The 72,089-nt window shown below is 34.0% G+C and overlaps 2 protein-coding genes across 2 annotated transcripts; one reads left to right on the forward strand and one right to left on the reverse strand.

Moving 5' to 3' along the window:
- Positions 1–27,818: 27,818 nt before the first annotated feature.
- LOC141617298 (uncharacterized) lies at positions 27,819–28,277 on the reverse strand. The gene has a single exon (XM_074434480.1). It carries the CDS (start codon positions 28,275–28,277, stop codon positions 27,819–27,821), a length of 459 nt encoding a protein of 152 aa, XP_074290581.1.
- Positions 28,278–36,924: 8,647 nt separating this feature from the next.
- Positions 36,925–41,235, forward strand: LOC141617299 (uncharacterized). Its single transcript, XM_074434481.1, has 3 exons — positions 36,925–37,555; positions 37,637–38,604; positions 39,931–41,235. Exons 1-3 carry the CDS (start codon positions 36,925–36,927, stop codon positions 41,233–41,235), a joined length of 2,904 nt encoding a protein of 967 aa, XP_074290582.1.
- The last annotated feature ends 30,854 nt before the right edge of the window (positions 41,236–72,089 follow it).

Consider the following 72,089-nt stretch of genomic DNA (forward strand, 5'->3'; position numbering starts at 1 on the left):
CGCATTTGAAGCTTGTATTTGAGAAGAGATCGGCCAACCGGGTCGCCGACGCCATTGCCCACTATTCCATTAGGGACTCTAGTATTTTGTCGGGTTGTTTTGAGTGGGATCACCCCCCTCCTTTTGTTATAGAACTCTGTACTTTAGACTCTGTTTTGGCCTGCGTGCCTTTTTCCCCTGACCCGCCCCCGTGATGTACTTCTTAACTCTGTTTACTTATTTATTTATATAATGCTCCCTTCGTCAAAAAAAAAAAATCATGTTTCAGCTTAGTATTTCCTCACATTTTGGCTTTTTAAAATTGAAATTTTACTTCGTATTACCTCTGTTTTCTAATATGAAGTATTCGTCTTCTAGGCGAGCTTGACTTTAAATGTCAAAGGCCCTGTTCTTTTGGACGGAAATTTATAGGATCTGAACTGAACTGAACTTATAAGATCTGAACTAAACTGAACTAAACTTATAGGATCTGAACTGAACTTATTGGATCTGAACTTAACTGAACTTATAGGATCTGAACTTAACTGAACTTATAGGATCTGAACTGAACTTATAAGATCTGAACTGAACTTATAGGATCTGAATTGAACTTAAATTAAGTGACGTATAGGATCCGAATCGAACTTATAGGATCTCGAATCGAATCGAATCGAACTTATAAGATCTCGAATCGAATCGAACTTATAGGATCTCGAATCGAATCGAACTTATAGGATCTGAACTGAACTTATAGGATCTAATCTGAACTGAACTGAACTTATGGGATCTAAAGTGAACTTAAATTAAGTGACTTTAAGTCCAAAAGAACAGGGCCAAAATCTTTAAAAAAATTGTACATTAAATTTCTTAAGAAAAGATTGTTCATATGAACACACATTTTATAATATCTTTTCGTAATTATTTAGAGATATTAAAGGAAGAAATGAGCGTCAAGAAATATGATGGGGATTAACCAAGTGGTGTTAGTCCAGTGGTAGCCGGGTTAAACCTTGAAACTTGCAGAAATGCAGGAGTTGAGAGGTCCCGGGTTCGACTACCAGCTGGGGCGATGATCACTTGACCACTGCAGCCCCCGAAGGGGGTGGGTTACATGGTCCATGTGGTGGTGCGGGAATACATGGGCCCGGGGGGATTCAACCCCCTCGTCATCAAAAAAAAAAAATATGATAGGGATTTGTATAAAAATGATGCAAATATTAAAGATATGAAAGTATAGTGTGCTTAATATGGCACGATACAATGGACAACAATTAAATGAGATGGGCACCAAGCTCACCAACCACAACTTTAAACTTCTTCATCGTGAGAGAGAAATAACGTTACAATGCAATTAATGCTTATGTTTTTCTTTTGTTTAAATGACCGAAATTTATGTTACGGGTGAAAATTGAACACCTAATTTAATAGCTAAAGTAAGATAACTTTTACCATTTGACTTTACTCTTATTTTCATCTACTTATTAATTTTAATTTTAAATAAACATATCTATTGTAAATAAGAATTTGTGTGATAATGGATTAATGTGTTAAGCACTATTTGTAGTCAATGATGACTAAATATGTTGTATACTATACGTACAACTAAACAAGAATATTACACAAGATTAACCGTGTCTAACAATCTAACTGCGGACAATTGACTAAATTTCGAAACCCTTTTACATTACTTTTGGGACTCATGCACCAAATTAAAGGAGATAATTAACAAAAACCAACCAAAATACAAAATAAAATTACAAATACAATATATATACACTATTTCTCAACTATAGAATAAACATTTACAAAATTTTCTAACATGAGAAAATATAGTGTTTCGTATTTGATCATCATCAACTAATTAACACTAGTAGAAATACTCGGAGTTTCATCAAGCGAAACCGAATTACGCTTAATAAACTCCAAACAATCAGCAATAGCTTCTGTATAAAATGAATTAGTACGTCCTAATGATCTTAATCTACACTCTCCTTTAATATGTTCCCCTGACCCTAATATTAATCTACTCTTACTGTTCTTTCTAAAGCTTCTCTTACCACTAATCCCTTTCCTTAATGATTTTATTGCTCTTTCATATGATTTTCTCCACTTGTATAACATCTTGAAGAATAGCTTGAATCTTACCCTTAATCTTTGGATTGATATCTTCTTTAAGTTTAGCCGAATACCGCGAAAACCATTGCATTTTGTTGCACTTGTTACTCTATTGTAACCCATTTCATACATGTTCATCTTTTTTTTTTTTTTTTTGGTGTTGTGATTATTTAATTGTTTATTTGGGTGATTTTTATGTTGATTTTTGTGGGTTTGTTGATAGAGGGAGTTGGTTTTGGTTTGAACTTTGAAGAGTGACTTTTTTTTGTTGGATGGACATCTATATATAGGACTTTGGAAAGAAGTTGGAAATAGACGTTTGGACTTGGCTTCCAAGTTGGGAATTATCTAAACCCGTCCGGCCGTCCTACGATGTGTTATGGTTTTATAACAGGTTATGTTTCGTATATTTCATGATAATAAATTTAAGAGGTCATGTTCTAAAAAATAGTTTAAAGCTTTATATAATATATACTCCTTCCAATTCTCAAGAAACTTATTTTTTTTCCCATATATAAAATTTAAGGAAATACATTAATCTATTATACAATTAAATTTGAACCACATAAATACATTACCCTGCCATATAATTAAACTAGTTTGAATTCCCGTGCGTTGCAACGGGTTAATTATCTTATTTATAATGCAAAAAAAAAAACATTATAAGCGTTTAATGTTTACATTCTATGTCTAATGATTTGTTTACATATTATTAAAATATCTCTTTAAAAAAAAGGATTAATATATACGTGAGTTAACTCTTCTTTATAATCATATAATCACTCCACCTTATACTAATCTTTCCATGTGGGACAATTCTACTATTTATAAGTAATATATTCACCAAACTTGTATTTTTTTCTGATGTGGGACAATTCTACTATTTATACGTAATATATATTCATCAAACCTGCATTGTTTTTCAATGTGGGACAAATAACATACTTAGAATTACACCATCTTTTTTGCACTTAGTTCGATATCCAACCAGATCTCGAATATAGACAATTGCTACTCATTATATCTAATAGTTATATTTAAATTTAATAATATGATCAAGTACTCTCCACTAATATTTGTACGTTGTTTTTCTTCTAAAAAAATTTAACATAATTGAGATACGGAAATTCCCGTGGTACTCCTTAATTTTGTCAGATTTTCCATGTTACCCCTACTTTTAAGAATTTGCCTATGGTACCCTTGAGGTTCCATTTTTTTCCCCATGGTACGATACCCCCTAATGTAAAGGTTGTTAGATGGACGTTAAGTTTGATGGTGTGGCAATAAAATAACAATTAAAAAATAATACCCCTTTATTATTTTATTGATACAGATATCTCTCTCTTTTAAATGACATTTAATTAACTATATCATTATAATATTGAAAATTTCTCATGGTAACCTTGAACTTTGATAAATTACACATGCTACCATGGACGTTTGTTTTCTATTTTTTTTAATCATAATTAAAATATGTGCAAATAATAGGAACCTATACTCTAATGATAGAATATTTTTTAACACAATTTTAATTATATTATTTAAACGTAGTATATTTACCACACCTACATTATTTTTCAATATGGTACAATATAAAATCTATAGGTAGAAAATATAATGATATAATCTTCTAAGAGCTCTCCAAGACAATACTTAAGAGACTCAAAAGATTTTGGGTTGATGCCTAAGTTCCAAGGACGCCTCCTATTTATAATCATAAAATCACCCACCTTATGCTATATTTCGATGTGGAAAAATTCTATTTTTTATATGTAGTATATTTATCACACCTATATTATTTTTCAATGTGGGACATATAACATACTATGAAATACACCATCTTTAATATGTGCAAATTATATGAAATCTATATATACTCTAATGATAGAATTTCTTACCATGAATCTAATAATATTATTTTCATAATTTTTTTACCGACATTATTTTGCCAAATGAAATGTAAAAGGTTTTATATAAAAATTAGAAACATCACTTAAATATAAAATAAGAAATATAGAGTATATGTTATAATAACTAAAAGATTTTCCTAAGATTAACTTAGGTTAGAAATCATTATTGTAGAGACAGTAATACAAACTCTTTTAAGAGCTCTATCTGACAATACTTAAGAGAATGAGAAGATTTTGGGTTATGACTTCTATTTATAATCATAAGATCACCCGGCGTTATGGTAATCTTCCGATGTGTGACAATTCTAATATTTATACAGTATATTCACCACACTTACATTACTTTTCAATGTAGGACAAATAACATACTAAATACACCATTTTTTTTTGCACCTACTTTGACATCAACCCAATTTAATAATGAAAAAATACAATACAATATAATCTACAATATAATGATAGCATTTTTTTGTCACAATCTAATTATATAATTTTCATACGATACTTTTTTGTCAAATGAAAATAAAGTTTTTATATCAAAATTATAAACATCACTTTAATACGGAGTATAATATAGAAAATGTATATATATGGGACAATTCTATTATTTATACATAATATATTCACCACACCTATATTATTTTTCAATGTGTGACATATAACATACTAAAAAGTACATATCTTTTATATCAAAAATTTTTGGGTTAATACCTAAGTTTCAAGTATGCCTCCTATTTATATTTATAAAATCAATCTATCGTATACTATTATTTCAATGTGAGATACATAATTTAATTATTTAAACGTAGTATGTTCATCATGCCTACATTATTTTTTAATGTGGAATATATAATATACCAAGAAATACATGTCTCTTCTTACAAAAAACGACTATTGTATACATATTAGTTTTCTTTGAAGGTAAAACCACTTTGTCTCGATCATTAGATATGGATCTCTACATTGTACATATAACGACTCATTAACACTATATTATTGCATTCAAAAGACAACCATTAGTAAAATCTTTAGTTTTGTACTGTGTCAGGAGACAACCATTAGTAAAATCTTTAGTTTTGTACTATGTCAGGAGACTATCATTAGTAAAACCTTTAGTTTTGTATTTTTTGATTTTCTTGTTCATGTTCTTAACTCTTTTCCGGGTAGTTCCCAATGATTTCCACTTTATTTTTTATATATCATATCGTAAATAATGATAGAAAATCTTAAGAGCTCTTTAAAACAATATTTATGAGACTTAAAATTTTTTGGGTGGATACATAAGTTCCAAATATGACTCCTATTTATAATCATAGGATCACATCACCTTATACTAATCTTCCGATGTGGGACAATTCTACTATTTATATGTAATATATTCATCACACCTACTTATTTTCCAATGTGGGACAAAACATACTAAAAAGTACACAATTTTACGTATTAAGAAGTACACCATCTTTAATATATGCAAACAATATGAAATCTATACTCTAATGATAGCATTTTTTACCACAAAGCTAATTATATTATTTTCATAATTTTTTTAACGATATTTTTTTGCCAAATGAAATGTAAAAGTTTGATATAAAAATTGGAAACATCACTTGAATATAATTTAGGAAATATACATATTATAATAATTAAAAGATTTTCCACTTTATTTTTTACATTAAAAATTATACTTTCCTAAATTGATTTTTGATGATGTGGACGCTCTCAGATCGCTCGAAAAAACTCTCTTTTATATATATATATATAGATTTGAATCATACAAACACTTACCAAAAACAGAAATAAGGAAGATATTGTGAATTGAAGGAAAATGAAATAACAAAGTTCATTCAGAACATACAGTAGGTCTCATGAGAGTCCGTTTCTCACTAATTTAGTGGGAGACATAATAAGGGAAAAAGAAATTCAGTGGGTCCCTCACCCCATCATGTGAGAGGTCTCTCAATAACGTTATTGAGAGACCGTCTCTCCGGAGTTTTTCTGTATTCCGAATTGGAGGGAGTAGAAAAACTTACTTTTTTTAATGGAATGTACTTAAAAGTGGATATTAGCTAGTAAACTAGTTTTCTTGCCCGTGCTTTGCACGGATATTAAAATAATGTGTGATAAATTTCACAATAAAATGGAATATAGACATATAGTACATCGTTCATGTCTAAGATTTTATGTATGCCGCATGACCAATAAATAATTCCCGGCAACATAATATTTACATAAGAATAAAAGAGTGCTTGATTAATAAAATACTTTTTTTAGGAAAATAAAACCAATATGAAGTTTATATATATGCTACTTGAACTGATAGTTTCTAGAATTTGTTCATCAATACCTGTTTATTTTTCAATTGGTCAAGGAAAACAATAATATTCTACTCTGCATAATCAACTCAATGATGCAAAAAATCTCCTTATTTCGACTAACAACCATAATTTAATCATTGCTGGATCAAATTGTAGTTATGTAAAAACATTTAGAGGTAGTTAGAATGTTATATCTCGCGGTAAAACTATAGAAGTACGTTTGAATGTGAAGTTGTGAACCAAATTCCGACGCAATATTACATGGCTAGGGCTGCTTATGAACACCCCCCCTTCTCTATATAGCAATAGTCTTGGCCCCCATCTTCTCATTTGAAACAAAATCATTCACGCAAACCTCTATTTTTCTTCCATATTCACACACATGATCTAAAACAATCTCATCCCTTGAAAGATCGATCCTTGTCTCCGAAACTTATCTCAAATTTATCCAACCAAGTGAAAAACTAAACTCCTACTTCTAGAAAAATCCACCATCCAATGTAAACTAACCCTTGCTCTCGACAATGTTGTTTTTTTAAGAAAACAAAATCAATATGGAGTTTATATATATGATACTTGGGACTGAGAGTTTTCAAAATTTGTTCATTAATATCTGTTTGTTTTTCAATTGGTCTAGGAAAATAATAATCATTGTTGGGTCAAATGGTAGTTACATACGTAAAAACATTTACAGGTAGTTAAATGTTATATCTCCCGGTCAAACTATAAACGTACCTTTGAATGTGAACCAAATTTCAACGCAATACTACATGGTTGGGGCTACTTATGACAACACCCCCCCTATAACAATAGTCTTGCCCTCCATCTTCTCATTTGAAGCAAAATCCTTCACGCAGACCCCTATTTTTCTTCCCTATTCACATACATGATTTAAAACAATCTCATCCCTTGAAAGATCGATCCTTGTCTTCGAAACTTCTCTCAAATTTATCCAACCAAGTGAAAAACTAAACCCCTACTTCTAGAAAAATCCACAATCTAATGGAAACTAACCCTTGCTCTCGATAATGTTGTTAGAATTAAGATTTTAATTTAATTTGGATTGATGGGGTCAAGATTAAGTTTATCAATATGATCTTTTGAGGTTTCTTGTTATTATTCATGTTACCTATATGTTTTAATGCAAACGATATTTTGCTGATAAATAACCTTATTTATTATCACTATCCTCGTTAAACTCATCACCCTTCCACAAATGCACTCTCCCTCCACCCCACTAATTTACCCGCAAAATAAAACATCAGCCACTGTGATTAGTTCTTACTACTTGAAACAACCAACAATCCACTACCACTGTCACTACCTTTCTGCTACGTTTTACATTTAAGAAGTCATAAATCACATTCACCTCCTTGAAACACCAATTTAATCCGGATGATATATATGGATCCTCGTCTCCCTTATCGAAGACAATTTATTTCTCCTTCAACAAAGATCAAAAGTTTAAGAAGCAATCTTCCCTCTTATCTCTCTCCCTTTCCCTTCCTAGTCTTTTTATCATCCCCTCCCCTACCTCCATTCCAAATACTCAAACAAAGTGTTTGGGTACTATGTTTATAAATTGAATAAGTTTGAATATTAAATATATACATGAACTTTGCTATTTATTTCATTTTGCATATATAAATCTTAGTACCTCCATCTCATTTTTATTGTCACTTTTTTCTTCAAATTTTATTATCTCATAATTATTATCCCCTTTCTAGATCTAGTAAGGAAAAACTTTAGTCAATCAACCTCATTCCCACTCGAAACAACCTTTAGCCCACTACTTAATCCCTTCGGTTCACACATAAAACGGTCTAAAATGCAAAGCTTTCATCTCTCTCTTGAAAAGTCCATCTAACTAACAGAAAACTATTTGCTACTTTCTGAACTTCATCATTTTTACATCCCGTAAAGAATAAGTTGAACATGAAAAAAAGCGTTGTTATATAAAAAAAGCGAACGTTGTTAAAGCGTCTGTTGTTAAAGGTTTTAACAATGGTTGGTTTTTCTAAGAAACCCGTTGTAAAAACTATTAACAACGGTTTAAAGTAGAAAAAACCGATGTGGAAAGTGTGACTAAATTTTGGTGGGAAAGTTATAACAACGGTTACAGTAGAAAAAACCATTGTTATAACTAAAGACAACGGGGTTTTTTTTTAAAAACCGTTGTTGATTTTAAAAAAGAAAAAACAAATTATATATTACTATAGATGCATGCATTATTACTGCAATTCCGATGCTATATGCATTATTACTGCCAAATCCCTGCATATGAAAGGACACAATAATATATGGAATGAGAAGGGTTATAAGATTTGGCACAACTTCCTAAACATATATTAATTAAAAAACAACTCAAATAACACATTACTAAGTATAAACTCATGCATTATCTCAATAACCATTCCATTATCTCACTATCTCACGTCCTAAACTGTTCCAAATCCTAAATCTTTAAAACAAACTCCAAACTTCCTCAACACTTCCTTCAACAATGAATGATAACATCTGTAATACATGCATTATGACCGAGTACAACAAGAGTTTCATCCGCCGGTTGCTGGACATCGAGGGCAGGTACATGAGCTACCTTGAGGACGCTCAGATCGCACTCAAGGACGCCAAAAAAAATGGCTTGACAGAGCAGAAGATGTTGCAGCTATATGACGATATAGCAACTGCGGAACGAAACCTCCAAATAGCAAAGGAGGAGAGAATGGATATCATAGAAGAGAATAAGACTCTCTATGCATATCTAAGAATTGCATTTTTAGCAATGTAATTCGTTTTTTATTTATTTATATATTAATTAATTAAGTTTATTATGCATTCCTCTCCATCATCTTCTTCTTTTGTTTTATTTTATTTAATTTGTTTTATAAGCTAATAAACGTAGAAAAACAACAGTAACCATTCACTAATTAAGCGAATAATACTTAGAGAAAGAACAATAATGATCGACAAAACACATGCAAATGAAATAATTAGAGAAAGAAAATAATGACTGAGATGATAACAAAACCTAAAACCATGCATATAAATTAAAGTGATACCTGATAATTAGAGAAAAAAAGAGATGACGACAACAATAGTGACGGAGATGATAAAGCGACGATGAGAAAGAGACGATGAGAAAGTGTGTGTTTGTGTTTGTGATGTTTGTGTTTGTGTTAAGTTTGTATTTGTGTTAGGTTTGTGTTTGTGGCTGTAGCTGATCTGTTGTGTTTGTGTGGTTTATATTATGGAAAGTATTGACAACGGTTTTTACACAAAAACCCGTTGTCATTAGAGAATATATTAACAACGGGTCCTAAGAAAACCGTTGTTAAAAAGTATTAACAACGGGTTCTAATATAACCATTGTAATTACTTTTCACTAATTTTGCGTTAAATTATTAACAACGGTTATAATGTATTACAGAGTAAACTGTTGTTATTAGTTATTATATTAACAACGGTTGTGAAAGTTTGACCCGTTGTTAAAACGTATAACAACGGTTATCAACACATAACCGTTGTAATTAAGTTTAGTAAAATTCGCGTCATCCATTCTACAACGTCTTATGGTGATTTTCGTGAATAACCGTTGTTAAAGGGGCGTTATAGTTGTCTGGATTTGTAGTAGTGATAGTACCGTTTTTTATGCATGTAAATTTATCAGAAGAAAAGTTTAAGAGAGACGGTTTTCATTATGTTAGGGAAAGACTACTCTTACCTTTTTATTTGGTTTTCATGACTTTTTTTTTTTTTAATAATGTTGATCGTTGCTTGAATTGAATCTTAACCTTATACATATTTCTATAATAAGTGTATCTAATTTACCTTCAAGCCTCATTCAAATCTATTTTATTACTCGTGGTACCATTTTTACTTTAAATTGTAAAACAATCGCACAATAAAGTTTTTCAAAACATTTACGCATTTGTCATAATATTATATTTCGATTCGCAAATTAGCAGTAACTTTCTTTATCTTTTAATACTCCTTGAAAAATAGATATCAAACTTTGTACTTATCAATAAAATTTGTGAATATCTTATTTAAATTTTGATTAATATACTTTTATATAATGACAAATGAATGTAAATAATATAATAATAAATTATCAATAGAAGTTGAAGTGTATTGTGAGGGAAGTAACTTTAAAATTAGTAGGAGAAATACATATGACATTTGAAAAATAAACTTCGTATTATGTATAATTAAATATGACATTAGCAATAACAAAAGACGTAGGGGCATATTTCAGCGTTCATTTTACTTTTTACATGATTAAATTCCATGTAGTACGTATTATGCATGCACATTTATCACAACTCAGTTCGGCCTAGGGCCTTTTAGCCTCATAATACCTCATTTTTTTTAATCGGAAGTTGTTATAAAATTGAATATTATAAATAAATCAAAGGTTTTTTTCCTTCTAATTTAATAAAAAGTGAACAAATACTAATGAATATTTTTTTAATATTAATAAATTGCAGATAATTAATTTATTTCCTGTTTCTAATAATAAAATTGTAAAATAATTAATTAATTCTCATTTCTAATAGGAAAATCATATTCCTAATTATAATAGAAAAAATTTAAATGATTATTATCTCCTAATTCTAATAGTATAATTAGAAAAAAAAGGCTTAATAAATTGTTAATTTATTTCCTATTTCTAATAGGAAAATTGTAAAATAATTAATTAATTCTCATTTCTAATAGGAAAATTATATTCCTAATTATAATAAAAAATTATAAATAATTAATTATCTCCTAATTCTAATGCTAATAGTATAATTAGAAAAAAAAAGCATCCTTTAGTTATATATATTGATATTGATTGATTGATTACTCTAAAAAGTTCGGATTTCGATTATGAGAACCTTTAGAACATACTCCTAGACAGCCCTGGGTCTTAAAATGAAAAAAAATTATAATTTGTATTTTATATAAACTAGTTTAGGTGATTAAGCGTGAGTACAACAGTCTTATTTGAAAATTTATGCAATTTGATGAAATGACAATATATTTAACTTTCTTGGGTTGGTCAGTGAGCACAAAACTAATTATTTCTCCGTGTTTACTTGCTTTAAACATTGTTTATTCTGTTGCTAATCATGTTAATTATTGAATAAATTCAATAATGTAGTATGTAGTTTTTGACTCTTCAATAAACATTATGGTGTTGGGTTGATTAGGTGATAAAGATTAAAGTACATGACGACTTCGAGTGCAACCATTTATAATTTAATTATTTACTTTGATGCTACTTGAGTATAACTTCAATAAAGTTACTGTTTTTCTACTTGCTTTCTTAATTAAAATTGTATTAAGCTCTTTTCAGACTGGTTCATTGCATGAGGTAGCCGGTTTATTACCTTTGTACCATTTCATTGGGCTGCCATTGCGGATAAGATGGACTTAAAGAAATGTATCTAACTAAAAAAAAAAAAGTAATATACCTTGCGATGGTAGAGTAGTTAGTAATTTTTTTTTTTTTTTGTGTTGACCAGGAGTATTTTATTTTCTATCGATAATTGGGGTGATTTTTTTCGGAGTACTGAAGGCAATTTAATGAGTTGATCTCTTCTAAGTTTGGCTTTTTTATTCGCAAGAGTCCGTAATCGTAACCCTGACCACTTGTTTAAGAGATGAGAATCCTTACCACTCACACCAGCCAATTTTGGTAAAATAGTTAGTAAATTTTAATACCACATAAGTCACATAAATTGCAATCAGTTGATCTTTCTTGTGACATGTTATAAATTATGAACAATTAGTCTCATTATAGACGGATATATCCGTTTAAAGTGAAAGACGGGTCAAATATGCTTAAAGTGGTGACATTTTTAGACTCCACCATGCAACTTGTTGCTTGTCTTATCCTTAAAATGGGTGAATATTTGGTCCGTCTATAGACGGATATCTCCATCTATAATGAGAATTCGTGAACTATGAAATGTATGACCATTTTATGATAAAAATAAAATAATATCCATCCAAAAATTCTTATATATTAGATAATGACAACATTTTCTCACAAAATAGTACATTTCCGTCACAAATGAGAATTGAAATACAATTATATACACGTAACCAAGTAAAATCATACAAGTACTGCTACGAGTCTAAATCCTCTTTACGAAGTAGTATGTACTAACAAGGCGAGTGCAATTCGTAAGGTGACGATAATCCTTTCTAACACGTTTTACGTTCAAACTCAGAATATTTAATTAGATTGTTTATGTACACAGCCAATTCAAACAAATGCCGATCAGCCCGTAAATCCTGACATTTACCTATTAAACATTTCAATTTTTTTGTAAATTTAGCATGATTTAGCAGATCATAGATACATTAGCCTTGACACCGCCCCTTTTTGTGACTCTAATCAAAGAACATGAAAATTATTCCAAGTTTGGTTAGAATGATACCAAGAATAAGATACAAATCCCAAAATGTGACAAGAGTTGAGATTGACACCGTGCAAAAACAAGAGAAGCAGCTGAGCAATGACAAATTTTGTTGCATGTTTACTTGTCTTATTCCTTTTCTTTTTCATATTCTCCTCTGTTTTTTCTTCCTCACCACCCTACACACACATTGTTTTTCTCACCTTTTCCTTTCTTTCGCCTTTTCTTCTTTCCGATATAAAATGGTATATCTATAAAATAATCGTATGCGAAATCATATATGTTTCAGAAACGAGTCCTTTTTTGTGTCCGTTAAAATCTTTGTTTCTTCTTTCACCGTTTTCATTCGTAAGGACGTTATAGGTTGATTTACGATTAACTTACAATCATATTTAACGTTAAAATATGTACACAAATTATGAAAACAAATACTAAATTAAGAGTAATTTGAGACATGATTTGTTTTTTTGGGTTAAATGTAGGTAATTGTATAAGCTCAACAAATAAATGTCCATATACAAATCGGTCTTTCTTAAACTACTAGAAGAGGGCCGGACCATCAAAATAAAATTGGGCATACCACAAAACCAGATAAGAGGAAGGAACATGAAACGGTCTAAAGACTCATCACTCTCTTTATCTTCACCTAACTCTCCTCCAATCAATCATCTTCACGAAACTAGCTCAATCTCCATCTTCCATCTCCTTAATCTTGATCAATCTCCTGTCTTTTATCCATTTCCGGTCACGATTAAAAAGGGGAAGCTTTATCTTACCATTTATTCTCTGAGTTGCGTCCGCGATGATTTTACCGACAACGTTCTCCGGTCTATCAAGGATGTTATCTACTCGGCTTTTATTGCGTTGGTACCATATATGGTATATGGCAGCTGCAACCACCATAGAATGAACCCGTCGCTGGATCTTAGTCCCTCTTCTCCCATTACACCATTCATGCAACTTTATGGAAGGTATGTTGAATCCTAACTGAATATTCAGTTCCTTGATGATTTTGTCGCTATATACTGAAGAAACACGAAGAACCAAGAAATGAAGGATTGAAATGTGTTCTTATTGAATCATATGCAAATCATTACACACGGTTTATATACTACTGCTAAGCATACCCTATAATCTTTGGCTAATTACAATCTTTACACATAAGGTAATATTAATATACATACTACCATAATAACCGAGATACGATACGATATGATATCGTATCATATCGTATAATATCTTTCCATACTCCCCCTCAAGTTGGAGCATGGGGCAAACCAATGCCCAACTTGCCTTGCAAATACTCGAAAGCTTCTACCGCCAATGCCTTCGTAAATATGTCTGCCAATTGCTCCTTGCTTCGAACATGAGATGTCGAAATTGCCTTAGCTAACAAATGATGACGAATGAAATGACAATCGATTTCGATATGCTTCGTCCTATCATGAAAGACGGGATTCTTTGCAATGCGTATTGCAGCTTTATTATCGCAATAAATATTCATAGGCTTTTCGTGATGGACCCCGAGTGAGTGCAAGAACGACTTTAACCAAAGTAACTCACTCGTTACTGCGGCCATTGCACGATACTCCGCTTCGGCAGTTGACTTCGCAACTGTTACTTGCTTTCTTGCCTTCCACGAAATGGGACTAGCACCCAATGATACAAAATATCCGGTTAACGATCGACGCGTTAATGGACAACGTGCAAAATCAGAATCCGAATACCCATGAAGCTGTAAGTTCGAATTCTTGGCAAGGATAATGCCTTTGCTTGGTGTCCCTTTCACATAACGCAATACTCGTAAAACAGCATCCATGTGCTCCTTTCGGGGGGCGTGAACAAATTGTGATAATATATGCACCGCATAAACTAAATCGGGCCTCGTAATGGTTAGATAGAGAAGACGACCGACTAACCTTCGAAACTTTATTGGCTCCTTGAGTAAATATCCATCAGCGAGTGCTAAATTGTGGTTTGGTTAAATAGGAGTACCAATTGGCTTTGCTCCTTCCATCCCTCCTTCTTTAACAATTTCCATTGCATACTTTCACTGACTCAGAAATAAGCCTCTCGATCCTGATGCCACTTCGATTCCCAAGAAGTATCGAATGCGACCAAGATCCTTGATCCCAAAGCTTATGTCGAGGAAGGCTTTGAGACGTGTGCACGCCTCGCTATTGTCACTGACGACGATCATATCGTCTACCTAAACCAATACACCAAGAAATACACCATCGTGATTATATGTAAATAAAGAGTAATCGGCAAGAGATTTAACGAACCCATACTTCTTCAATGATTCGGTTAATTTGGCAAACCAATTCCTCGAGGCTTGCTTCAAACCGTACAACGATTTCAACAATTTGCATACCTTATTCGGCCCATGTGATTCGAAGCCTTGTGGTAATCGCATGTAAACTTCTTCATCTAAGTCCCCGTGAAGGAACGCGTTGTTCACGTCCAACTGAGCAATTGACCATCCTTTGTGTAGGGCAACAGTTAAAAGGCACCGTACACTAGTCATCTTAGCAACCGGCGCAAACGTCTCATGATAATCAACACCTTCTATTTGGGTGAAACCTTGTGCTACCAAACGGGCTTTATATCGCTCGACTGTACCATCCGCTTTGTATTTCACCTTATATACCCATCTGCATCCGATCGCTCGTTTTCCCACCGGTAAATCAACAATCCTCCAAGTACCATTAGCTTCTAGCGCATCGATTTCTTTGGACATTGCTTCTCGCCATTCTGCTTTTATGGCTGCTTCGAAATAATTTCGAGGTTCCTGAATTTTATCAATTGCAGCTAAGAAACATTTGTGAGCATTAGAAAAACAATTGTTTGCAACATAATTATCTATCGGATAACGGGTACCTTTCTTACGGATTGGCGATTGGACTGAGCGAGCTTGATGCGTGGGGTTTATTATTCTGGTAGATTGGCACAAGTAATCTTTCTTCCAAGCGGGCTCAAATTTTTCACGAGCACCTTGTCCCATTGGCATGCTTGTTTCGGGTTGTTCAAGTCCTGATTGTTCAATGACCTGTTCTGTCCCGGGCTGCTCTTCAACTTCCGGTGTTCCTGTACTGTCCATACCTTCATTTTCCCTCTCGTTATCATGCCCCTCATAACCCATGGTCTCTCCATTCACGTGGTTTATTGGGTCATCATCCACTATTATGGTTTCATCATTGGTTGTATTGTCATTGCTTAAAGAATTTTGCAGGCTGGTCTCTTTATTAGTAATTCCCAAAGGAAATACATGTTCATAGAATATCACATCCCGCGACTCATAAATAGTATGTCTAGCAAGATCATAGACTTTCCAACCTTTTTTACCATAGGGATATCCAACAAATATGCATCGCTTGCCTCTTTCATGAAATTTATCCTTTGGTTTGTCTTTGTTATGGGCGTAACAAAGACAACCAAAAACTCGTATATTGTCAAGAACAGGTTTTTCATTGTGCAATAATTCATAGGGAGTGAGGCCATTGAGTATGCGAGTGGGTGTTCGATTAATCAAGTATGCTGCAGTTAAAACACATTCCCCCCAGAACTTGAGTGGTAGTTCGGCCTGAAAACGTAGGGCACGAGCCTTTTCTAAGATGTGCCTATGCTTACGTTCTACCCTCCCGTTTTGTTGTGGGGTGTCTACATTACTGGTTTGAAAAACAATCCCATGTTTATTATAATATTCTTTCATGGTTCCCGAAAGAAATTCGGTTCCATTATCACTTTGGACGACTTTAACCTGTTTACCAAACTGTGTCATAGTCATTTGACAAAAACTCTTCAATAGTTGGCTTACTTCCCCTTTATCCTTCATAAGGTAAACCCATACACCCCTACTATAGTCGTCTACTATAGTCAAGAAATAATGGGCTCCTGACAAACTGCTCGTGCTATATTTACCCCAAATGTCGCAATGAATTAAAGCAAACAAGTCAAGACTTTTCTTATTATTCAACTTAAAAATTGACCGTGTTTGTTTAGCACGACAGCACGAATCACAAACATCATCAAAATTCCAGGATAAGTTTTTGCCAACTAAATTAGAAAAGGAAGGTAATATACTATGAGATGGGTGACCAAGCCTCCTGTGCCACAATCGTCCATCATTGCTTGCGTGTGTCCTTGCAACGACTTTTAGACCAAGCTTCAAATAATAAACCCCATCCCTGTGCTCACCCCGTCCAATCGTCATCTTCGTAGATTGGTCCTGTATAACACAATAGGTAGGATAAAATGTTACGATACAATTATTTTCCTCAATTAATTGTTGTATCGAAACTAAATCGCAATTTAAACTTGGCACGAATAAGACGTCTTTTAGAACAAAATCATCACTCATAACTACTTCTCCATGTTCTTGCGCCATGATCGTTGTTCCATTAGGCAAATAAACCGTGGAGGGCACCGCTTTCCTTATGTTCGTGAGCAATTCTCGTTTTCCCGTCATGTGGTGTGATGCACCACTGTCTAATAGCCAATTACTAACAATTCTATTCGCATTACCTGTTAGTTTCTGACCACCTTCGGATTTGCCCATCAATAAGCTTCTTATTTGAGTTATTTCTTGTTCTGTAAATCCTTGTCCTTTCGTTTCTTCGCTTCCTTTTTCTGCTTTTCCCATCCTTTTTTTTATTATTTTATTTTTTTGTGAATGAATGAAAAGAAATTTGTGAATTTGCGGAAGATATGCTCAGGATCTTAACATGCTCTTGATACCATGAAGAAACACGAAGAACCAAGAAATGAAGGATTGAAATGTGTTCTTATTGAATCATATGCAAATCATTACACACGGTTTATATACTACTGCTAAGCATACCCTATAGTCTTTGGCTAATTACAATCTTTACACATAAGGTAATATTAATATACATACTACCATAATAACCGAGATACGATACGATATGATATCGTATCATATCGTATAATATCTTTCCATATATACACATTTAGCGAAAAGATGATCTTGAGTTTCTTCATCATTTTCACATAAGCAGCATCTTGCATCCTCACATATCCCTATCCTCTTTAATTTCGCTTTTGTATTTAGGGATTCATGAATGACCAACCAGGCAATCATAGAATGCTTCGGTATGGTCCAATTGCTCCAAATCATCTTATCCCATCTGACCTTAGGATGATGATCACGAAGCCAGGAATAACAGTTTGAGGCTGAGTATCCATTTTTTTCCGAAAACACCATTGTCCATCATTACTACAAATCCAGGCAACTACAACGCCCCTTTAACAACGTTTATGCAAGAAAATCACAATAGATGTTGTAGAATGTATGGCGCGATTTTTACTAAACTTAATTACAACGGGTATGGTTATATAACCGTTGTTATAAGTTTTAACAACGGGTCACACATGCACAACCGTTGTTAATAATTTGGCGCAAAATTGGCGCAAAGTTAGTGAAAAGTAATCACAACGGGTATTTTTAAACCCGTTGTTAAAACTTATTTGACAACAGTTGTTGATTTACAACCGTTGTTAAAACTTATTTAACAACGGTTGTTGTTTAACAACCGTTGTCAATACTTTCCATACTATAAACCACACAAACACAGATCAGCTACAGCCACAAAACACATACATAACCTAACACAAACACAAACACAGACAAACACAAACACAAACACAGCAAACACACTTTCTCATCGTCTCTTTCTATCTTTCTCATCGTCGCTTTATCATCTCGCCGTCAGTGTTGGTTTCATCGTCTCTTACTTTCTCTAATTATCAGGTAAATCTCGCCGTCACTGTTGGTTTCATCGTCTTTCATCGTCATTGTTTTCTTTTTTTAATTATTTCATTTGCATGTATATATGATGGGTTTTTATCGATCATTATTATGTTATTATTCGCTTAATTAGCTCGTAAAACAAATTAAATAAAATAAAACAAAGAAGAAGCAAGATAATAGAGAGGAATGCATGATAAACTTAATTAATAATTCATTAATATATATATATATATATATATATATATATATATATATATATATATATATATATATATATATATTGAATTTAAAATCCCAAAGGCATACATTTGTGTGGATAAAAAATGTATTCCTTCATCTTTTTTATTAGTAAAAGATAAATTAACTACTCCAGTTATATTAGGAACTCCTTTTATTAATCAGCTTTATCCCATAACCCATGTGGATAATGAAAAAATTATTGCTACTTACAAAGGAGACCCTATTACTTTTAAATTTATCACAAAGCCTATTACTAAGATTTTACATCAAATATATGATCATTTGATAAATAAGGAAAAACAATTAAATTTTCTAAAACAAGAAGTTACAATATTAACTCTTGATGAAAAATTACAAAATCTTAAATTACAAAGTAAAATTACTTTTATAAATAATAATTTTGCTGCCACAATATGTGGAGATCATCCCTCTGCATTTTGGGATAGGAAAAAATATGTGGTAACCCTTCCTTATGAAGTGGATTTTGAAGAGAAGAATATTCCGACTAAGGCAAGACCCTATCAAATGAATTCAGAGTATTTAACCTTATGTCAAAAAGAAATAGCTTCTTTATTAGATAAAAAATTAATTACTGCCTCTAAATCACCATGGTCGTGTACAACTTTTTATGTTAATAAACATACAGAACAAGAAAGGGGTGTCCCTAGACTTGTTATTAATTATAAACCTTTAAATAAGGTATTAAAATGGATCAGATATCCTATACCCAATAAAAAAGATTTATTAGATAGACTATATGATGCTGTTATATTTTCTAAATTCGATTTAAAATCAGGATATTGGCAAATACAAATACATCCTGATGACAGATATAAAACAGCTTTTAATGTCCCATTTGGACAATATGAATGGAATGTCATGCCATTTGGCTTGAAGAATGCTCCTTCTGAATTTCAGAAGATTATGAATGAAATTTTTAATGATTATGTGGATTTTATTATTGTTTATATTGATGACATATTAGTTTTTTCTAAAACTATTGAAATGCATTTTAAGCATTTAGATATCTTTCAAGAGATTATCATTAAAAATGGGTTAGTAATTTCTAAACCAAAGATGATGCTCTTTCAAATCAAGGTAAGATTTCTTGGTCATAATATAGAAAAAGGAAGTATAATTCCTATTAACAGAAGTATTGAATTTGGATCAAAGTTTCCAGATGAGATATTAGATAAAACTCAGCTACAAAGATTTCTAGGAAGTCTTAATTATATCTCTCCTTATTATAAAAATATTGCTGAAGATACAGCTATCTTATATGATAGATTAAAAAAGAATGCAACTCCTTGGACGGAGAATCATACTAATGCTGTTAGAAAAATTAAAAATAAGGTTATATCTTTACCTTGTTTATCCTTAGCTAACCCCCACTGGGAAAAGATTGTAGAAACAGATGCCTCAGAAAAGGGGTATGGTGGTATATTAAAACAGATCGAACCAACTACTCAAAAAGAGTTACTTGTTCGATATTATTCAGGAAAATGGAATAAGGCTCAGAGTAATTATGCTACTGTAGCCAAAGAGGTATTAGCTATTGTTAAATGTATTTTGAAATTTCAAGATGACTTATATAATAAACCTTTTATAGTAAAAACTGACTGTAAAGCAGCCAAATATATGTTTACAAAAGATTTTAAACATGATGTGTCAAAACAAATGTTTGCAAGATGGCAATCTCATTTGGCACCTTTTAATTTCCAGATTATTTATAAAAAAGGTGAGGATAATCACCTTCCTGATTTTTTAACTAGAGAATATTTATGATTAAAATACATCAGTATAATTTGCAAAAAGTAAGATATCAGTATTATTTGCAAAAGGTAAGACCTATGATCAACATTACATACCAACATTATTTACAAAGAATAAGACGTCATAGAATGATAAGTTATCAATGGCGCTTTTTAAGGCCAAGACCTAGTTTTAAACAATCTTTAAGAAAAAGGCTTTCAGCCTATTATTTGGACTGCAAATATAGTACTTTAGAACTATATCGTTTACAAAGTGATGAAATCCTTGATATTGAAGGTTTTATATATGATTAAAAATTGCCATATACTCTTAATTATGTCTGTTTCCTATAAAGAAATATTTCAGATGGAGTTATCCTCTTATAGAGGAAGAGGACAAGGAACCTCTTACAGAGGAAGAGGCAGAGGAACCTCTTCTAGAGGTCGAGGAAGGGGACAAGGACCTAATATCCTTGTTCAATATGGAAACCAGAGATTGGTTACGATGGAAACTAATAGATCAGAAGTTGTAAGGAGACCGGATATACCCGGGAGTTCTTATTCGTACTCATCAGCAGTACAAACCATTATTAAGAAAGAGGATGATATGATCCTCAATGATAAAGAAGAAAGAGTTATACTCCTTCTTAATGAATTTGATAAGAAATGGGAGGATAATCTCTGGTATCTCCATAAAAGATATCTTGGTAAACTGGGTTATACCCAAGAAACATATAAATACAGACTCTTCTATGAAGAGCTTCTTAAAGCAAATAATTGCACTATTAAACACTTTTATGCTGGTGAGAGTTATAAATTCTCAAAGGTTATTATTGGGAAAATACATCCCATAAATGAATGGGGTATATCCCCTATGGAAGAAAAACCTATTATGGTGAATAATGTTCATATGAAATACAATTACTGGGATTATATCCAAGCCTTTGACAAGGTGTTCTTATATGAGAATGAATCTCAAACTCATACATGGTTTATTAAAATCCATGTGGACAATATAGATGTCCCCTCATGGTTTATTAAATGGTGGAATTTTTATGGTACCACCCCAAAAATTCTTCCAGAACTCTTTAAAGAGTATTTTGGAAAATGGCAAGGGCTTAAGCCCTCTGGACAGGATTATATTCCTGAAGATTTAAGATTTTTTATGGAATTTTCAATTCCATGGATATGGGGAGCAGTCCTAACAACAGGATATACGCAAGACTTATTTTGTCTCAAAAATAGGTCTTATTCAAAATTTTGGAAGACAATGATGGAGGTGGATGAAAATGGTGAACTTAACTCCATCATCACAATTAACTTATTAAAAAGTAAGTTGAATTCTTACTTAGAGGATAAAGAGAAGGCTGATAGACATCAAAGAGGGAAAGAGATTGACGCTGTTGTCAATCTATGGGCTGGAGATTCCCTGGATATAGAAGAAATGAGTGAAGAAGAGATTAAAGAGGTTTATCTAAAAGCCTTATCAAAGATTCTGAAGAAGAAAAGAGATGAAGCTTCCACTTCAGATATATCTATGGCTTCACTTAACAGCCAAACCTCATACAGCAACTTGATGCAAGATGCTTAGGACCCCTATGAAGATATTCTGCTTTGTAAAGAAGATAAAAAAACAGCAGAATGGATTGAGGGTAAAAAGGTGGGTAAAAAAGATTAAAAATTAGCGACATCTAGAAGGCCAGGTGTCCAGGACAGTTGTCCACTACTGTTTACAATTATTAAGTTTTATCTTTTAAAAAGATACTTTTGTAAAAGCAGCAATAATGCTGTCGAGTATGATGTAAGTGCTTACGCACTCTTATTTGTCTTTTGTTTTCCCTCTGCCTATATAAGGAGGGTTTGTATCATAATTGAAGGCATCGGTTTTTCCTACCAAGCCTTCTCTCTAAAATCCCTTGTAAAAATTTCTCCAAAGTTAAATAAATAAACTTTCTTCTGAGCACAACCAAGTGTTTGTAAGTATTTTCTTTCTCTTTTTATTTTCTGTTGTTTTTAATTTAAATTTTAAGTTTAAGGATGAGCCTTATAGGCTAAATCCTTTATGTTGAACTATGACTAGCTAAATGAATTAATTTTTATCCTTCCTGGTAATAATACTCTTGGTGATAATGATACTCGAAACAACGATACTCTTTATACTCTTTTAAGATCTGGCTGGTAGTTTAAACCCCTGTTAATTACTAAACTCATGGGATCGTCCTGTTTGCCCGTGTTAGCCTGGGATTGGCGTTTTGGGGTGTTTGGAGTGGTCATTGAGTTTAGTAGTTTTTTGTTTAGTAAAAATCTACCTATCTGGCTGGATGAACAGTGTATGAACAGTGTCGTCGTGTCTTGGTCACCGTCCCCTCTTGGCAGTGTCGTCGTGTCTTGGTCACCGTCCCCTCTTGGTATATATATATATATATATATATAAATACATAAATTAAAAAAAGAATTACATTTCTAAAAATGCAATTCTTATATTTTCATAGAGAGTCTTATTCTCTTCTATGATATCCCTCCTCTCCTCCTTAGCTATTTGGAGGTTTCGTTCAGCAGTTGCTATATATCGTCATATAGCCGCAACAATCGCTCCGTCAAGCCATTTCTTTTGGCGTCCTTGAGTGCGGTTTGAGCATCCACAAGATAGCTCCTAAAACTGTCCTCGATGTGGAGCAACCGGCGGATGAAGCTGTTGTTGTCACTACTACAGATACAGGCTATAACAACGGTCAAAAACCGTTGTTATATAAAAAAGCGGACGTTGTTAAAGCGTCCGTTGTAGAAGGTTTTAACAACGGTTGGTTTACTTAAGGAAACCGTTGTTAAAACTATTAACCACGGTTTTATGTATAAAAACCCGTTGTGGAAAGTGTGACTCAATTTTGGGGGGAAAGTTATAACAACGGGTTGTAATATACAAAACCGTTGTTATAACTAAAGACAACGGGTTGTTTTAAAATAACCGTTGTTGTTTGTTCTTAAAAAAAAAAAAAAAAAAAAATTAAATATTACTAGATGCATGCATAATTACTACTGTTAGAATTCCAATGCATGCATTATTACCGACATTCTTGTACATATGAACGGATAATATGGAATGAGAAGGGTTAGTAATAGGATTTGAAGCAACATTATTGAGAGAGATGATGATGATTATGGCACAACTTCCTAACATATATATTAATTAAAAAGCAATTAACTCAACCCACACATTGCTTAGTATAAATACATTGCATATCTCAACTAACATTTCCATTATCTCATATATTCATCTCCAAACTCTAACTGTTAAAACAAACTCTACTTAATCTTTCAAATCAAACTCAAAAACTCTAAGAAAATGAATGATTTCATCCTAAAGACTCTTACCATGATCGAGAACAACAACAACTTCATCCGCCGGTTCCTCCATATTGAGGAAAGTTTTAGGAGCTACCTTGCGGAAGCTCGATCCGCATCAAGCACGCCAAAGAAGATGGCTTGACGGAGCAAAGAAGATTGCGGCTATATGACGATATAGCAAGCTTTGAACGGAACCTCCAAATAGCCAAGGAGGAGAGGATGGATACGATAGAGCACAATAAGATCCTCCATGAAAATATAAGAATTGCATTTTTACATATGTAATTTTTTTTTTTTTAATTTATGTATTTATAAATATATATATATATATATATTAATTATGTTTATCTTACTTCTTCATCTTGCTTCTTCATTGTTTTAGTAACTAATTATGCGAACAATACTTAAACAAATAACATAATGGTCGATAAAAACACATATATGCAAAAGAAATAAATAGAAAAAGAAAATAATGACGATGACAAAGGATGTGGCGAGATTTACCCGATAAATACGTAACGTAATAGACGATGAAATCACACCGACGGCGAGAAGATAAAGCGACGATGAGAAAGAGAGAAATAGAGAAAGAGAGAAAGAGAGTGTGTATGTGTTTTGTGTTTGTTTTGTCTGCTTTGTGTTTGTGTTTGTGTATTAAGGGTTGTGTTTTGTGGTTGCAGCAGACTTGTGTTGTGTGGTTTATAGTATGGAAGGTATTGACAACGGTTATTAAACAACAACCGTTGTGAAATATGTTTTAACAACGGTTGTAAAAAACACCCGTTGTCAAATATGTTTTAACAACGGGTTTCAAAAGTAACCATTGTGATTACTTTTCACTAACTTTGCGCCAATTTTGCGCCAAATTATTAACAACGGTTCCGCATGTGTGACCCGTTGTTAAAAATAATAACAACGGTTTTTATAACTATACCCGTTGTAATTGATTTTAGTAAAATTCGCGCCATACATTCTACAACGTCTATTGTGATTTTCGTGAATAATCGTTGTTAAAGGGGCGTTGTAATTGCCTAAATTTGTAGTAGTGTGTTCTCGGTCATAGTAAGAGTTTTAAGGATGTAATCGTTCATTTTGTTGATGAACTTTGGAGTTGTTTGAAAGATTAGTTAGGGTTTGGAGATTGTTTTAGCAGTTAGGGTTTGAAGATAGTGAGATAATGGAATGGTGGTTGAGATAATGTATGTATTTATACTAAGTAATGTGTCCTTTGAGTTGTTTTTTAATTAATATAATATATACATGTTTAGGAAGTTGTGCCATAATCATCATATCTCCCTGCTTCAAATCTTATGTAAACCCTTCTCATTCCATATATTGTCCATTCATATGCACAGTACAGGGATGGCAGTAATAATGCATGCATCGGAATTATAACGGGCCCCGTAATTATGCATGCATCTAGTAATATTTAATTTAATTTTTTTTTTATTTTGTAAAAACAAACAACAACGGTTATGTAGAAACAACCCGTTGTCTTTAGTTATAACAACGGTTCTTTGTAAATTAACCGTTGTTATAACTTTCCCACCAAAATTGAGTCACACTTTCCACAACGGGTTTTGATACTTAAAACCGTTGTTAATAGTTTTAACAACGGGTTGCTTAAGAAAACCAACCGTTGTTAAAACCTTTTACAACGGACGCTTTAACAACGTCCGCTATTTTATATAACAACGGTTTTTAGCCGTTGTTATAGCCTGTATCTGTAGTAGTGCATTGATTAACCAAGGTAACAGGTCGTCTTTTGTGTCACATATTTTCCTCCAGGCCCAACTAGAATCATGGGTAGGAGTATATAGCAGTCAATCTTTCCCTTTTAAGTAAATCTGATGCACCCATTTCACCCATAGACTATCCTTCCCTTCAACTATCCAATTCACGAGTTTCCCTACCATTGCCTTATTCCAGAGAGTCTAATCCTTGATCCCTAGTCCCCCTTCATTTTTTGGTCTAAAAACCTTTTTCCAAGCTATAAGAGGGACTTTGCTATACTCAGTGGCGGAGCCAGGAATGTAAGTCAGCGGGGGCGAAACGGTAATATTATAAGGGGGCCTCAAAAAAATTCGAAAATTTTAACTAAAAATTTCGAAATTTTCAAACGCCAGCGGGGGCGACCGCCCCTGCTAGCCCCTCCCTGGCTCTACCACTTGCTATACTCAGTGCTTCCTTCCCACAGGAAATTCCTACACAGGTCTTCAACTTGCTTAATAACACCCTTGGGAAGTATGAAAATAGAGGCCCAATAGGAATGGAGAGTTGTTAGGACAGAGTTGACTAGTACCAATCTTCCAGCGTATGATAACTTCCTTGTCCCTAGGCCATGCACCCTACTGCATATTTTAGCAATAAGAATCTCACTGTCCTTTTTCCTAAGTCTTGTAGTTTGAATAGGCATCCCTAAATATTTGAAGGACAGGGACCCTTCCTTAAACCCAGACACCTTTAGGATTTCATTTTTAAGATTATCTTGCACACCATTGAAATATACATTAGACTTGTAAGCACTCACCTTTAAACCAGATGTTTTGGAAAAAGTGGAGAAGGCCTTTAGGATGAGCATCATTGAGGGTGCGTCTCCTTTACAGAACATTAACACATCATCAGCAAACATAAGATTTATGAGTTTAAGTTCTTTGCATAAAGGGTGATATTTGAATCCCTCCTCCCAGCAGCATATCTCATAATCCTAGTTAGATCATCCATGCAAAGAGTAAAGATCAGAGGGGACATAGGGTCTCCTTGTCGCAATCCTCTCTTTCCATCAAAAAACCAAAACTTATACCATTAAGAGAGAGAGAGAGAGTAAAAGTAGCAGTTGAGATGCATTGCATGATCATGTCTTTGAATTTATTGGGAAATTTAAGAGTCCCCATCAGTTGGTCCACAAAGTCCCACTCAACTGTATCATACGCTTTTTGAAGATCAATTTTGAACATACATCTAGCAGATACAGTATGCCTATTATATAGCCGTACCAAATCTTGACAGATTAGAACATTCTCAAGGATACTCATACCTTTAATAAAAGCCCCTTGATTTTGATCAATGATGTTGGGGAGGACAGATCCCAATCTGGAACAAAGAATTTTAGAAATTGCCTTGTAAATCACATTACAACAGGCAATAGGCCTAAATTGTAATACTGATTGAGGTCTTTTACATTTGGGGATCAAGGTGAGATTGGTGGAATTTATCTGCTTGTGGAGTTTTCTAGAATAAAAGAAATCTTTAACTGCATTAGTAACGTCTTCCCCTATTTCACTCCATGCATCTTTATAGAACTTGCTAGTGCAGCCATCAGGGCCCGGAGATTTAGTATCATGAATACTAAAGATAGCCTGTTTGACTTCCTCATTTGTAACAGGTTTTAAAAGAGCAGTGGTATGATCATTTGTGCATATCTTTCCACACTTAATAATAGAGCCCCTGACTTTTTGTATTGAAGTACTAATACCCAAGAGAGTATTATAGTAGTCCAGGAAGGCTTGTGGGATTTGATTAGTAGTATTGCAGACCTTCCCATCCACATCCTCAATCAGGATGACCTTGTTTTTGAGTCTTCTACTTTTAATGACTCCATGGAAGAATGCATTATTATCGTCCCCCTCATTTAGCCAGTTTATCTTAGGCTTCTGGGCTAAGAAGTCATCTCTAGCCTTAATCATTTCCTTGAGGTATAGATTTGCATTAAACTCTTCTCTGACTAACTCAAGCTTATTAGGATTAACCCCAAGCTTCTCCTGCAAATTCTGGACATACATATGAAGAAGGTTGGTAATATTTTCTATGTCAGAAAATCTTTCATTATTAAGAGCCTTAAGACCAGTTTTCAGAGCTTTAAACTTTTTCACTACTTGGTACATATGAGTTCCCTCAATTCTGAGCTTCCAAATTTTCTTAACACAAGGGATAAACTCCTCTGACCCGCCCCACATATTGAAGTATTTGAAGCTTCTAGGACCCTATGTGTGTTTATTACTACTAACAATACATGGAGTATGGTCATAATTTCCTTCAGGTAAGAAATGAGCAAACATGTCTGGAAATAAATCACACCAATCTTGATTGACCATGAATCTATCAAGTCTACTGTATGTCCTATCCTCTGGCCTTCGCTTATTATTCCAAGTAAAAAGAGAACCTATAGCTCGAATGTCCAACATACCACATTCCACCATACAATTTTTAAAATGTTCAATTTCAGCCTTGGAAGAACTCCCCCCACATCTCTCAATGTGATCCAGAACACAGTTAAAGTCACCCCCAACTGCCCATGGCCCCCTTATCCTAGCAGCAAAACACTTGAGTTTTTGCCACAAAGGAACCCTGTCCTGAATAACATTAAAAGCATAGATGAACGTAAGATAAACCCATTTCTGATTTGCCAGAGACTCTACCTTCATGTGGATAATTTGAGACATGATTGAACAATAACAATAAAAAGGTTACGAATTATATAAAGAACCGCACTTGTTGATTTAATTTAATAACTTAATATATATTGTCTTTTATAAATAGAAATAGGTCTTGTTCTTTTGCCTTGAATGGAGTTGAGTTGTACTGAATAGAGTTGAACTGAATGAAGCTGAATTAAATTGAAATTTGCTCAAATGAAGTGAGCTAAGCTGAAAAGGAGTGAGCTAAAATAAGATTAAACAAGCTGAATGAAAGCCGAAAAGAATAGGATATAGTTGTATCACTACTACAAATTCAGGCAACTACAATGCCCCTTTAACAAAGCTTATTCACGAAAATCACCATAAGACGCTGTAGAACGGATGGCGCGAATTTTACTAAAATTAATTACAACGGTTATGGTTCCATAACCGTTGTTATAAGTTTTAACAACTGGTCAAACATGCACAACCGTTGTTAATAATTTGGCGCAAAATTGGCGCAAAGTTAGTGAAAAGTAATTACAACGGTTATTTATAAACCCGTTGTTAATATATTCTGTAATGACAACGGGTTTTTGTTTAACAACCGTTGTCAATACTTTCCATACTATAAACCACACAAACACAGATCAGCTACAGCCACAAAACACAAACCTAAGACAAACACAAACATACACAACAAACACAAATACAAACACAAACACACTTACTCATCGTCTCTTTCTCTCTTCCTCATCGTCGCTTTATCATCTCGCCGTCAATGTTAGTTTCATCGTCTCTTACTTTCTCTAATTATCAGGTAAATATGCATGATTTAATTTAGGTTTTGTCATCTCAGTCATTATTTTCTTTCTCTAATTATTTCATTTGCATGTGTTTTTATCGATCATTATGTTCTTTCTCTAAGTATTATTCGCTTAATTAGTTTTGTCACTGTTGTTTTTCTGCGTTTATTAGCTTGTAAAACAAATTAAATAAAATAAAACAAAGAAGAAGCAAGATGATAGAGAGGAATGCATGATAAACTTAATTAATATATATATATATATATATATATATATATATATATATATATATATATATACATAAATTAAAAAACGAATTACATTGATAAAAATGCAATTCTTAGATATGCATAAAGAGTCTCATTCTCTTCTATGATATCCATCCTCTCCTCCTTAGCTATTTGGAGGTTTCGTTGTGATTGCTATATCGTCATATAGCCGCAACAATAACGCTTTCTGTCAAGCCATTTTTTTTTGGCGTCCTTGAGTGCGGTCTGAGCGTCGTCAAAGTAGCTCCTGTACCTGTCCTCGATGTCCAGCAACCGACGGATGAAACTCCTGTTGTGCTCGGTCATAGTAACAGTCTTACGGATGGTATCATTCATTGTTGATGAAGTTTGGAGTTTGTTTGAAAGATTTAGGGTTTGGAGTTTGTTTTAGCAGTTAGGGTTTGGAGATATATAGTGAGATAATGTAATGGTGGTTGAGATAATGCATGTATTTATACTAAGTAATGTATCTTTTGAGTTGTTTTTTAATTAATATATGTTTAGGAAGTTCTGCCATCATATCTCTGTTTCAAATCTTATAACCCTTCTCATTCCATATATTGTCCATTCATATGCAAGGATTGGCAGTAATAATGCGTGCATCGGAATTATAACGGGCCGCCGTAATAATGCATGCATCTAGTAATATTTAATTTAATTTTTTTTTTAAATAAACAACAACGGTTATTTAAAAAAAACCCCGTTGTCTTTAGTTATAACAACGGTTTTTTATACTGTAACCGTTGTTATAACTTTCTCACCAAAATTTAGTCACCCTTTCCAAAACGGTATTTTCTACTTTAAACCGTTGTTAATAGTTTTCACAACGAGTTTCTTAGAAAAACCAACCGTTGTTAAAACCTACTACAACGGACACTTTAACAACGTCCGCTTTTTTTATATAACAACGGTTTTTAACCGTTGTTATAGCCTGTATCTGTAGTAGTGTATTTTTTTTCAAATAGATTCCCGCCATTGTAGTCGCACAACAAAAACAAATAGCCAAGTGCTAAGTACACGTGAAACAAGTCACATTCCCAACCTAACTACTCTCTCTTATTCTAAATAACATTCTCTATTTCACTTTTTGTCTATTTACAATACTTTCTCTTTTTTTTTTTTGGTAAAGTTTTATTCTTATTTTAATCACCTCAATCCACAACAATATCCCACAATACCCATACTTTATGCTTATTTTAACCACCTCATTCCACAACAATATCCGACAATACCTTCCATATCTCCAATTACCTTACGTACAACAATACTTTATGTTTATTTAAATTAAACCCATAAATCTTGTGTCACCCATGAATAGGGAAGATTATCAAGACTAGGAGGGAGTATGCGGAAGATTTTGTTAGTATGATACAAAGTATAAGATGTTAAGACTATTGATTTTTGATTTTTACTGTCTAATAATTAATTAAGATTATTGATTTTTGTTGTCTAAAAATTCTTAAATATAAGACGATGTTAATAAAAATATTGCCTTCGTCCTTATCATTTGTTTATCTTTTTTAGTTTGAGGTGTCTCATTTATTTATTTATCTTTTTTATATTTGAATTGGTTTTATGTATAATTTGAGCATTCATACCCATTATAATCCACTTATCATTTAATAACACTAATCTGTGGACACGGGGAGCCAACGGGGGCGTTTGGAAAAACAAGCGTTTGCATTTGTGGAGTCACCGCCAATTTATTGTGGAAAATTGGAAACCGTTCGAATACCTCGCGTCATGTCAAGACACAAAGTAGTGATATAGACACTAAGAACTCGTTACCCTTAACATTCTATGTCTAGAATGACTCTCGTGGATGTCAATGAACACGGATGTTCACAGATCTGGAGTAAGGGGTGAGGGTACGTATTAGGAAGCTCTTTTGATCGAACACCTATCCCGCCCTCCTCGATAGCGGCCTTTACTAATTATTAGGGAAATTATCTATACTTGATATGTTGTCGATTATATGCATGCAATGCAACATCCAATAAATTAGTCCTAGCATGTGAGAATTAACTAAGTCAGTGAACATGTAATTTAGCATACATTAAGTCGAAGTAGGGATTTAGATTGATTACATGTGAGAGCAAACAAACGATAATAAAGACACAATAAATAAAATACGATAATTAAAATTACAATGGTTCAATGATTTACGTCGAAAATACATTTAAAACGGATAATTTGAGAAAAGAAAGGGAAAGTAATTAGGGTTAGAAAACGGACAGATTAATGGTGATATTACGATTAATAGTCAATTAACACGTAAACTAACAAACTAGGTCAAAGCAAGAACGGAAGTTCAGAGACAGAAATCACCCCGGAACAGGCGCAGCAATGCTGCGTCCCTTGGAAGAGGCGCAGTGGTCACTGCGTCTGTTCCTGAGGTGAGTTCTGGCTGTGAAGCCGGAACTGCATATTGTTAATGTTCGTTGGTGATTTAGTGATCAATTATTGATATTCGACTCAAGTAGAAGTGATTTAACAGATTATATACATGTGAATTGGTCATAAAAACGATAAAGAATGAACTGAAACTAATGTGATTAATCATAAATCATTACTGCAAATTAAAACAAACTTATTAGGCTTATTTATGTTAAACTATTTAGAAAGATTGTGATAAACAGATGAAAATATACAAAAGGCGAATTCCGGAGACTTGATATGAACAAATCGAATCTCTAAAATCCGGTTTTGATTTTAATGACGAAAACCCGCAAATATTGGTTATAAGGGATTTAAGTCGGATTTAAAGACGACAAATTATTATGAATTATGTATTAATAATTATGCGAACGAAACATGAAGAAAATAAGAAAAGACGGAACAAAAGAGACGAATCAACAAAGAACAAAGGAAGAAGAAGAAAGACAGAAACTGCGGCAGCCTCAGGAAGAGGCGCAACAGATGCTACGACTCTTCGAAGGGGCGCAGCAGTTGTTGCGTTTCTTCTCGACGTCTCTCTTCTGTTAATCCGTGAAAAATAGGTTTGATAAAGGGTTTTATAAATCGGTTTTAAGCATATTTTCGACGTAAACCTTACATTAATTTATACAATACAATAAAATACAATAATGAAATATGGGATTTACAACCTCAGACTTACATGTTTGACGAAACAAGATTAACTAAGTTAACGATTAGTGATTGCTCGACTCGAACGTATGATGAAAGTGCCCTCGTAAGAGGATTTAAATTAAATTGATTTGATTAATGAGTGGAGTTGGTCAAATTGGTCGGTCATGCAACGAGACTGGTACTCAGAAGGATCCAAGCTTACGTGGTCGATTGATCAAGCACGTAGACGTCAATAAGCTTAGAGCGCGGTCTTAGAATGCAAAGGGAGAAGAGAAGGGCGGACACTCGCGTGGGAAATATGAGGAATGAAGGTCCCTATTTATACTAATCACACGGAGGAATTATGGTATGACTGAAACTTTGGAAACAAATCTCGAAAAGATCTAAAAACATGCAGAAAAGAGCTGGGGAAGAGGCGCAACAACCACTGCGACCTTTGGAAGAGGCGCAGCAAGAGCTGCGTCCTTTCCCCAGAGGTTTCCACCTGCGGAAGAAAGATTTTCCGCGTTTCTGTTATGGAATTGCGGTAGATCTCAACTTCGTTATTGTTCAAAATAAGATTTTGGGATATATTTTGCCAAAAGATGAAAAGATTAAAATTATGAAATAGAAATATTCGGAATATTCCAGAACATTCCGACTCGGCATTTTAAACGGCTTATTAGAAAATGAAGACGGTTTTTGACCCGGATTTCAAATGAACTCTAATTACTGTCAAAACGACCGTAACGGCGCGTAGATGACAACCAAGGGGTATACACAAGTATTTGAGCTATCACTTGGCGATAAACTTATGAATTGTCATAAATCGTTCCGTGTGCCAAACATGCGGCCCAATCATCATAGGGTGGTTTGCGGGAGGTGCAGAAATGAGGTATCTACATAATCACAAGTGATATATACCATTTCCTTAATAATTGTATCAAAGTGGCCGGAATAATTGTATGAGAAAAACTCGCTACCTCAAAATCCTAGGTTTGTCCCTGGACCTTGCTTACTCCATTGTAGAGGTGGCAATCGGGTCAGTCGGGTCGGGTTTGGGTTGGGTCACGTCGGGTCGGGTCATATCGGGTTCGGGTCATATCGGGTCAGCATACCCTTTCGGGTCGAGTCGGGTCGGGTTCGGGTCGTTATCGGGTCGGGTCATTTCGGGTCAAATGATGTATCGGGTCGGGTCGGGTTTGGGTCGGGTCATTATCGGGTCCGGTAACTTAATCGCATTACTAAAATTTTTTACCATTAAATTTAGTTTTTAACCTATTATTTGGTTTAATTAATCCATTACTAAGTCAAACATATCAATCTAAACACAAAATTACTTTCATTTTGATCAAAATTAAGCTTAATATTTGTCGAGTCATCAATTTAATCGGGTCAGTATCGGGTCGGGTCAATATCGGGTCGGGTCTGGGTCGGGTTCGGGTCACTGATAATCGGGTCGTGTCGGGTTACAGGTTGTCATCGGGTCAGGTCGGGTCGGTTTCGGGTCACAATATTTTCGGGTCGGATCGGGTTGGGTTTGCTCGGGTTCGGGTCGGGTCACTCGGGTCGGGTCAGACTTGCCAGCTCTACTCCATTGGTTCCGACACCATGGGTCAATTGGTCGTGTAATTTTCAAAATAAATATAAAGTAATATACTATATGTGGATTAATGTTAGCCGCACAATGTTAACCTCACTAAAATAGCGAAGGTACAAGTTGTTAGCAGTTCACTATACGTCTTAGCAAATTAGTCGGCAATCAAGTGACTAAATGATGGCATTTAACTAAAATCACGACAAAATTAATAAAATAAAGTACCACTAAATACATATTTTATGCTTTGTGCTTATGTAAGCAATAGTTTACCATGAATTTAAAAATTTTAGAATTACCTCTGGCTAGGAAAGTACAAGATTGCATACGATAATTGATTCGATTATGCTCATCTAAAATTTTAAAAAATGGGTTATACATCCATCTTGTTTGCCTCTCATATTTTTTTTTAATGCCATTGATTCAATTAGTTTATCCAATCTGTTGACAAATACTCTTGAACAAATAATACCCATATTATTGTGAAATAAAGAGAGGAGAGAATTATAAAGAGAAGCTAGAGAGAAAGTATGAGAGACAAAACTGTATTCTTATTCCATTAAGAAGGGTATATATATCCAATACAATGGAATGAAATTTCCATAGGATAATATATTCTTAAGTTATTCTAAGATATGGACATCCATATAATAATATTTTATAATACTCCTCCTTGGATGTCCATTACTGAAAAAGATGCCTCGTTAAAAACCTTCCTACAAAAATCCCGTGAGAAAAATGCTAGTGAAGGTATTGAGAATATACCTTCATATTGAGATAGATTGTCATTTCGTTCGTCATCATCTTGTTCAAGGAACAATTTCAACTTCACATGTGCGAAGCAAGGAGCAGATAGCTGACCTATTCACTAAGGCCGTAGGTGGAGAAGCCTTCGAATATCTTCAATCCAAGTTGGGTGTTAAGTTACCGAGTGTCCCAACTTGAGGGGGAGTATTGAGAAGATATTTCGGAATACATATTTCCATATATTCTTTAATTGCTTTGTAAGTTATTGTGATACGGTTACCTTATTTCTAGGCCTTAGAATAGGTAAATAATATTTTGGAGATATGTTTAGGTCGATATAAGCCATACTTGTATCAAATAAATTGGTTTAAATTAGAGAGAGAAAGAGAAAGATTCAAAAAAGAAATCCTTGAATGTCCGACACCGGTGACGGTCTCCCATTGGAGACCTCCACACACCAAACTAGTCCCCTGCAATCCATTAGCGAGAGGGAGATCCCTGCCCCCCCCAAACACAAAAAATTCAAAGCGTAAAACAATGCACATTAGTGAATTCATGAGTCAGCCCTTAAGCCCGAGTGGTCCGATTGGTCCTATGGCCGGTAATGCTCCTCTGGCGACGGTGGGTCAGGATAGGCCAATGGGATCTGCTCTTTCATACCGAGATACAGTGCAAGGTTTTAGTTCAGATCCGAACTATATAGATGACCTGTCCTTGGATGAAATCGATATTGATTCTGAGGATGACAGGGATGATATTTCTGATGAGGATGAAGCAATATGCCCTCGTATCACTATCACAAAGGAGGACAAAGCTAGACTACGAAAACCATGGAGAAGGTCCCTCATAATCAAAATGTTCGACAAGAACATTGGTTATCTTTCGCTTATGCGCAAATTACAAGCGAAATGGTCAATCCGCGGAAAGTTAACATTAACTGATTTAACTGGTTCATACTATATCGCTCTTTTTACGTCAGGAGAGGACTATGAATTCGTCATTACTCATGGGCCATGGATGATAGATGACCACTACTTAACTATTAGGAAATGGATACCAAATTTTGTGCCTTCAGAGGACAATATCAAATTTTTGACGGCATGGGTTCGTATCCCTAACCTACCCGTCGAATATTTTAACGAATCTTTTCTGATGAAAGTCGGGTCAAGAATCGGAAAGGTAATTAGAATTGACAAGAACACAGCGTCAGCGGAGAAAGGCTAATTTACACGTATGAGTGTTGAGGTCGACATTTCCAAACCCCTACTTTCTAAATTCCGTTTGAATGGCAAGGTCCATTGCATTCAGTATGAAGGACTTAAAATAATTTGTTTTAAGTGTGGCAAACTAGGCCATTTATCAGAAAAATGTAATGATCAATCAGGAGGACAACCGGATGCTCATGGAAATGATTACGCAGTGCAGCACACCAGTTCTGATGACTCAGAAGTCATGGCTAATTCCTTAGAAGCGGGGCTTAGGCCTGAGGAAAAGGACGACTTTAGACATGGATGATGGTTAAGAAACCCCATAGAAAGAAGACGGTGGCTGTACAGAGTAAACAAAATCCTTTCTCCGGCAATTCTATTTCTGGCAACACTATCTTTAATTTCGAGAAGAATCAATCAAAGCAAGGATCAAGGTTCGAAATCTTGAATAACCAGGAAAATATCCCTAATAATATGCCAAATCAAAACTTACCTAAAGAAAACATTGTTTTCTCTTCCAAAAATACCGCAGACAATTCCACCAAAGTTTACCAAAAAGTTCATTCCTTAAATAAACAAGCAAAAAAATCTCGTCCCAATCCCGCTCCTATACACGCTCCACAAAATCCTCCAATAAGATTCTCAATATTCCTTCATCAAGCAATCCGCCTACTCCAAACTCAGCTCAAAATATTTTACAGGATATTTCCAATGTACGAAATATACAATCTAAAATTATACCATCTAGTAGCAAGTCCCCTGTTATATTAAACAAGAAGTTATCACCTAATCCCCCTCGCATTCCTCTGCACACTATTAAGAACGATGGATCCCCACATATCTTATCTCGATCTCAATCTCAATCTCCCACAACCACGGTACCTCCCTCAATTACCCCAATTCGAGATGATACCTCCAACACAGAAAATCAAGAAGTCAGTATGGAGGCAGACTCTCGCACCCTTTATGTGGGTGATGGTACCGGAATGTCCAGTAATGGACCTCAGTCTCAAAGCAATTCAGGAGGAACCATCGTATCTCCTATTGGAGATGTCGATTCCATGGAACATTAATCAAGTCTTATCGATGGTAAGTCGAGCATATCTAACAAATTTATCTTTTGCACCTTTCCATATGTCGGGCAAAATACCCGCTCTTTCACGACACTTGGTCCCCCTTACCTGTATGGTATGGAATATTCAAGGGAACGGAAATAAAAATAATATTAACGCCCTTAAGGAGGTAGTTAAAACCGATAAACCGTCTATAATTGCTCTGGTTGAAACCCATATGACTGGTGAAAATGCCTTGAAAATTCAGAAGATTATTGGTTATAATGGACATTCTCGGGTTGATGCGAATGGTTTTAGTGGAGGAATATGGCTTTATTGGCGACCCGAATTTGTTACCGTCACACCAGTAAAGGAGCATTCGCAATACATTACAATTGAAATTTCGCGTAACGGGGAATTACCATGGTTTTTCTCAGCTGTTTACGCAAGCCCGAATCCCAATAACCGTGTGGAATTATGGACAGAGCTCGAACAGTTTGCACGAAATAATGGGCATCCATGGATGCTTGCAGGAGACTTTAATGAGACTCGCTCACTGTCAGAGCGACATGGGGGTGATCAAAATATGGCTCGCCGGTGTGATTTATTTAACAAGTGGATAGAAAACTGTTAGTTGAAAGAGTTGGAGTTTTCAGGTCCCGCACATACTTGGGCACTTGGGAACACTGAAGCAACTCGTCAAAGTGCTCGTCTCGACAGGGCGCTGTGTAATAGCGAATGGAATACTCTGTTCAGCGATGCGAGCGTGCGTCATCTCCCCGCTTATCAATCTGATCATTGCCCGTTACTCATATCCCCAAACGGATTTGCACCTTTAAATTCGATTCAAAGGCCGTTTAGATTCCAAGCAGCTTGGATGACCCACGAAAACTTCTCGGAATTTATAGCATCTAACTGTTCATCAAATAACGGCCTGGTTTCAAAGCTTTCTGAATTATCGACCAATTTACAACGGTGGAATGAAGATGTTTTCGGGAATATTTTTAGGAAAAAGCGGGAATTATTTGCTCGAATTGAGGGTTGTCAGAGGGTATTATCAGCTCGACGGCAACATCATCTGATCAAATTAGAAGCGCGGTTGAGGAAAGAACTTGATACCATCTTGGAAAGAGAAGAGTTACTTTGGTACCAGAAATCTCGAGTGGAGTTTATACGAGATGGTGATAGAAATACGTCGTATTTCCAGGTGAGTACATTAGTTCGACGCTGGCGCAATCGTATAAATTTATTAAAAAACGACGAAGGCGTGTGGGTTGAAGACAGAGACGAGATTAAATCTATGGTGGTCGACTTCTATAAACGGCTATATACTGATGACACGAGAGATGGAGAGGACGCGGATATACCTTATGACCTCTTTCAGGAATTTAATAATGAACAGTGGGAGGGGCTTTCACGTTATTACTCTCCAGCTGAAATAGACAATGTAGTCTTCAACATGGGGTCTCTTAAAGCACCCGGTCCCGACGGTTTTCAAGCTTTATTTTACCAAAAACAATGGACGATTGTTAAGCAGGACGTATACTCCATGGTTATGAGAGCATTGGAAGGCAAGGGATTCCCGGAGGGTCTAAACGAGACACATATAGTATTAATCCTGAAGGTTACCGCCCCGGAGCACATCTCGCAATTTCGACCTATAAGCCTATGTAATGTGGCTTATAAAATAATTAATAAAGTCATAGCCAACCGTGTTAAACGAGTCCTCCCTAAACTCATCTCCGAAACCCAAAGCGGTTTTGTACCGGGTCGTCAAATTACGGATAATATTGTAGTCTTCTAAGAAGCAATCCATACCATGAGAAAAAAGAAGGGCAACAAAGGGTACATGGCAATTAAAATAGATTTGGAGAAAGCATATGATCGCCTGAAGTGAAATTTTATTTATAATACACTACGAGATATGTGCTTCCCATCTCTTATGATTGATACAATTATGGAGTGTGTCACCTCCCCAACTATGCAAATTCTATGGAACGACGAACCAACAGACAGATTCAAATCCTCAAGAGGAGTGCGATAAGGTGACCCTCTCTCTTCTTATTTATTCGTTATGTGTCTCGAAAAGCTACAACAAGCTATTGATGTGAGAGTACGAGGAAATGATTGGAAACCGATTCCCATTTGTCAAAACGGCCCTAAGATTTCCAATCTTTTTTTTGCTGATGATATGGTGTTGTTCGCGGAAGCTAAAGTAGACCAAGCACATGTGATTAAATACGTCCTCGACAATTTTTGTGTTGCCTCAGGCGAGAAAGTAAGTATCTCGAAATCGAAAATTTTCTTTTCTCCTAATACGAGCTTTACCGTGATGGATGATATCACTGGAATGCTTGGGTTCGAAAAGACAACCGATTTGGGTACTTATTTGGGTATGCCCACAATCAATGGCCGAGTCACAAAGGCGACATTTGCACATCTTGAAGAAAATTTCAATAAAAGATTAGCGGGATGGCAAACTAAGCACTTGTCTCTAGCTGGCCGAAATACCTTGGTACAATCTACTCTGTCTACTCTAGCTAACTATAGTATGCAGACGGCGAAAATTCCCCGATCTATCTGCGATTCATTAGACAAAAAAACAAGACGTTTTTTATGGGGAGGAAGCGAGGAGCATAGGAAAATACATTTGATTTCCTAGGATACGGTCCAAAAACCAAAATCAATGGGTGGACTAGGCATAAGATCATCTCGTCAGTCCAATGCGGCTTTTGTCACGAAGCTGGGTTGGCGCGTTTTATCAGAACCTCACACCTTATGGGCTCGGGTTTTGCGAGCTAAATATTGTCAAGGTCGTTGTGATGTCGATATGTTCCAACCTAAACCAAATATGTCTAATGTCTGGGCCGAAATCACCTCGCTTATCAATAAGGGAAGCAACGTGGCAGTAGGAAACAGGCGCAAGACTTTGTTTTGGGACCATTCCTAGGTAGACTCGGGTTGCCTTTCAGACAGAAATTTCTTACCAATTCCGGATGATTTATTGGGCGCAACAGTAGCTGAAATGTGGGATGAAGGAATGGGTTGGAAATGGGACGTGTTCTCAAACTTTCTATCTCGAGAGGACCTCCTTAAAATTGCAGCCTATTACTTATCTCCGAAGACAGACATGGAGGGCTCACTCTACTGGAATGCTTCATCCAGTGGAAAGTTCACGGTCAAGTCAGCCTTGGCTCTTATTAAATCAGCGGAGATTACACCTGAAGCGGAGCCAATAGCTTGGCATGTAATTTGGAAATTGCCCGTACAACAAAGAATTAGAATGTTTATATGGCTCGCTGCTCATCGTCGCCTTATGACAAATTATAATAGGGTACGACGTGGAATACACGATGATCCGCTATGTCCTAGATGCCGAGAAGAGGATGAGTCGACTGACCATCTATTGCGAAATTGTCCATATTCAAAAGAAATATGGTATTTACTTGGCGAAAGTGCTATAAACCCGCTGTTCTACACGCTGCCATTCCAGAATTGGATTTCAAAAAATGCCAGTAATGCGCTCCCCTTAGCTTCCCATAATTGGTCGATGAAGTTTGCAATAACATGTTGGTGGATTTGGCGATGGAGAAATAACATCGTGTTTGGTAGGGCTATGGACAATCCGGCTGACCCAATCCCATTTCTTCGACACCAGTTTGAAGTATCCAGAAAGGCTCTCGATCCTTTCTCAATCCTTATACCAATACCCGGTACGGTTCAAAAAGAGCGATTTATCCGTTGGAATGCCCCACCTCACGGATGGCTCTTGCTAAATACGGATGGAGCTTCGAAAGGAAACCCCGGGCCAGCGGGTGGTGGAGGTATTATTCGGGACGAGACAGGTAATTTTTGTGAGGCTTTCAAGTTTTCTTGTGGGATATGTAGTTCGATGAGGGCGGAAATGCGCGCTCTAGTAATAGGACTGGAGCGTGCTCGAGGTATTGGCGTAACGAAGCTGTTGGTGCACATGGACAACGCCACTTGTGTGAGTTTTGTCGAGAAAGAGCAACTTCTAAGCAACGGTCTACGCCCATTAGTTCAGAGATGCATCGACCTTATCAGGTTAGACGGATGGACGGTTAAGATTGACCATGTATTCCGCGAAGCAAACAGAGCAGCTGATTGGCTAGCCAATGAAGGGATCACCGCATCTCCTCACGTCACTTATCTCGAGCAACCCCCGGACGGACTTCGAACGATTCTTCGTGAAGACATCCTTGGTGTAGCTTTTCCTCGTTTAGTTAGTAGTTAATTTCGGTTTGTATCGGGGCTTTTGCCCCTCTTAAGCACCAAAAAAAAAAGCCATACTTGTATATCTTGTAATTTATTTAATTCAATACAAAAATCCTTCACCCTATCTTACGTTTCTTTAGAAGGAAAAGATTACACTAATCTTCAAACACGCATAATAATAGCTGTCTCGTTAAAACCTTTCCATGGAAAACCCAATGGGACAAAACCTTGGATAAGGAAAAAGAGTACAGCGCGTGTCTGCTCCCCCTGATGACTACATAACTTGATAAATCTTGAAATGATCCATTATTTGACATAACTTCTCGATTGTTGAAATATAATTCTTCTTCATTGATAACTTGATATCTTTAATTAGTAGAAATTTTGATAACTTCAATCATCATACTTCATCGGAACTCACAATCTGGATATGATCATTTCATAATAACTCTTGAATCTTCATTTCAAATAATACCTCCATAGTTATGATGGAGTTTCTCCCCAATATATGACATAACATTATATGTCCAAAATAATTGTTATCGCAACAATAATGACAATCATGACTATAGCGTAATAATGCGCGTATAGTGCTACTTCGTTAAAAACCTTGCTAGGAAAAACCTATTAGGACAAAAAACCTAGTCGAAGGGAAAAAGAATGTAGCTATCATTCCTCAATTCCTTGTCTTAAGAGAATCATTTCGATAATTATTGAATAAATCATCCCATACCTTTGAGCGATTTTCTTTGCTAAACCAAATATGTATGGATTGACATTCTCATTGTAGACTTTGACTACATTTTTTCCAATCGGTATGGTACTTTTTGACCATAAACTAATTTCACATGTATAGCATGAAGTTCATTTAAATCATTATTCTCATATGCTCAAACTTCAGGTTGAGACAATAATAACTTCCTTCAAGTAATTCTACAGGATTTTGAATTTTCCACTTTGGATATAATCACGATAACCTTTCAATCGTGTCGTAGAGGTTCATATATAATCATGAGTTCCCAAAACTCAATCAATCAAACATCATCATTTGATGATCATTAATAAGAAGCTGTAAAATACATTTCTCCTTTTAAACATTTATCAAAGTATACCAATATAATTAATTATGTGCATGCATATGATATGTAAATTATTCTAAACAACAAAATAAAACAATGCAATAAAGTATATATATATATATATATATATATATATATATATATATATATATATATATATATATATATATATATATATATATATATATATATATATATATATATATATATATATTAAAACTAAGATGCAAATGATGAACATAATCTCTAAATACATATGATGATGACTCGATAATGCAAACTGTACAGTTTCTTTTCCAATATTCATAATTTCGATTGACCCCATGTCAATGGATGGACTTCGGGTCCATGAGCTCATTCATAATCATTGATTATGTGTCGACAATAAAATTGGACTTATTTATAAAATCCCCATTATCTAGTCCATTAAATTCCGCGCACAAATGCATATCGGTTCCTTAATCATATAGATATAATTTCAACATCTCGTGATATTGTCAGTACTGAATCAGTGATATCTGAACATATTTGGTAGCATTCCTTTTTTATATAGGCCATCTATTATCATTCAGATATCTATGTCACTTCCAGGACATTGAATTTGTTTATTCTATAGGAGTACCAACTGCTCATGCTTGCCATTTTCTTATTACTTGAAATATGTTAACCAATATGACTTTCAAACTACCTTTTATGTGTGGTTATTGTTCAATTTGGCAAGAATCTCATTTTCATTACATATATTTTCTATGACTAATTTATAGCTCACTATACCACATATAGGGCTAATCTGTCTATAATTAAACCATAGATTTTAATGTAACATATTACATTTTGATAAGGTGATCAAACTGGTATTATAATACATCCTCATAACCAAATAAATACCATCATTTTTAATTCAGCGAACCTCTACTCGATGTATTTCATATTGAAAACAAATTGCTGAACTTCCGGTTCAGTTGGGGATATAACATAGTTGCTTGTTTTTACCAGCTTTTCCTTATCATTCTCCTCCTAAGGTGGTAAAAACTATAATCACCTTTGACCTTAATTGCTCATATCACCGATGAGAATTTATATGGTATTTTTTGTACAATAACAAAATATTTCGGGGAGTAACATATAATGTAGTTGGATTTTAAGTGTGCTGAATCACAATGCCCAATTCGCAGACAAACGATTCCATATAATAATCAAACTAAACTGTGATCTCCAATATTAAATATACTCAGTCTTCGTGTAATGTCTTGCCTTTAATAAATTTATACGAGAGAGTTTCAGCACTTATATTTTCCTTAGGATAAACTTCATGTTTATCAAAACGGGTATAATAAGAACTTGAATGACCTTTATTGTCACATTTGAATCATTTCATGTCAACTTTCTTAGTTGCCCACAATCCATGACAATCTTTCATAAGAATAGGCTGTGTCTCGATAATTTCACTTACAACACGCTACAATTTAGTTGACGATATTCCACATGCTAATCTTCTTGTTAGCAATATTTATATCATATAAACTCAAATTAATTTTTTATTCGTGAGATAAATGATGTGACATAGGACACAATATGTGTCTCGTATAAGCAGGCAAGACTTATCAATATTTCAATATTAAATAATATTTTTTTTTATTCGCAATGTAAAGAGTGCTGACAAGTTTATACTAATTGCATGTCATTAACAAATAATCCGTATACCTTACCATGTACAATTCATATACTTTACGTCCGTACCAAACAAAACACAAGCTATAAAGTTATAGCATTAAAACAACAAAGATCTATTGTAGCTAATACACAGAGAAAATGATTTACATGACAAGTTGACCAATCTCTTTTACTATAATTGCGTAAAGACAATTACCAAATTACTAAAGACCCATTACACCTAGTTAAAAGAACGGATTGACTTTAGTGACTTTTATTACAAGAGTATATATCGGCTAGGTTAATAAATAATAAACAAACACTATAATGACAAACAAATTATGAAAAGACAAAATAACGTGCTAAAATAACTAGTGAAAATCAACCAAATTAATACAACTTTCAAATATGGTACTAAGTTATTCATACCCTTAACATAATCCGAGAAAGAAGTCTTAGAATTGATACACTAATGAACGAATCGTATAATAGCACGTACCTTTATGAGCAATTGTGACTTAATAACCTAACGTAGAAATTCCACCAAACTCGTATGAAAATAATTAAATGCCAATTAAAATAAACACTGTCGTCCATACCAACCAAAACACTATGACTTCTGGGCATAGTTCCAGGTTCCAAAACTATGAACTTCGGGTCATAGTATGTGTATAAAAATTTTAGTTTGTACATAATATTTTCCTCTATCATATTGAATTTCCAGTGTATATGAGTCCCACATGACTTTTCATTAGATATTTCCTTGCAATGAAAAACTTTGGCTCAATTACGGCATTGTTACTTAGCTCACCAAAGGCCACATTATTAGGCTTACTAAAGGCCTCATCACTCGCCTTATTCTTATGCCATGTCTTTGACCCGAGTCTTTATAAAATGTATGATTTACATAAGCGAATGGACTGAGCTAGTTGAAAGAAATTTTGCCGTTCAATTGAATTATTTTGTTCAACTTCGGGTGAACAAGAAACAATTCACAAATAAATTTGCCTTTTATAAAGACCGTTTCAAACTCAATTGCGGTTTATAAAATAATCTCGGTGGACTTCTGGCCACTTATATTTACATATGAATGTATTGTAATGATGGAACGGTGTTAAAGTTATCACACACCTTCAAAACTTTGAACTTAGGCTAAAGTTATAATATGGACATATTTGCTCATCTTTATAAAATAAAGCTTTTGGAACTTCTGGCCCAATTATATGATATGTCCCTTTTCAAAATTTAATCACCTATATGTAACTTTAGATCTAAAGAACGAGGACAATATGCGCAATAGTTAAAGTGAAACAAGATAAAATCTAATTTGACGATATATCAATGAAAAAATACAGAGGTCGTGCGAGAAATAAAATAATAAGGTTAGTGTTAGTTGGGCCCTATTGTTCTTTGTTTATTTATTGTATTATTAAGGTTGTTAATAGACATATTATGTGGTAAAAAGAAGAAAACACGTAAACAAACGATTTTAGCATGATACATGTACAACATGTAAATGACAATTACCTTGATAAACTTTTAGCAATTCTAAGTGAAAGAACCTGGTCGTACAATTGATATTAATTAGAGAGATCTTACCGTTCCAAAATAAAATTAGGGTTAGAGACTCGTACTGATAACGTGTTGTGAAATAAAGAGAGGAGAGAATTATAAAGAGAAGCTAAAGAGAAAGTATGAGAGACAAAACTGTATTCTTATTCCATTAAGAACGGTATATATATACAATACAATGGGATGAAGTTTCTATAAGATAGTATATTCTTAAGTTATTCTAAGATATGAACATCCATATAATAATATTTCATAACACATATAAATAAATATACCAAGTAGAAAATAAAACATTTATGCTTACGGTTTAGACTTTAGAGTAGAGCAGACAATATTTAGCTCGTATAAAGTTATCTTATATTTGGGATCACCACAAACAATTTTGAATAATTGTATCGATCATTTGGTTTTGGAAAATTAGTAGGTCTCATGAGAGACCGACTCCCACTAATTTAGTGGGAGACATAATAGGGAAAAAAAAAATCAGTGGGTCTCTCACCCTATCATGTGAAAGATATCTCAATAACGCTATTGAGAGACCGTCTCTCTGAAGTTTTTATGTTGGACCATACCATCTACCTTAACCTTTGAGTCTTGTTTTCAACCTTCTCCTCTAACACACTATTAAAATAATATTTACTCTACACATTTTTTATTTTTTTTTATTTATTTTACCCTGGTCCAAGAAAAACAACAATTATTGTAAGTTGTAGGAGTGTTCATCCAGTGGTCCGGACCAAAGACCGGATCAGACCGTTTGGTTCGGACCAGACCGAATCATATTTTATTTTGCCCAGTCCACGGTCCACCTATTTACTCTACTTTGATCTTCGGTCCGAGCCTGGACCAAACCGAATGAACCGCGGATCGGACCATGGACCGAACTTATATATGAAAAGAATTTTTAAAATTGTAAATTATTGCTTTTATTTTCTACATTGTTTACCACACGTATAAGATGTGTAATTATGTACTCAAATCTAGTAAAAAAATAATGTTGCTTATTTTGATCGTTACGAATTTCTTTGAGTTGTAATTTTATATGGTAAACCCTCTGATGACAATCATATTTGGTCCACTTTGATCCATTTGGTCTGGTCCGGTCTGGTACACGCGTTTTTTTGGTCCAAATCGGACCGGACCAATATTAACATGGTCCGGTTCTTGATCCACCTTTTAACCCTTATCTGGTCTTATGTTCAGAGAATTTGGTCCAGTCCGGTCCTGGACCTTGAACACCCCTAGTAAAGGTGATATGAGAGTATGAGAAGAGAAGACCTGAGAAGGTTGAAAAGAAAATTTCAATAGCATTCCCCTTTACTTTTTCTAAGAAAAAAATTTCATTAATAAATCATGAACCCGTATTTTAGTTTTTACTAGTTATAATCTACAAACCTTGAAAATATTTATAAAAACCAGTGCAAGATATTTAAACATTAAACATCACAAATACATGTGTAAGACGATTTTGCACAAATCCCCTACTACTAAGAGAATAAAAATTCTCTTAGTTTTCCCGCCTAAAGAAACTTCTTCTTAATTGGGCCTATTTTTCTGGATACTACTAACACAACAAGATTTGATGGATTGTAAATTGTGGACCTTATACGTAGCCAAAGTAAAAGTTATTAATAGCCCATATTTTTGGACTCTACATGTCATATTATAAGCTAGATAAGTGAACTTGATTTCGTATAAATTTAAATTTATATTATATTTATATGTTACCTCTTTTGTAAGAAATCATCAATTATTTATTATGTAAATTTTTGTCTTAGTGATATGAACTATTTTTTGAAGGATGTAAAAACACTTATGTATTTTCTATTAGAAATAAAAAAGTGAAAACATTATTTTAATAATTCATAAATTGTCTTTTTCGACGTGAGGAATAGTTTTTACTGCTTTTCGTTTTAAGTTCAATACGCGTTTTAATAAAATTATACAACTAACTTAATAATTCTACTATTAATGTTGCATTTAACTGTATAAAATTATTGTGTTATTTTTAATAGTAAAAAAATAACTTAACTTAAAATGTCTTCTTATAGTAGTAAACTTTTTTTTCAACCTCTTATTAATATTATATTTAGTAGATTATAACATTAAATTAAAAGTATACTTCATTTATGCAAATAATTTAATTGATAATATCTCTTTATCAAATAAATCTAAAAAGTATCGTGTTATAGCACGGGAACTACACTAATTTATTATAAAAATGATATCTTTTACTTACCACTTTATCCATTAATAGAATTGTGTTTGAAACCGTTTACAACTATATTGTTTCGGGTATAAATGTGCTCAATGTTGATTACAAATAAGCGTGAGACTAATGAAAAGTTCATTGTTCTAGATGACTTTGTGCTTGGCTCGATCCTTGCTTACGTGGACTTCAGGTCTGTGGAGCGGTTACTTCTCTCGGCTTACACCTGGAGACAAGAACCAACCTAGCCTCGAGGAGTCCGAGGAAAGCCCTCTGCTGCCTAAGTCAGATTCTCTTTCGGTCACTTTGTGTCTGCCAGATTCCTTTTAAGGAATTATCTTAGGCCGACCGTTGTAGTGAGGGAAAGCTTTTAGTGAGTGGGAGATTGGATTCGAATTGGATACCTTGCCTTATGAATAGTAACTCCTATTAGTAACTTTTATTCATAGGGTGAATGGCATGAATTTTGAGGTGCTTATGTCATTACGTGGCAACTTCTATGTATGGCTTGTCTGGGCTGACGTTAGTGTGCCGACAGCAGATCTCCTATAGATTTCATCTCGTCTCGGCTTGGGGCCGACTAGGCACTCGGGGAGCATGAGGCTGACCCTCGTTGGCTCCTTTCAGGTGCTAGCAGGCCCGTCTTTGAGGGTGTACAACCCTTGCGATCGCACTGGACCCCAAAATTTTTGGCCCAAAACTATTTTGTGGCGCCTGACAAAAAAACAAACTTTGAAATAAGAAGGTTTTGACATCAGCTGTTGACATGTATGTTGATGTAGTATAGTGTTGATGTAGCACCACATCCCACCGTTACCGCCACCTTTTTTTGTCAAACTTATATTTTAGAACTCAAGGATTTGATCTGCCCATTCATTTTAACACCCGCTCCTTAATCCAGCTTCTTTTATGCCAATTTTTTCTCTAGATTCTTCAAGATTATATACTTAAAATCATTTGTTTTCTAATAGATGCTTGTTTAAAAGATAAATAGAAGATTTTAAAACGATTATAATTTTTTTTCCTTATTTTCTAAGTGGAAATGAAAATTGATTGTTATAGGACTAAGCTATAAATTAATACTAGTTTTATACCCGTGCAAAAAATGTACGGATCGTAATAGCAGACACTATTATTAGATACATGAACATATAATTGAGCGTGATTGACTGTTCAATACCGTGACAATATAAATAGTCCATATTTGGAGATTCGAATATTTGATAAATATTAGATTTGAATATCAGATAATATACAACCGTATTTTATTAGAATTATATTAAAGGTATTTGACATGTTAGACCCGCTGAATGTATGTAAATTGCAACATTTTATGTAAATTGTAACATTTTAACTTATGTTTAAACATAAATAATTAAAATAAGAATATGAGATAAGAATATGAATTGGGTTGAGAAGAAAGGGTAATTAAATAGAATATGAAACATGGGTTTGGGGGGCATGTAGAAACTCAGTAGCCAAGAAAAGACTTGACTTTTATACTATGTAGATGACAGAGAGAGGATGATTGCTCTACACTTTTAGATGAGAACGCTAAAGAAAAACAATAAGTCTTGCTTCAGACGGTCTGGAATAAGACGGATCAGATGTCATCATTTTTTTTAATGAAATATAACCATATAATGACAAAATGTATTACTAAAGTTGTCACTTTTTACCCTGAAAATGATGCAGTGAGGATCCTCTGTCCTACTTTTATGTCCCATTATGTGTGTCACACCACTTACATTTCGACACATCACTTGTGGCAAAATAAAATATTGTAATAAATATATTAATTTGTTAATGTGTTAGAAGCTAAGTGGTGTGGCACACACAATGGGACACCAAATGGGACAGAGGATCCTTACCGAAAATGATGGTAACATTTTATTATAAAATGGCTACATTACTTCGTCTTAAAGCAACCTATTTTCCTTTAGTAAAAGTATTATATAGGGCCCCATTTTAAACATTTGCACAGGGTCCCTGAAATTTCGAAGACGGCCCTGAGTGTTGGATATTTTCAGTTATTGAAAATATTAAGATTGTGGCCCATTAATTTGGCAGTCAAAATATGGACTCAAACTGCCCTATTTTGTCTCCCCATTTAGTTCAGTTGACCACCACTCTCTCCACTACATTTGCAACTGATTTTTGATGGCAAAATCAGTATAAGTACAACATAATTTCTGATTAACAAGGTCACCAAACCTATTCTCCCTTAAGAAAATATACACCATCTAAATCAGTGAGAAGGAGGGTTCGGAACCGAAATCAGAGTAAGAAAGAGTCAGACGGCAGACAAAGACAAGTTATCGGAAAGACGGAAACGGGTTTATTTCTTTATTCGGGATTTAAAAGCTGTTCAGGAATACCGATTAGCAATAGCTGGAGGTTTAATTCTCGATCTTTATTTATCGCTTCCGCATTTTATATTCGTATATTCATTTAATAATTAGAATATACATGATTAAGAATTGAATTAAACTTACATTTGGTATCAGAGCCAGGTTTATCGCCTCTGTCTTGCTTGTTAATTTTCCGACTTCGGTTTTTCCGTCGATTGAAATGTGATGATTTGACGCTCTCGTTTTTCTGTCGGATTCTGGGATTTCTTCTGATAATCGTTTATTGCCTTGTTTGTGTGTAATCTGTTTCCGTCTTTATCATTAAAATCTGGGAAATTTTATGTTGGAAATTTTATTTTTAATTTTCTGGAAATTTTCTGTTTGATATATTAACGGAAGATTGAAGATGACTTAACATCTATTGTTTTTAGCGCACGGTTCTATACTCTGCTATGGTTTTTGTTGCTTTATAGAGTAGCATTAATTGTGTGGTTTTTGATGTGTTGTACTTACTAACCTTTTACATTATAATACCACTTTGATGGATGTTTGGTCAGACTGTTTTGTAGGAGTTAAATAATGTTTCATTCCTATCTTACTTGTTGATTCCTTTGGGTGACATTATTATGGAGTACAGATGAATAGTTTGGACCTTTGGTATTCTTTTATTGTCCCCTTGTTCGGTTGACTTAAGATGTCCATATTTTTTATTTATTTTTTAGCTATATCCGTCCAAAATGAGTCACATGGATTATGGAGTTAGCAATTTTTGTTGATTTTATAAATGCCTACCTTCATTTGCTACAGTACCTTTTGTGATGCACTGTATAATTTTATTTTTATTTTGGCATATGTTTTATGAGAACATGTGTTCTTTAAATGTGACAAGACTTTATATACATTAAGTTCAGTATATATATTAATGGTTTAAATGTCAAGTGATTTTAAATTTATTAGTTAGGGAGTATCCACAGCATCTCTAATTGATTAAATTTTATACGAAATCGCATGTGGAAACTAGACATTTTATTGTAATTAATTGTACGTAATGTGATGAGACTTACCCACATGAATCTTATTATATTTGTATGATTAATTAGGATGTCATATTGAATTACGTTTCTTAATATACGCACAGGAGTTGAGAAATGAATATAATTTGATAGTTTCATCATAAAATTTATTTTTTATGCATCTAATTTGAGTAGACTTTAGCCCACAGGCAAGTTTATGTCACTAGATTCATATGAGCATAATTTACATTGGTAAGTTGTGATAAAGTTAAGTCTCAATTTTTGTTACTAAGCATGTTTATTTAAAATTTGCAGCAAGTTTACCTGGAAGTTCCTTTGATATCAAAATAGACGTTCCTGAATTAACTGGTGATAATTTTAAGGTGTGGAAAGAGAGGGTTCTATTGCATTTAGGATTCACGCGTTTCGATTATGCTATACAACACGAGGAACCTTTGAGGTAAAGGAAACTAGCACACGGATGAAGTAGACCATCGTGAAAAGTGGGAGAAATCAAACTATATTTGCACGATGTTCATAAAGACAAAATTGTGTGCTAGTATCCGAGGTTCCGTCGAGCAGCATACTAAAGTTCTAGACCTTCTTAAAGCAATAGATGAACAGTTCGAAACTTCTGATAAGGCTTTGGCGAGCACCTTAATAATGAAGTTCACTTCTTTGAAGCTCAATGCCACTAAAGGAGTGCATGATTTCATCATGCGCATGAGGGATATTGCAGCCCAACTTAAGGTATTGGAAGTTACTATGTCTGACTCTTTCCTGGTACATTTCATTTTGTGTTCTCTCCCAGCACAATATGCTCCATCTAAGATCTCTTACAACACACATAAGGATAAATGGTCTCTTAATGAATTAATGACCATGTGTGTTCAAGAGGAGGGGAGGTTGTTGTTGGAGGAGGGCGAAAAGATGAACCTAACTACTAGTACTAATAAAGAATCATCTAGTACTAAGAAGGGTCACCATAAGGATAAGGGAAAAGGTAAGATATCTGTTGAGCCGACCATTAAGAAGGAGTCTTCATGTTTCTTCTGTAAAAAGAAGGGACATATGAAGAAAGACTGCATAAAGTTCAAGGCTTGGCTTAAAAAGAAAGGTAATTTTCATGCCTTTGTTTGTTATGAATCTAATATGGTTAATGTTATTCATAATACTTGGTGGATTGACTCTGGTACTACAATCCATGTTTCAAATACCTTACAGGGTATGACAAACCTGTGGAAACCAGTGGCAAGTGAAAGCTCTATCTATTCAGGAAACCAGATAGGCTCGAACGTGGAGGCCGTAGGGACATGCAGTTTAGTTTTGAGTAGTTGTTTTGTTTTGGTTTTGGAAAAGACATTTTATGTTCCGAATTTTGCTCGGAATTTAATTTCAATTTCAAGGCTTGTACCATTTGGATTTACCTTTAATTTTTCGAATTCTGGTTTCAGTATTTGCAGAAATTCTAAAGTTATTGGTCATGGTATTTTGTCTGATAATTTATATCGTCTTTATTTACAAAATGATACTACTCAAAATACTATGCATGTTAATACTGGTTTAAAAAGAAGTATTATGAATGAGGAGTCCTCTATGTTATGGCATCGGAGATTGGGACACATCTCCATTGAGACGGTTAAGAGATTGGTAAAGGAAGGGGTACTTGGTACTTTAGACTTTACCGATTTTGATACTTGTGTTAGTTGCATTCAGGGAAAGCAAACTAACAAATCTAAGAAAGGTGCTAAGAGGAGTTCTGACCTATTAGAAATCATACACACGGATATTTGTTGTCCGGACATGAACGCTAATGATCCAAAATACTTTATTACCTTTATTGACTATTATTCATGATATATGTACATCTACTTACTTTGTTCCAAAGACGAAGCTTTTGATGCCTTTAAATTATTTAAGGCTGAAGTAGAGAAACAATGTGGTAAGCACATTAAAATCGTAAGATTAGATAGAGGTGGTGAGTACTATGGTAGATATACTGAGATGGACAAGCACCCGGTCCTTTTACTAAATTCCTTCAAGAGCATGGGATTATTGCCCAATACACTATACCCGGTTCTCCGGATCAGAATGGTGTAGCAGAAAGAAGGAATCAAACATTAATTGAAATGGTGCGTAGTATGAGAAGTAATATTAAACTTCCTTCATTTTTATGGGTTGATGCACTAAAGACGGTTGCGTATATATTAAATCGGGTTCCTTCCAAGGTCGTCTCAAAGACGCCTTTTGAGTTATTCAAAGGTTGGAAACCGAGTTTGCAACATATACGCGTTTGGGGATGTCCGTCTGAGGTGAGAATTTACAACCCACAAGAAAAGAAACTAGACCCAAGGACTATTAGTGGGCATTTCATTGGATATGCCGAAAAGTCCAAAGGCTATAGGTTCTATTGTCCGTCTCATAGTACCAGGATTGTGGAATCTAGAAATGCAAAATTTCTAGAGAACGACTTAATCAGTGGGAGTACTATAGAAGTTGAACCTGAAAAGGATCAACATGAAGCTTCACCCTCTGTTTTAAGTGACAGGTTGGTTATTGTTCACGGTCCTGAAGATCGACCGCAAGTTCAACAACCAAATATAGAAATTCCACAAAATGTCGATCAAAATAGGGTGGATCATAATGAGGAAGAAGTTCACCGTGAGGTTGAACAAATTCCATTAAGAAGATCTATTCGAGAAAGGAGATCGGCTATTCCTGACGACTATGAAGTATATCTACAAGAATCGGATTGCAATGTTGGAGCTGATAATGATCCTATGTCATTTTCACAAGCCATAAGTTCTACAGATTCAAACTTATGGATAGATGCTATGAAAGATGAGATGAACTCTATGGCGGCTAATCGAGTTTGGGATCTCATCGAGTTGCCTGATGGTGTAAAAATCAACGGATGTAAGTGGGTCTTTATGAGTAAAAGAGACTCACTTGGCAACATCGAGAGACATAAGGCAAGACTCGTTGCTAAAGGGTTCACTCAAAGACAAGGGATCGACTACAAGGAGACATTTTTTCCTATATCAAAGAAAGATTCTCTTCGAGTTGTCATGGCATTAGTAGCTCATTTTGATTTCGAGCTACATCAAATGGATGTGAAAACGACATTTTGTTAGAAATCTATATCTCATTACTTAACATATTCATATATGTGATGATTTAATTTAGTCATAAAATTAAATGTTGATCTTATGCATGCAAACAATAATAATAATAAGGAAGAAATCATCATCTTACATTGAAGATTTCGGATTATTTGGGCACAAGTGAGTTCTCCTACTCACTTTTTCTTGAGCTTCCTAAAATGGATGAACAAGGATTCAAGTAGAGAATCCCTTCCAAGGAATAATACCCAAGGTAACAACTTAATAAAATTAATATTATTATTACTAGAACAATATTAATTTGGAATAAAATTGACCAAAATATTATTTTTGTTCTCTTAATTTTTGGCTAAGAGAAGGGAGAAAAGGAAGAATTTTTATCTCTCTAAAACTCTTATTTTAGATGGATGTTTGAATGAATAATACACTTATCTTTTTAGTAGTGTATATGGTAAAAATAATAGAGAAAAACCCATGGCATTTCTCTATGAAAAACCGGGTAGAAGGGGGAGGTGGTGATGCCCAATGCATGATCAAAGTGATCTTCACAATAACCACTAGGTATGCATGGCTAGGTTTAGGTAAATGATTATGCTTACCACTCACTTAATCAACATAATATTTTCCTAATATCACCCCTAATTTCGGTCCACATTAAGATAAAATGGATTCCATTTTATCCTTTTCAATTTGTCAATTTGTCACATGTCACATGTCATGTAAAATTGTTATGTATTTTTAACATATTAAAAATCAACGCATTAATAAAAATACGTCATATACAAAATTGACTTAGTAATTCATAATTACTTGTACCAAAATATTTTACCAATTATAAATCACAACATCTTGTATTTATAATAAATTATTCATTTAAATGCAATTGTTTCCTTAAACAATAATTTCATCTAAGTAATAAAACAATTCGATCACTTAGACCGTATCTTATTTAATCAAATTATGATGAGATACGTAAATATTACTTCCAAAATCGTCCGTCAATTTTAAGTAATTTAATCAACCCGTATCGTCATACGATCAATTAAATAATCAATTAAGAGTGTTACCCTTTAGGTATGACCTAAGGGGATCAACTGATCACCACCGTTGCATGATAGTAATGTCAAACTCTAGTCAGCCAATCATTACCGATATGTGTGGACCAGTTGACAGTAAAAATTACTTCCCAATTGTATTCTTTAAAATGAGACTTAAACATGTGATCATTATGATCGACAGTTGTGATCGCATTATTGTCGGAGAACACATATTCCAACAATCTCCCACTTGTCCTCGACAAGTGTGCGTCACCAATTCTCTTGTCCTATTACTATCTCCCACTCAATGCAAGGTGTCTTTCAGGTCGTACTTGCAAGTGATCATATCGAGAGTGGTTTCCTCGATCTGGAGAATAACTGATTGACCGGATTTATCTACCATAGATATCTTCCGAGCGTGGCCACGCATTTCCAGTTCATTACTCCTCGAGTGGCCCTGAGATATTGTTATAACCCTGACTAGGGGTGGACAATTCTTATCGCACTCATTCCCTTCGACTAGCCACAGCCATCATAACCCAAAATATGCCCATTTGACCCCATTTACGAAGGTCGTAGTAACACAAATCAAAGTTAATGTGAAACTGTGCCATCTTAGGTGAATAGTCTTTAGTCAAAAGAATCGACTTATTAGAATACTATAGTAGCTCTCGCCACGACCAGGCTATATAAATTTGCCAGAACTCTATAAGCGGTCATAAGGCCCGACAAAGTGTTCCTAACAGTCTGCCTATGTGATCGACTAGTCATTCTCATATGACTCTATGGCACTTGAACTTGCCATCAATCGCATCACATTCTAGTCACTTCGGGACGTCACCTCATATAATAAACTATGGGCGAATACAATGCTAATCCATGTTCACTTTAACGGGGTTCAATTGTCTCTACAACCCGTTTGGATGTAACAAAGTATAAGGTGAGTTAATAATAACTCAAACGACAAATGTCAACATCACATTCGGGTAGTCAATACCGTATTACAACCTTGTGATGCATATCGTAAGTGTATTAACACTTGTTGATTGTGATAGAAGTTTTGACATACCATTTGTCCATGTGTTCATTCATGTTATCTCTCATAGCATGAACCTTGCCAAGTACACATATAGGTTCCCAACCTCGGTTTGGGTTCTTTATCTTGAAAGAACTTCCCTGTCGATTATCACATAAGCAATGAATTTGTGGTGAATGATACAACTTGCACTGATCAAGTACTCCACCACTCACAATGCACTAGGTAAATATTTTGTAGAGTCTTGCAACAATTTTCAAGATGATTAGCCTAACACTTCTTACAAGCCCTAGCATATTAGGAAAAATTAGTTTTGAGTAACTTCTTACTTCAACTAAGTATCTTTCCTAACTTCTTATTTCTCCTTTTAGCTTGAAAAGCTTAGGATTTTCATAAATCCTTACGCGTGTTCGAACTTTAATATGTGCAACCTCTTGACACATAACAGAGTGTTCTGTTCAATCACTAAAATCGTTCATCGGATTCTCCTCGAGAATACATGACGATTCTTCTATGGCTCGCCAATGAATCATCATGCTCTTATGCATATGATTCATTATTGGACATGTGCATGATTATTCTAATGGCGGAAACATTAGTAACTAATAATCATGTGATCAACCATTCTTAGGTTCAATGAACGACCATGACTGCTAATGGCAATTCCATTTTCATTGAAATGAATGACCTACATTTCTCGTTGATTCGATGTTATGTCTCAATACCTATCCAACATCTCATGATGTGATTGGATTCATCATAGTCCATTTTCATCCAGAATTGAAAAATCTAATATTTCTTTGTGAAAGAAAGTATTAGCTCGTCATTCTCAATGAGTAATGAGTTATAAACTTTTACAAGATGATTGCTCCCACTAAATTCCATGTCTTCACATGATAATTTCCAACTCCCACTTAATTTCACATGTTTCGCAATTGACTACTCAATCGAAACATTTCAAGAATTGAAATATATATTGTTTTGTTAAGTTATTAAGATAAAACCATATATGTTCCCATCATATCCTTTAAAAATACCTATTTTGAAAAGGTTTCAATCTTTAACCTTATGGAAAAGATTTTAATCTCTAACTCATTCATTTTATAATGATGCGTAGAAATGTCATTATCTAAATGTGAATTATATCTAATACACGTCCTTCTCAAAATACCCTTTTCGGAAGGAGGTTTAACCATTTCATTTTCATAATGAGGTTAAGTAATGACATTAGCATGGTTAATACTTAACTTAGCTCTTGTGGATATCGGCATATCAACATTTGCAACTTTTAGTCATAAATCTCATTTATTTCTAGGATGTAACTTTGATTCATTTAGGCTCTTTAAGTAAATATCAATATTGAAACTATTGGTCAAAAATTTATCATAAACTAGTCAATTAAGACTTTACATTAGTCATTCTTCTTCCAAAACTTTCTTTTGGTCTCCTCGTGTAGTTATCTTGAGAACATATTCTTTTGATTACTTCACTTGGTCTCTTTCGTCATATGTAGATATCATCTATTCGAGACCATAGATCTCATCTATTCGAGTATACTATCTGTATAAGTATACAAATCATTCTTTTTTGCGTAGATCTCATTTACACAAGTACACAAATTTTGCTTGGTGTTCTTTGTGTCTTCATTTTCTCCCACTCTATCTTTAGAATGAATACACTAGAGATTCAAAGATAGCATATGAGACACAAATAATGATTTTTGAAGTATAAGGAGGACTATCTCATAGGTTGACTAATTGTTTTAGATTTGATAAGTGTACTTGGTGATTAACATTCCTTTAAGAGAGTTCATCAACTCAATATCACTTTATAATTAATCATATACAAGCCTTAAGCTTGTGGACATATAATGAATCCCATCATTATAGATGTCCATTAGATCACTTTAAGTGAATGATCATATGTTTCTATGAGCAAGCATGTAAAGACGAATTTTAGAACAAGGATAAAAACGATAAAACGGGTGACTTGGGTTGCAAACCAAGCCACCATTATCCAAAATACATTTCCATGTCGAACACGAAAATCAAAAGGTTCTAAAATCCGAGACATAAATTAAAATAAGACAATAAAAATCCAAGCTTCATGGAAGCTACTCCTAGCTTCTTGATGGTTTCTCAAGCTTTTTTTTTTCCCCCTTATCCTTGCTTGGTGGAGGTCCTATTTACAATAAAAAGGGGATACATTATCACAACTTTGTATCACAATACCATAGTTGAATTAGAAACATAAAAGAAAGGATAGTCATTTACCTACTGGAGTGATCTTTCCAAGCTTTAATGTCACCAAGGTATTTGGAACAATTTCTTTTCCAATTGTCCAACACCATTACAATAATGGCATTTATCAAGAGGACCCTTCTTGATTTTGGAAGTGCGAGCTTCATAAGTCTTAGCTTTGGTGAAAGTGGGAGCTTGCTTTTTACCCTTCTTCCCATTCTTCTTGAACTTCCCCTTACTTTTGGTGCTAAAGTTAAGCACATCCTTAGGTGGGTTAACATTTAACCCCATGTCTCTTTCGGCTTGCACAAGTAACTTGTTCAACTCTTCAAGAGACACGTCCTTGTCTTGCATGTTAAAATTCACCCGGAATTGAACATACGCTTTGACTATGGATAAGGAGTGTAGAATCCTATCTACAATGAGTTCTTTGGGGATTTCAACCTTTTGAATCTTCAAGGTCTCGACTAGCTCCAACAATTTGAGCACGTGAGGGCTAACCTTTTGGCCCTCTTTGAAGTCGAGATCAAAGAATGCCGCGGCCGCTTCATATTGGACGATCCGCGGAGTTTGTGAAAACATTGTCACAAGCTTGGAATAGATTTCATTAGCGGTGCCCATCTTAAAGGCTCTCCTTTGGAGATCCGCCTCCATCGCAAAGATCAACACATTTTTCATTGCGGCGGACTCCTTGTGGTAAGCCTCATATGCTTCCCTAGTGGCGGTGGTCGACCTAGTATTAGGTTCGGGTGGAGAGGCCTCGGTAAGGTAACGAAGCTTGTCGTCACCTTGGGTGGCTAATTTGAGTTGGGCATCCCAATCGGAGAAATTTAACCCATTCTTTTCAAGTTTACATCGATCCATGAAGGATCGGAGCCATGAAGTATTAGTGAGAGGTGTGGCGTTGGTGTTTGGAGTGGCCATTTGTTATGAGAAATAAGAGCGGTCTACAAAACAAAATATAGAAGGAATAAAACATATGTCGTTTTCAAAATAATAATACTCGTAAAAATTTTAATTTAAATTTAAACAAGTTTAATTACATTTATCTAGTGACCTCTACCCAACTTGATAAATGATTCCAAGATCCAAATTCATATTAACTCGGGCACGGTAGGGCCGATTCATCCCTTATCAATATAACTCGGTGGATTAACACTTTAATCGATTCTACTTTTAGAACTCTTGGTTGATAAAATTACATTAACATTTATCTTTAGCCCGGAACACATGCGACTACGGTCACGAATACTTCCGTTGAGCTCAATCCAAATTTCGAATAAATGTGTCCATGATCCAAATCCACATCAACTTGGGCACGGTAGGGCCGATTCATCCCTTATCAATATGAATTCGGTGGATAGACATTTATCACCCACTTTCCCTACGTAACAAGGTTTGTACCCCGGTAGGGCCTAAAGGAAAAGTAGATCTATATACTTAACATACTCATATATGTTATTAATTTAATTTGTCATAAAATTAACAAATGATCTTATGCATGCAAACTTTTAAACAAAATAAAGAAGAAACATTGTTCTTACATTGGAAATTCGGTTAATATGGGCACAAGAGAGATCACCTTTCTCTCTTTTTCTTGTGTTTTCCTTTAATGGAAGAACAAAGATCCAAGTGTAGGATCTCTCCCAAAGCTTTATACCCAAAGCTCACTCTTAATAAAATTAATACTATGAATACTAGATAATATTAATTTTGTAGGAAAAATGACCCAAAAATATTATAGGACTCTTTAATATTTTCGGTTTTATGGGAGAGGAAGAAGGAAGCTTTTTATCTCTCTAAAACTCAAATTTTAGATGAATGAATGAGTGAATGAACAACAATAAAATTATTGTGAATTTAGGTAAAAATAAGAGGAAAAACCAAAGTGGTTTTCCTCTCTAAAAACCGGGTGGTAGGAGGGGCAAAGGGAGCCAATGCATGCCGTTGTTTATCTTCACAATGTAAACTAGGGTTGCATGGCTAGTAAGGTAAGCAATCATTATGTTTACCACTTATATTATAAACACAATATTTAGCTTAATCCCCTCTTAATTTCGGTACACTTATAACATGGAATCCATATTATTTTTGTCAATTTGTCAATATGTTACATGTCACATGTCACATAAATTTGTTATGTATTTTTAACATATTAAAAATCAACGTATTAATAAAAATACGTCATATACAAAAATCGACTTAGTAATTCATAATTACTTGTACCAAAATATTTTACCAATTATAAATCACAACAAATTGTATTTGTAATAATTCATTCAATTTTAATTGTTTCTTTAAACAATAATTTCATCTGAGTAATAATACAATTCGATTACTCAGACCGTATCTCATTTAATCAAATTCCAATGAGATACGTAAATTTTACTTCCAAAATCGTCCGTCAATTTTCAAGTAATTTAATTAACTCGTAACGTTATACGATTAATTAAATGATCAATTAAGAGTGTTGCCCTATAGGTATGACCTAGGGGATCAACTGATCACCACCGTCGCACGACAGTAATGTCAAACTCTAGTCAGCCAATCATTACCGATATATGTTGATCAGTTGACAGTAATAATTACTTCCCAATTGTATTCTTTATAATGAGATTTAAACATGTGATCATCATGATCAACAGTCGTGATCGCATTATTGTTGGAGGACACATATTCCAACAATCTCCCACTTGTCCTCGACAAGTGTGCGTCACCAATTCTCTTGTCCTATTACTATCTCTCACTCAATGCAAGGTGTCTTTCAGGTCGTTCTTGCAAGTGATCATATCGAGAGTGGTTTCCTCGATCTGGAGAATAACTGATTGACCGGATTTATCCACCATGGATACATTCCGAGCGTGGCCACGCATTTCCAGTTCATTACTCCTCGAGTGGCCCTGAGATATTGTTATAACCTTGACTAGGGGTGGACAATTCCTATCGCACTCATTCTGTTCGACTAGGCACAGCCATCATAACCCAAAATATGCCCATTTGACCCCATTTACAAAGGTCGTAGTAACACAAATCAAAGTTAATCTGAAACTGTGCCATCTTAGGCGAATAGTCTTTAGTCAAAAGAATCGACTCATTCGAATACTATAGTAGCTCTCGCCACGACCAGGCTATATAAATTTGCCAGAACTCTATAAGCGGTCATAAGGCCCGACAAAATGTTCCTAACAGTCTGCCTATGTGATCGACTAGTCATCTAACATGACTCTATGGCACTTGAACTTGCCATCAATCGCATCACACTCTAGTCACTTCGACACGTCACCTCATACAAGTAACTATGGGCAAATACAATGTTGATCCACGTTCACTTTAACGGGGTTCAATTTGTCTTCACAACCCGTTTGGATATAACAATGTACAAGGTGAGTTAATAATAACTCAAACGACAAATGTCGCATCACACTCGGGTAGTCAATACCATATTACAACCTAGTGATGCATATCGTAAGTGTAAACACTTATTGATTGCAATAAAAGTTTAACATGCCATGTGTCCATGTGTTCAAACTTCTTTTACTTGCATTTTCCTTTACATTCATGTTCTCTCTCATAGCATGAATCTTACCAAGTACACATCAAGGTTCCCGACCTCGGTTTTGGTTCTTTATCTTGAAAAAACTTCCTTATCGATTATCACATAACGAACGAATTTGTGGTGAATGATATAACTTGTACTGATCAAGTACTCCATCCACACACAATGCACTAGGTATATGTTTTGTAGAGTCTTACAACAATTTGCCAAGACGATTGATCTAACACTTCTCACAAGTCCTAGCATAGTTAGGAAAGATTAGTTTTGAGTAACTTCTTATTCAACTAAGTATCTTTCCAAAACTTCTTATTTCTCCTTTTAACTTGAAAAGTTTAGGATTTTCATAAATCTTTACGTGTATTCGGACTTTCTATAATATGTGCAACCTCTTGACACATAATAGAGTATTCTGTCAAACACTGAAATCGTTCATCGGATTTTCCTTGAGAATTCATGACGTTTCTTGTATGGCTTGCCAATGAATCATCATTCTTTCATGCAAATGATTCACTATTGGACATGTGCATGATTATTCTAATGGCGGAAACATTAGTTACTAATAATCATGAGATCAACCGTTCATAGGTTCAATGAACGACCATGACTGCTAATGGCAATTCCATTTTCATCTACATGAATAACCTATGTGTATGTTGATATGATGTGTATATCTTAATACTAATCCAATATTTCTTGTCGTAATTGGATTCATCATAGTCCAAATTCATCCAGAATTGAAAAACTCAAATACTTCTTTGTGAAAGAAGATATTAGCTCGTCATTCCTAATGAGTAATGAGTTGTAAACATTCAAAGGATGATAGCTCCCACTAAATTCCATGTCTTCACATGATAATTTCTAATGCTCCCACTTAATTCCACATGTTTCGAAATTGATTACTCAATAGAACACATTTCAAAATTTGGAATGTATGTTGCTTTGCAAAGTTATTAAGATGAAACCATATATGTTCCCATCATATCCTTTCAAAATTCCTATTTCGAAGAGGTCTCATCTTAACCTTATGGAAAGAGATTTTAAATCTCTAACACATTCATATCATAATGATGTGTGGCAATGTCATTTATTAAATATGAGTAATATCTAATACACATCCTTCAAAATATCCCTTTTAGAAGGAGGTTTAACCAATTCATTTTCATAATGAGGTTAAGTAATGACATCTGCGTGGTTTAAAACTTTGGCTATTGAAGATATCGGTATATCAATCCTTGCAACCTCTAGTCATAAATATCGCTTATTACTAGGATGTTACATTGATTCATTTAGGCTCTTAAGTAAATCTTAAGGTTGAAACTATTGGTCAAAATTTTCACAAACTTAGTCAAAAACCTTGTTAAGACTTTACATTAGTCATTTTTCATCCAAAACTTTCTTTTGGTCTCCTCGTGTAGTTATCTTGAGAATATACTCTTATGATTACTTCACTTGGTCTCTTTAGTCATATAGAACTTACTTGAGACCATAGATCTCATCTATTCGGTATACTATATAAATAGATATACCTTCATTCAAATCATTCTTTCTTGCGTAGATCTTTATTTACACAAGTACACAAATTTATCTTGTCTCGTGTGTTGTGTCCTCATTTTTCTCCCACTCTATCTTTAGAATAAATACACTATAGATTCAAAGATAGCATATGAGACACAAATAATGATGTTGAAGTTATAAGGAGAACTATCTCATAGATTGACTAATAGTTTTAGATTTCATATGTGTACTTGGTGATTGACATACCTTTAAGAGACTTCGTAGACTCAAGGTTACTTTGTAAATGATCATACACAAGCCTTAAGCATGTGGACATATAATGAAACCCGTCATTATATTTGTCTATTAGATCACTTTAAGTTATATGTTTCTAAGAGTAAGCATTTAAACATGAATTTTAGAACAAAAGGATAAAATGATAAAACGGGTGACTTGGGTTGCAAACCAAGTCACCATTATCCAAAATACAACCCATTATCCAAAATACCTTTCCATGTCGAACACGGAAACTTAAGGTTCTAAAATTCAAAACATGAATAAAATAAGACAATAAAAAGCGAAGCTCCATGAAAGCTATTCCTAGCTCCTTGATGATTTCTTAAGCTTGCTTTTCTTTTCCTTTGTCTTTGCTTGGTGGAGGCCCTATTTACAATAAAAAGGGAGATACATTATCACAACTTTGTATCACAATACCATAGTTGAATTAGAAACATAAAAGAAAGGATAGTCATTTACCTCTTTGGAGTAATCTTTCCAGCCTTAATATCACCAAGGTATTTGGAACAATTTCTTTTCCAATGTCCCATACCATTACAATAATGGCATTTATCAAGGGGACCCTTCTTGATTTTTGAAGTGCTAGCTTCACAAGTCCTAGCTTTGGTGAATGTGGGAGCTTGCTTCTTACCCTTCCTCCCATTCTTCTTGAACTTCCCCTTACTCTTAGTGCTTATGTTAAGCACATCCTTGGGTGGGTTCACATTTAACCCCATGTCCCTTTCGGCTTGCACAAGTAACTTGTGCAATTCTTCAAGAGACACATCCTTGTCTTGCATGTTAAAATTCACCCGGAATTGAACATATGCTTTGACTTTGGACAAGGAGTGTAGAATCCTATCTACAACAAGTTCTTTGGGGATTTCAACCTTTTGAATCTTCAAGGTCTCGACAAGCTCCATAAGTTTGAGCACATGAGGGCTAACCTTTTGGCCCTCTTTGAAGTCGAGATCAAAGAATGCCGCGGCCGCCTCATATTGGACGATCCGCGGAGTTTGTAAAATCATTGTTACAAGCTTGGAGTAAATCTCATTAGCATTGCCCATTTTAAAGGCTCTCCTTTGGAGATCTGCCTCCATCGCAAATATTAAGACATTTTTCATTGCGGCGGACTTTTTTTGGTAAGCCTCATATGCTTCCCTAGTGGCGGCGGTCGACCTAGTAGTAGGTTCGGGAGGAGAAGCCTCGGTAAGGTAACGAAGCTTGTCGTCACCTTGGGCGGCTAATTTCAGTTGGGCATCCCAATCGGAGAAATTTGACCCATTCTTTTCAAGTTTACATCGATCCATGAAGGATCGGAGCCATGATGTATTAGCGAGAGGCGTGGCGTTAGGGGTTGGTGTTGCCATTTGTTATGAGAAAAAGAAGTGGTCTACAAAACAAAATAGAAGGAGTAAAACAAATGTCGTTTTAATAATAATACTCGTAAAAATGTATAATTTAAACAAGTTTTATGCATTTTTCTAGCGACCTCTACCCAACTAGATAAATGATTCCAAGACCCAAATTCATATCGACTTAGGCACGGTATGTCCGATGAAACCTTTATCAATATAACTCGGTGGATTAACGTTTTAATCGATTCTACTTTTAGAACTCTTGGTCGATAAAATTACTCTAATAATTATCTATAGCCCAAAACACATCCGACAAGGGCACGGTATGGCCGATGAAACCCTTATCGAAAAACTTTTGTTGAGTTCAATCCAAATTTCGAATAAATGTGTCCATGATCCAAATCCACATCAACTTGGGCACGGTATGGCCGATGAAACCCTCATTAACATGAACTCAGTGGATTAACATTCATCACCCACTTCCCCTACGTAACAAGGTTTGTACCCCGGTAGGGCCGAGTGCACTCCCTCGCAAGTAGGTTTTCATGGTTTCTACTATTTGGTAAGGCTATGTCTCAATTAATTGTTTTAGCGAGAGGTCATGTCAATTTATTATCTATCACGTTTTAAGTGAACTAAAGCGGTGAACTACGATAATTCTAATTGACACGGTCGATAAACTCGATGAAAGAAGATGCATGTTATAGTTATGGCGATTTAGCGATGCATGCGACATATAAATAAAATGCAAAACATAAAAAATCCTAGTATGGCCTTCCTAAAATAGAAAAACTCTTTAACTATTACATATTCGGAAACCAACTCCATTGGTCCCTTGAACTTCGGTTGTGACACGCATCTCGAGGTAATACCATCTTTATGTATCGCCATCTTGAAGAAATCCGTCTTTGGGAACTCCGAAATGAATAAAATTACATAATAAATTACATAATTTCCTATTATACATTTGTAACTAAAATAAAAATAAATCTATTAAATTACAAAACGGTGATACGAGATCACAATAAAATTACAACCGAATCGATATTCCCATACATTTCGGGAAATACCAATTAAAACTAAGGCCATACTAAGTAAAAATTACATAATTCAAAAATTACATAAATTAAAATTATGACAATCATAAAGAAAATGCAGCATTATAATATGTATGAACATGCCCAATTTTATGCAAAATTGCCTTTAATTAGCCAATATCGTATATTACTCGGTTTTTACGGATTTGCGTGATTTCAACATTTTACAATTACAAAAATTACATAAATTCATAATTATGCATAAGTTAATTACCCTAACCTCTTAGAACTCAAAATTTAGTCTTCACTAATTATTTGACCATAATTAACTCATATTTATAAAATTTGTTCATTAATGGACTTAAAATTATAAAAATAAGCTATAAACTTCAAATAAATCACAAAAATTTCAAATAAATTCAAAATTTGAAATTTAAACTCATGAACATTCTGGAAAAATACCATGACACTCATAATGTTCAAAAACTTAGGTTAAAAATTTTGAATTTTTCCGGAAAAACAATGTTGCGGTTTATCGGTTTTAACTAAAATAATCATAAAAACATGTGAAAAATTATATACATCAACTTTTCAATTTTAGATCTGAAAAAGATAATAAAATGCAACATATGATGTTTTTATTTGGTCATAGAGTATGTTTTATCAATATTTCACTAATAAAGTCACTATTCATGCCATTTTTCTTCAAAAATCCATAAATCATGCAAAAAGACTTCACTATAGTCTATTATTTTACACACATCTTGTAAAATTGCATGTGACAACATACTAAATTACTATGACCAGATTCGAAATTTATCTCATATTAACCTATTTTTCACCTAAATCCGAATTTAATAATGAAAAATCCATTTTTCGAGCATAAGAAGTCCAAAAATTATGAAACTTTACAGGTTATCTCAAAATAATATATGTGACAACATATCCAAAAATCACTGGAAAATACGAAGTATAGCTAATTTTAGTCCGAAAATGACATTTTTACTCATAAAATCATATTTTAATGCCATTATTGTATAATATGAACAATAAAAATCCGTAAATTAATCAAAATATCCTAAAAACATTTTAGGACCAGAAATTTTAATATGCATAAATTAATTTCGTGATATATCATAATAACACAAATTATACAAGTTTTATATGTTAATCTTTATAACTCGGAAAAACTTTTAACCGATTTGCATGCAAACAACCATGGCTCTTGATGCCGATTGAAGGAAAAGTAGATCTATATACTTAATATACTCATATATGTTATTAATTTAATTTGTCATAAAATTAGCAAATGATCTTATGCATGCAAACTTTTAAACAAAATAAAGAAGAAACATTGTTCTTACATTGGAAATTCGGTTAATATGGGCACAAGAGAGATCACCTTTCTCTCTTTTTCTTGTGCTTTCCTTTAATGGAAGAACAAAGATCCAAGTGTAGGATCTCTCCCAAAGCTTTATACCCAAAGCTCACTCTTAATAAAATTAATACTATGAATACTAGATAATATTAATTTTGTAGGAAAAATGACCCAAAAATATTATAGGACTCTTTAATATTTTCGGTTTTATGGGAGAGGAAGAAGGAAGCTTTTTATCTCTCTAAAACTCAAATTTTAGATGAATGAATGAGTGAATGAACAACAATAAAATTATTGTGAATTTAGGTAAAAATAAGAGGAAAAACCAAAGTGGTTTTCCTCTCTAAAAACCGGGTGGTAGGAGGGGCAAAGGGAGCCAATGCATGCCTTTGTTTATCTTCACAATGTAAACTAGGGTTGCATGGCTAGTAAGGTAAGCAATCATTATGTTTACCACTTATATTATAAACACAATATTTAGCTTAATCCCCTCTTAATTTCGGTACACTTATAACATGGAATCCATATTATTTTTGTCAATTTGTCAATATGTTACATGTCACATGTCACATAAATTTGTTATGTATTTTTAACATATTAAAAATCAACGTATTAATAAAAATACGTCAGATACAAAAATCGACTTAGTAATTCATAATTACTTGTACCAAAATATTTTACCAATTATAAATCACAACAAATTGTATTTGTAATAATTCATTCAATTTTAATTGTTTCTTTAAACAATAATTTCATCTGAGTAATAATACAATTCGATTACTCAGACCGTATCTCATTTAATCAAATTCCAATGAGATACGTAAATTTTACTTCCAAAATCGTCCGTCAATTTTCAAGTAATTTAATTAACTCGTAACGTTATACGATTAATTAAATGATCAATTAAGAGTGTTGCCCTATAGGTATGACCTAGGGGATCAACTGATCACCACCGTCGCACGACAGTAATGTCAAACTCTAGTCAGCCAATCATTACCGATATATGTTGATCAGTTGACAGTAAAAATTACTTCCCAATTGTATTCTTTATAATGAGATTTAAACATGTGATCATCATGATCAACAGTCGTGATCGCATTATTGTCGGAGGACACATATTCCAACAGGGCCGAGTGCACTCCCTCGCGAAATAGGTTTTCATGGTTTCTACTTTTTTGTAAGGCTATGTCTCAATTGATTATTTTAGCGAGAGGTCATGTCAATTTATTATCTATCACGTTTTATGTGAACTAAAGCGGTGAACTACGATAATTCTAATTGACACGGTCGATAAACTCGATTAAAAGATGATGCATGTTTTTAGTTATGGCGATTTAGCGATGCATGCGACATATAAATAAAATGCAAAGCATAAATTAAATCCTAGTATGGCCTTCCTAAAAAAGAAAATCTAATTAACTACTACATATTCGGAAACCAACTCCATTGGTCCCTTGAACTTCGGTTTTTGGCACGCATCTCGAGGTAACACCGTCTTTATGTATCGCCTTCTTGAGTGACACCGTCTTCAAGGAACTCCGAAATAATTAAATTACATTACAAATTACATAATTTCCTATTATACATTTGTAATTAAAATAAAATAAATCTATTAAATTAAAAAACGGTGATACGAGATCACAATAAATTACAACTGAATCGATATTCTCTTAGATTTCGGGTAATACCAATTAAAAACTAAGGCCATACTAAGTAAAAATTACATAATTCAAAATTACATAAAATAAAATTATGACAATCATAAATAAAATTCAGCATTATAATATGTATAAACATGCCCAATTTAATGCTAAATCGCCTTTAAGGAGCCAATATCGTATATTAAACGGTTTTTACGGATTTACGTGATTCAACCTTTTAAAATCACAATAAATTACATAAAATCATATTTATGCATAAGTTAATTACCCTAACCAACTTAGGACTCAAAATTAGTCTCCACTAACATATTTGACTATAATTAACTTATATTTCTTAAAATTGTTCATTAATGGACCCAAAATTACAATAAAATGCTATAAACTCCAAATAAATCATAAAAATTTCAAATAAATTCAAAATTCAAAATTTAAACTCATGAACATTCTGGAAAAATACCATGACACTCATAATGTTCAAAAACTTAGGTTAAAATTTCGAAAAATTATCGGAAAAACTATGTTGCGGTTTATCAGATTTATCAATTATAATCATAAAAACATGAGAAAAAAATATATTCATCAACTTTTCAATTTTAGATCTGAAAAATATAATAAAATGCAACATGTGACGTTTTTCCTTAGTCATGAAGTATGTTTTAGCAATTATTCACTAATTAAGTCACTATTTATGCTATTTTTCATCAAAAAATCATAAATCATGCATAAGGACTTAATAATAGCCTATTATTTTACACACATCTTGTAAAATTGCATGTGACAACATACTAAATTTATATGACCATATTCGAAATATTTCTCATATTAACCTATTTTTCATTTAAATTCGATTTTTATCATGAAAAATCCATATTTCGAGAATAAAAAAATTCTGAAAATTTACAGGTCATCTAAAAATAAAACGTGTGATAACATATCCAAAAACCACTGGAAAATTCAAAATTTAGCCAATTTTAGTCCGAAAATGACATTTTAATCATAAAATCACATTTTTAATGCCATTATTATATAAGATGAACAATAAAAATCCATAAATTAACCAAAATATCCTAAATACATTTTAGGATCAGAAACTTTAACATGCATAATTTATTTCGTGATATATCATAATAACACAAATTTACAAGTTTTATATGTTAATCGTATAACTCGGAAAAACTATAACCGATTTGCATGCAAACAACCTAAGGCTCTGATACCACTTGTTAGAAATCTATATCTCATTACTTAACATATTCATATATGTGATGATTTAATTTAGTCATAAAATTAAATGTTGATCTTATGCATGCAAACAATAATAATAATAAGGAAGAAATCATCATCTTACATTGAAGATTTCGGATTATTTGGGCACAAGTGAGTTCTCCTACTCACTTGTTCTTGAGCTTCCTAAAATGGATGAACAAGGATTCAAGTAGAGAATCCCTTCCAAGGAATAATACCCAAGGTAACAACTTAATAAAATTAATATTATTATTACTAGAACAATATTAATTTGGAATAAAATTGACCAAAATATTATTTTTGTTCTCTTAATTTTCGGCTAAGAGAAGGGAGAAAAGGAAGAATTTTTATCTCTCTAAAACTCTTATTTTAGATGGATGTTTGAATGAATAATACACTTATCTTTTTAGTAGTGTATATGGTAAAAATAATAGAGAAAAACCCATGGCATTTCTCTATGAAAAACCGGGTAGAAGGGGGAGAAGGTGATGCCCAATGCATGATCAAAGTGCTCTTCACAATAACCACTAGGTATGCATGGCTAGGTTTAGGTAAATGATTATGCTTACCACTCACTTAATCAACATAATATTTTCCTAATATCACCCCTAATTTCGGTCCACATTAAGATAAAATGGATTCCATTTTATCTTTGTCAATTTGTCAATTTGTCAATTTGTCACATGTCACATGTCATGTAAAATTGTTATGTATTTTTAACATATTAAAAATCAACGCATTAATAAAAATACGTCATATACAAAATAGACTTAGTAATTCATAATTACTTGTACCAAAATATTTTACCAATTATAAATCACAACATCTTGTATTTATAATAAATTATTCATTCAAATGCAATTGTTTCCTTAAACAATAATTTCATCTAAGTAATAAAACAATTCGATCACTTAGACCGTATCTTATTTAATCAAATTATAATGAGATACGTAAATATTACTTCCAAAATCGTCCGTCAATTTTAAGTAATTTAATCAACCCGTATCGTCATACGATCAATTAAATAATCAATTAAGAGTGTTACCCTTTAGGTATGAGCTAAGGGGATCAACTGATCACCACCATCGCACGACAGTAATGTCAAACTCTAGTCAGCCAATCATTACCGATATGTGTGGACCAGTTGACAGTAAAAATTACTTCCCAATTGTATTCTTTAAAATGAGACTTAAACATGTGATCATTATGATCGACAGTTGTGATCGCATTATTGTCGGAGGACACATATTCCAACACATTTCTCAATGGCAATTTAGAGGAAGAGGTTTACATGAAACAACCTGAAGGATTCTCCTCTAAAGATGGTGAGCATTTGGTTTGTAAGCTAAATAAATCCATATACGGTTTGAAACAAGCCTCCCGCAAATGGTATAAGAAGTTCCATGAAGTAATTTCTTCATTCGGTTTTGAAGAAAATATCATGGACCAATGCATATACCTTAAGGTCAGTGGGGGTAAGATTTGTTTCCTTGTGTTATACGTGGATGACATTTTGCTAGCAACCAATGATAAGGGGTTTTTATATGAGGTGAAAC

This window comes from Silene latifolia, chromosome X (genome assembly GCF_048544455.1).
Source record: "Silene latifolia isolate original U9 population chromosome X, ASM4854445v1, whole genome shotgun sequence".
Classification (NCBI taxonomy): Eukaryota; Viridiplantae; Streptophyta; class Magnoliopsida; order Caryophyllales; family Caryophyllaceae; genus Silene; species Silene latifolia.

Bases quoted from the DNA above. Each gene is read 5' to 3' on its own strand.
- LOC141617298 (XM_074434480.1), bottom strand. From the start codon at position 28,277: ATGTCTCAAATTATCCACATGAAGGTAGAGTCTCTGGCAAATCAGAAA.
- LOC141617299 (XM_074434481.1), top strand. From the start codon at position 36,925: ATGGACCTCAGTCTCAAAGCAATTCAGGAGGAACCATCGTATCTCCTA. The intron at 37,556-37,636 runs GTGATCAAAATA...TGGAGTTTTCAG, and splicing joins ACTGTCAGAGCGACATGGGG to GTCCCGCACATACTTGGGCA. The intron at 38,605-39,930 runs GTTACCGCCCCG...GACCATTCCTAG, and splicing joins ATATAGTATTAATCCTGAAG to GTAGACTCGGGTTGCCTTTC.